Consider the following 72089-nt stretch of genomic DNA (forward strand, 5'->3'; position numbering starts at 1 on the left):
ACCTTAAAGGTCAGAGGTCAAAGCCTTTTAGACTAAATATTTGGCTTCTCAGGTAAAACTGCAAGTTAATGCTAACAGCTGGCTCTTTCTCATCTTTTCTCTTTTTATTATATTTGCCTTTTCCTTTAGAACATGACCAAGAATTCATTTCCTAGCTGTCACAAAGGGAATGTAATTAGTCTTATCCTAGCTTCTTAAAGATGTTTAGGCTTTGCAAATCTAACTCAGAAACCGTCTGGGTTATTTTTCTAGTTTAGATACTATACCTTCTCTCTCTCACTCTCAAATGCGTGCGTGCACGCGCGCGCACGCGCGCGCACACACACACACACACACACACACACACACACAAAAAAAAACCTTACAAAAAAACAATTGCTCATAAATAAAATAAAAGCAAATATCCACCTGTCATCATTGGACTTTTAAAATTATAAGTTGTCTTTCTAATTTCTCTTCAACTTTTGACATACAACTCAAAACACCTTTTCATAGACAGATTATGTGGTTATTTCAAACACCGTGTAAAACCTATATAAAAAGATTTGATTAAATTGGAAGCACAGATGACTGATGCTCTTAAAATAATTGTTGCCTTAGTGATTCAACATGTGAGCCCTGCCATTTATTACACTTTAAAGTGAACTAATCTAAATTAAAATCTGCTAAGATCAATAGCTCATTTTTTTTAAAAAAACCACAGAGCATTCTTAATGCATTGCCAGACCAGATAAGTCATATTTTCAGAAATTGAAAGTGTATAGCAGCCCGGGCTAATGTAGATTTGGAGTAATATTTTATTGAAGACCCCTTTTATTTATTTTGCATAAATATATTTAAAAAGAGCAGCCATCCCAAGTGTAAATGTCTCTAAAGATATCTTGTTCCTTCTCTCAGCATGCCTCCTTACTTGAAAGATATATTCATTTTCTTTTGATGTGTGAAAACTGGTCTTTAATTACCTAACAACAATCTGCATCATTCATCTTTGCGTTGACATCGGGTGATGGTAACCTTTTGGTGAATTTATGGACAGAAAATACTGTAAACAATTCAGTTAAAGTTGAAACTCAAAGACGTGGTATTGGAAATCAGGCAATGCCTCCGAACCTCTGAGACAGGCCCGAGGCCCCTGGGGAATCTGAGTGGCAGAAATCGAATACGGTGGTCCCCTTTCGTTTGCCTCTCATGCCAAGGCATACAGAGATTCCAGTTTGGAAAGGACAGATCCAAGTTTTCTGAAAGGGGTTCAGGCAGGCTCCACTTGCAGTCTAAGAGAAACCTGAATGTGGTAAACTGTGAGGTTAGTGGTTGAGGGTATTTTCTAAACAATAATCTCAAAGTTCCACTATGTTCACAAAGCAGTTCAAAACTTTAGCCATCCCAGACCCTTGGTTCATCCATGTTGTGTTAGGGAAACATTTGGGCTAGCGTTCAGTGGGAGCCAATTCATGTTGCCTCTTCTCCATCTTCATAATTTAGATTGAGTTTTCAAACGAGAAAGGAGACTCCTGGTCAATGCCAGGCTTCTGGCCGCTGACGTAGCTATTTCACTTGTCACATCCACGTTAGTCAAAGGGGAAGCTAAGCAGAGTGTGAGAAGAATATAATCTCAAGAATGATTCTACCGTCCCACCCTGACCACCTATTTAGCCATTCTTCCTTCCTCTATGCTACAACCCTCTCAGATCCCCACTCCCATATCATATCCTCTGGTCCTAAGTGAGGTCCTAAGTTTCATACTGCTTGGCTGACGCCATGTAAGACCCCACCCTTACAATGCTCTCAGGAGGCCTAGAGTATTGGGAGGTGCTAGAAACTTTAGTACATAACTCTAGGCACAGTGCATATTAATAGAAAACGTAAGGTGTTCTTACAGTATCACCTACGGTATGTTCATTTTTACTGAAAAGGAAACCACGGTATTAGCATATATACATCTGTAACTGCTGTATTGGATGTTTGTACTCAAGCTAATTACTTATTAGTAACTAAGGCTTAGAAGCAATGACAGACTGGCTTTTGCATGACCGCAGACTCACTCTTATTGGTTTATAGTAGAATCTTATGTAGGTAAATGAAATTTAAAAACCTATTTGCAGCTGCAAAGGCTAGGCCCTGGCATCCTTTAATAATATAATATATCGTGGGAGTTTGTGAAAGGTTAGGTAATATTCTAATCTCATTTAATAATGGCAATAATCCAATAAATTAGATGCTATTATAATCATCGATGTTTTTACATATAAAGAAACTGATTAAATCATCTGTTCAAAGTTACTTAGTTCATAAATGGCAGAACGTGGATTCAAACTGAGGTTTTCTGCTCCCAGAGCTCATACCCTTAACCACGCCATGCAGCTTCTCATTGTCTGTACTCATTGCAGCTTCCAACGGATGGGCTCATCATCTACAAAGACTCTTCCTCTGAGGTCTGACATGCACTGGGGGCCCCAGATGAAGCCATAGTTGAAGCAAGCAATTTTAAGCATTCTCATACTTGCATTCAGTAGGACTTGGTATTAGGTTCTGTACTGCACTTGGGCACTGGGGGTTCTACTGAAGACCTTTGAGCTGCCCGATTCCTCATTGCAGCCTAAGTCACTTTTCTGACAAACGAAGATCACAGAGCTTTGTAGTTTGCCTGGTGTCCTTGCTGATGGTCACACTTTGCCTTTACTCCACGGAGGGCCTCATTCTCCATTCCCCTCCATGGGGCTCTGCTCCTCTGTATGGAAATCCTTGAGTCAGTCGCTCCTCAAATCATGCCTGAGTTTGTCATAGTTTTTGACATTGTACTGGGCACTCCTCTGTACCATTAGAATATATGAGGGACCTATGGACTTGGTCACCATTGCAGCATTAGCACTGAGTACATTGCTTGGCACAGAGCAGGCATGCAACCAACATTGGTTGAACGAATGAGTGGGAAGTTTCTGTATCTTCTGTCTTAACTTAGAGGGCATACCTCAGGCCAGATTCTATCCCCTCCACCTTCACTATTTGCTCTTTGCCACTGGGAAATTAACCATCCTTTTACAGGACCAGATTTAAATACATGACAGTAGACAGAATGTGCCAACATATAAACTTTACCATTTACTCAGAAGACACAGAGACCAAAAGGTCAATTTCCCTGGCCCTCATGTTTTAAAAATGTGATCTTCCTGATTTTATGCAAAGCATAAAGAGACTTCAGAACCAGACTAATGATGACATTTACATCAACAGGCTATCAATATTAAAATAGCACGATGAAAACTTTCAATGAAACATTAATTAGGAATCTGAACTAATTTCATTACCAGTCATTAATATCTTGGGGACACGGTCATACTTCTTGAAATACTGAAATGAAAGTCTATGGTATCTTTTTGTGCTGAATAATGTGACAATTTCATAACATAAAGCAATATTTGGTTTTTAAAATCATGCTTTATTCAAAGCAATAATATATTTTACTTTGTCCCTTTAAAAAAATTTAAGTTAATTTACCTGCCATAAAACTCACTTGCTTTATGTGTACGTTTCAAGAATTTTTAGTAATTTTACATAGTTGTGCAATAATCTCACAGTCTAATTTCAGAACACAGCATGTCATTCTGAACATACCTCACATACAAGCGAGTTGCTATTTTAATGTCTCATTTCACTTTCAGGTTTGATGGTACACTGAGTACATTGGGAACTATTGATGAAGAAACCGAACAAAGACCTTGCATTGGGCATTGGCTGGTACAACCAATTGACTTGCTTTGGGAACACCCCGCCTCTTTTTTTACCTTTCTGTTTGCACTTGAGAAGCAAGTGCCTGGTTAATTTCAACTTGAAAAGTTCTTGATAGGCCATGTTCAAAGCAGAGGCAGAAGTGGGAAAGGGAGTGGATGAGCAGAAGGACCAACTGATCCCCATGAGCAAATTCTCTAAAAATTGTGTCTTTTCAGGCCTTGAGATTCAGAGAGAGCACTGTCAAAGGGCAGAACCTGTTTTAAATGCTCATTCCCCTGACCGTAAAATCTGGCTCAAGGGGATGCAAACTTTTGCCACAAGAAGTGGTAAGTTGTGCCACCCCTTTGTGATCAAAATACTGTATTAGTCAGGAGAGGCTAGATTATTCTGCAAGAACAAATAAGCCACAGACCTCAGGTGCTCACAGCAACAAAGATGTCTGCCCTGTCCAGTGCAGGTCAGTAGGGAGGCTTTGTTCATCCATGGTTGTCATTTAGGCACCCAGGTTGAAGCAGACTCAATTTATAGCCACAGCAGGGCAACATCAGTACTGGGGGAATCTCACATTGGCATTTAAATACCTCAACTACTTTCACCCTCAACCAATTGGACATAACTAGAAACATGATCACATCCAATCTCAAGGGGGCCGAGAAGTCCTCCTCTGTGTCCGGAAAGAGAAGAGATTTAAAAATCAGTGAATGACAGCCAATATTGCCATATATATACCACCGTTTAATGAAATGAGGGGGAAGAAGGTCAAGATACAAAAATTCTGGCATCATAATTCTTTTCATCGAGAGAACTCTTCTCATTTGGGAAGATAAATATCTTAGTGTGAGGACTGAGAGCTAACTAAACAGGCAACTAAAGATTATTCCTGAATTACTCTGAATGTAATACATTAAAAAATTTGGTATGATTCCAAGAGGAAGAGAAAAGAATAATAATAATAATAATAATAATAATAATAATAATAATAAAGAGAGAATGAAGAGATAGAAGTCAGCAAGGTGGACAGACTGAGGCAGGTGAGTGAAAGATGACGCAAAACCCTAAGCCTATTAGTAAGAGGACAGGAGTATCTTTTTAGAAAAATGATAACTATGGTTCCAGTTCAGATTTGTCACATGGTTGCAATTTGACTTCCTCTTTCATCTTTGCTCTCAATCTTCAGTAAGTCAGCTACACTTGTCAATGCACTGTGGGCACCTTCCTTATGTGAGAAAATAAAAGAGAGTTTCTTTTCTGATTTAGTACATTGCTATAAAGAAGCAGAGCATGGAGGCAGACACTGTTCTGCTCTTTGTACCCTTTCTGTTCCCAAGAAAGTCACAAAAATACAGGGGATACTTTGGATATCCATACACCATGGATTTTGGCATTAAAGTGAAATATCTCACGGATCCAGGAGATCTCCAGCTAGTTATGTCAGCACTAGATGTCCGGTGCACATATTTGTGCACCAGTGGGGTCCTTGGCCTGGCCTGTGCCCTCTCACAATCCAGGACCCCTTGGGGGATGTTAGAGGCCTGATGCACAGATTTGGCCCGATCCCCGCAGGCCAGGCTGAGAGTCCCCACTGGTGCACGAATCCATGCACAGGGCCTCTAGTATGCATATAAGATCTTTGGTTAATCTCTTCCCTGTCTCCCCCTCCCCCTTTCCCTCTGAGATTCATCAGTTTGTTCCATGTTTCCATGCCTTTGCATTGAGTGTCTGCCCCCTTGTGGTCAGTGTGCACCATAGCTACCAGTCGAATGGTCGGACACTTAGCATATTAGCCTTTTATATATATAGATATACCCAAGGTTTTTTGTTGTTGTTTGTTTTGTTTTGTTTTGTTTTTTTTAAATCAGGATAAGGAATGGGGGTGTTTAAGAAAGTTCTTTGTTGCATTTATTGAGATCCTTGAGTCTAGTCCCCAAATTGAGAAAGTTAACTTAGTCTTATGGGCTCTAGTTCTTTTCTTTTGAATTTTTCCATTCTCTTATGCTATTCATCATTCCCTCTCATTTCACATGAAGAGACACCAGCCCAGATTTGCACAACCCTAATGTGGTCAGTGGAGGAGCCAGGAGTTCTTGCCACCAATTTTCATTCCCACTTTTGGGGCCTTAAATAACCCATATATTTTAGGAATTTCTTTTAAGCTCAAGGAAAAATATTACCGAATGTTCTTGTGAATGGAGATATGCATGGGTAACTTGTGCCATCAATTTGTGGCATTATAGAGAGAAAGGGAGCTTTATCAGTAATAGTGCTGAGGCTTAGAAAATCAATGAGGGTAGGATGCTGGGAAATGCAAGGCTTCTGCTCCAGGTTTTGCCAGATGATTGTACCCTCTTCTAATTTCAGCTGCTATTATAAGGATGATAAAATGGAAAAATAAATATTTGTGCAATGACTGGGAAAAGCCAATTAGTTTTGCACCAATGAGAAATAACGCAGAACTCTGCATATCTTATAATAAATTGGCTCTCTCCACATATATTTTAAAATTCACATATATACTGTCCAAAATGTACTTATAAATTTAAATGACAGTAGAATAAAGTATATTCTGCAAGTTTTAGTGAAAGAAATAAGCAATACATTTCTGTATTTTGAGAAGAAAAAATAAAATAGAATCTAGATGCATAATAATTTAACTAGTAAATGTCAGAGTTAATGAAGCATTGATAATGAAGCTATTTTCTTTCCTTGTGCTCTTGCTGGGAGACTCCTACTCCTCTACCTATTAGAACGAGAAGATTTGATGGCTGTGGCCACCTTTCTATAATTCCTCCATGAATCAGCACATACTATTCCTCATGTCTTGTTTACCAGCAATTGAACAGGCTAAAGTCCACAGAAGTTGCTTTACTTTGGAATAAATGGAAAGTAGAAAGCAAGATGCCCTCTGAGACATTGCTTAACCCAACAATTGGCACATCAACCCATCCTCCTCGTTCTCCCAAGCCTTGATGGAATTCCTAGTGCTAGTGGCTAAGCTCAAAGCTCTTGCTAAGCCAGCTCTAGTGATTTAGACAGACACAATTCCTACTCTCTGAGAATTTATAATCTAAGAGAGAATTGCTTTGAAAAGCAATTCATTTGATACTGGCTAACATACCATAGTAATCACAAACTAGCAAACATATCACAGTACTGCCAACATATTTATACTGGAAGTATACAACATTAATTCACTAAGAAAATAGCCCTGGTTATCTTTAGTGCCAACACTAGAAATCAGAAACTCCTACTTTAGTCCCTTGGATTATTAAATCTGACTCTGTCAATCAAAAACAATATCACAAATCACATATTATCTTATACTTTATCATGGCTTTAAAAAGAAAATCTTACTCTCCAGAGCCTGAAATTACAGATATGAGAGCATATAACATTGTTCTGAACAGCTAGGCAACTTAAAATGAAACCTTTACTTTGTCATATGAATATAAATATTTTCCTGTCGCTCAGAGAAATGTCACAAGAAGGCGAATCTTTTCTGGCTTAGTCTAACAGTCTTTTCTGTTTCCACAATGCAACAGCTTGCATGATCTCCTCCTTTCTCTTGCTGTCTTTTCCCCCATTCAAGGAAGCACCGATATAGCTAATTCATGTCTTTTTAGCAGTGCACTTTTAAGCTTAATATGCTTGCCAGCTCCAAATGTTTTTATTAATTTTTTTAAGGCAGAAAAAGTCCACCTTTTGTAACTTTTTCTCTATCTTAGTTGACTTGACAACTAGATTTGAAAGTCCTTTGTGATTTTTTAAATATTCAATCAGGCAGAATTGCCTATCTGATTATAGGCTGGTTTTATAGATGAAGTATTAATATACATATCCTTTACTTATTAAGTAACTGTTATTATCTTTACATGTGAAATTAATTTTATATAAATTATTGCATTTCAACTTTATAACAATCTATAAGAAAAATCTAATTATCCAATTTTACAGATAAGAAAACAGGTTCAGAAAGGTTATGATAACCCAGCTAATGAGTAGAGTGATATCCAAATCTTCATGAGTTCAAAAGGTTTACTCTGAATCACTATGTAATAGCTTCTCACCATTGTGCTCCATCCATCCATCCATCCATCCATCCATCCATCCATTCATCTATCACCTATCTATCCAATCATTCATTCCTTCATTCACTGATTTCTAAAAATTATTTATTCACCCATAATATGCCATATACTCTATACTAAGGAGTGGGGATACAGCAGTGTGAAATAGTAATGCCCTTGCCCACCAAGAGCTTACAGTCTTGTAGGAGAAGATGAGAAGGCAGAAGGAGAAGAAGTGTTCCTGGGAAAGGAGGCAGTATTGGCAAGGTTTCTGAGGGGGCCATTTGCAGGTGATGGAAACTTGAACTTTTGAGTGCCCATTTAAAAAACCAGGCAACCTGTTCAATGGAAACTCTACAACCAATTACACATCATGCTGCTCTCTAGAAGAGAGGACACTGGATGTGTCCTCTGAATTTTGCTGATTACATTAAGGCCACTGTTACATTCTCAGGTGTTCATTTTAGATTAAAAAACACACATCTGAAGTCTATTTAAGATATGAAACCTAGGACAAAGAAGTCTCAGGTAGAAGTTCTCAGGGGAAAATTATTGGAAAGTCACACTTCTAATTAGTCTTCTCACATTACTTAGTGTCTAAGTTAACTTACTTTTTTTGGTAGCCTTCCCGTTTCCTATCATCTACTGAATAATATGTTGAGTGTTTATAAACACTAAGCTCAAGAGTCATAACTGTAACTCTCTGTGAAAGAGCTCTTCAGTGTAGAGTGACAAGGATGATTTTGTTGTTAGGGTGTTGGGAGAGATATTATTTCTTGTACACTGTCATTACTTTAACTATTTGACAGAGCCAGAACAGAAGGACCTTTTTGTGGCATTTATCTGAAAGACAGGAAAATATTTGGATTCATATGACAAAGCAAATGTTTCATTTTAAGTTGCCTAGCTTCTCAAAACAGTGTTATAAGCTCTGGTATCTGTAATTTAAGGCTCTAAAGAGTAAGTTTTCCTTTTTAAAGCCACGATAAAGTATAAGATAATATGTGATATTGTTTTTAATGGGTAGGGTCAGATTTAATAATCCAAGGGGCTGGGGTAAGAGTTTCTAGTATTGGCATTGAAGATAACGGGCTGATGATATTCACTTAGTGAATGAATGCTGTATACTTCCAGAATAAATATGTTAGCAGTACTGTGACATGTTTGCTAGTTTGTAATTACTATGGTATGTCACCCAGTACCAATTTACATGATAAATTCTCAGGGTGTAGGAATTGTGTCTGTCTAAATCACTAGAGCTGACTTAGCAAGAGCTTTGAGCTTAGCCACTAGCACTAGGAATTCCATCAAGGCTTGGGAAGAAGAGGAGGATGGGTTGATGTGCCAATTGTTGGGTTGAGCAATGTCTCAGAGGGCATCTTGCTTTCTACTTTCCCATTTAATCCCAAAGTAAAGCAACTTCGGTGGGCTTTAGCCTGATCAATTGCTGGTAAACAAGACATGAGGTGAAGGATGGAATAGTATGTGCTGATTCATGGAGGAATTAGAGAAAGGTTGTCACAGCCATCAAATCTTGTTCCAGTAGGTAGAGTAGTAGGAGTCTCCCAGCAAGAGCACAAGGAAAGAAAATAGCTCATTATGGATGATATCTTAGGATTCACCAGACAGCAGCCATATAAAAACTAGGAAAAAATTTGGTTTAAAACAGTGGGTGTGATAGAATTTTTAGTTAGCATAACTACTCTGTATGATACTATAAACGTGGATACATGTCATTATACATTTTTCCAAACACCAAGAATGAGCCCAAATGTAAGGACATTGAGTGTGATGATGTATCAATGTAAGTTCACCCATTAAAACAAATCTATCATTCTGGTGGGGATGTATAAACATTATAAAATGGTGGAGGCTATGCCTGAGTGGGGGGCTGGGGTATATCAGAAATCTCTGTACCCACTCAATTTTTTATGAACCTAAAACTGTTGTAGAAAATAAAGTCTATTAATAACTAAGAAATGATAAGTAAGTAATCAACTGTTGACAGGCTTATAAGTCATTCCTAAACTACACATTAAATTGGACTGTTAAAAAAAAACAACTGTGTGCGTGCATGCATGTGTGTGTGTATGTGTATGCACACTCATCCCCATAAATGCACAAAGAATTCCACGAAGGTATTCAGGATAGTCTTAAAATTGATTCATTCCCTGGGTGTTAACCTAGGTAGGAGGACTTATTATCTACTTCCTTCAATTTTAGAGATATTCTGCTTTGCATATATGTTACTTTTTAAATTAAAAACATGTTAAAATGTTTATTTAGGTGGTGTTTATCTTATAGTACATTTTATCCACAAATGACTTCTCAGTGTTTAATATATTTAACCATATTAATCTTGGGAAGTGTTTTGCTACCTCTGAAGGATGAGGGGGGATTATTTTACTTATGAGAGTCTTATGAAGTGGCTGAATACTGTCATTCAAATTTTTCTGGTTAAGGAAATTGGGGCAGAAAGAAGCAAACTTATTCATTGACACACTGGAAATCGGAAAAAAGGATGGAATCAGAACTTGCAGCCCCCGATTTTACTAATTGGCTGCATTTAGCATGACACAGTATGGTCAATTGAGCAGTCATATCAGTTAAAATGGTTGGGCTGGATTCAGGTATCACACAGCTCGTCTTTAAATATATATATTTTATTGCTCTCAGAGAGGAAGAGAGAAAGAGAGAGAGAAACATCAATGATGAGAGAGAATCATTGGTTGGCTGCCTCCTGCATGCCTCCCATTGGGATAAAGCCCACAACCTGGGCGTGTGCCTTCACTGGGAATTGAACCATGACCTCCTGGTTCCTAGGTGGATGCTCAACCACTGAGCCATGCCAACCAGGCTCAAATAAGCTAGTCTTAGGTGAAATGACTTCCAAGATAGTTTGAAACAGAAAAATATCATAATTGTCTAAGCCACTGGGTAGAAATTAAATAATCATATCTACATGGTAAAGAGAATTCATGGTAAATGACCAGGTGGATTAGAATGGAATGCCCAAAGGCCTCTAATCTGTCCAGTCAACAGTGGAAAGCATGTATTTGAGCAGACAATGAATCCAATGTATTGAAATCTTAGGACTAATCAGTAAACCTCACTTTAGCTGGGGCCCCATCTTTATTAAAAAGTTAGGAAGAAATGGCTATGCAGCTTAAAGCAGATTATAAAGAACTATTCCTCAGTTACTGACAGTAACTCCATAATAATGATGATTCTAAGAAATTATGGCAATTTAGTATTCATTGGGACATTACAATAATCATAGACTCAAGTTCTCTTTGTGTTTCCTTCAATAGATAATGGCTAAGGGGCACCGGAGTTCACAATTGAACAGCTTTCTTTGAAACTAACTTGTGACTAGGAAGTACGGGTTATGCCAAAATCCTATTCTTACCAACTTCTATCAAAAACTATTCAAACTGTCATTTGTCCTATGGATTTTTGTTGCATATACAGTACTTAAAATAGGAGGACATTGCTATTGTATGTGTCTTGGATATTACTTTTGTTAGCAATTTAATCTGAATGTTTATCATGTTTAAAATAAAACGTTTATTCTTGAATAATGAAGTATCACAATTCTGGCGATGGCTCAGAGAAAAATCCTTAGATTACCAAGGGTCAAGGGGAATATTATCCTAGGCACATAAGCTTTAAAAAAATCTGTTGCAAACATATTTTCATGTATTTGCTTGTTATAATTAAATAACTATTCTCTTCTCCTTTGGAGTTAGCTGACTGGGAGGAAAATGGAAGCTCCCACCATCTCACTAACCAATATCTGGGTGGTAGAGTGGAGAGACTAGGGATATAAAAAGTACGATAATACCTCACATGTTTGCATTGGATACAAATTCAAAGAACTCATCCTTTGTTAGTGGGAGTGAGATTTACTACAATTGGATTAGCAGCATGTAAACCGAGGGACTCCCTGGAAGCAAATTCACTAATACCAAAAGAGGAGATGAATTGGTTGCAATGCCTTGCGGTTGTGCTTCCAAGCACAGAACCCAGCTGCTTTGATGCATTTTGGGTTTGACATGAAAAGCAATAGCTGAGTCGTTCAGGGGAAAGCTTCCAGGCGGCTTTTATCTTGTCTCCTGGACTATCTCCTGAGAGGTAGTCCTGTCAGGCTCGAATCAAACAAATCCAGGCTTCGAGATTCAGAGAAGGGACTTGCTGTGAAAATCCTTCTCCTAAGAGGAATTATGGGCCCCTCAAGGCCGTGCACTAAAGGAAAGTAAACTGTACTGATGGAAATTAAATGGTGCCATTGCAGATAACGACAAGAGGACTCTCTCCTTTTTAAATTCAGGAATCCAGTGCTTTAGTTTTAGGTGATGCTCTGTGCATTTGCAGATCAAGGAGATGGACTATTTGAAAGTAGGTTTTTGTTTCTGTTTCTTATTCCAATGCCTTAAAATCATGGCTTAGGTTCTTGGAACCCTCTTTTGCTTGGCAATGTAAATAAAACAGAAACATACACAGCAGAATACTGCTTTGGAGTTTGCAAGACACAGGCAAGCATATCTAGCTCAGAGGATGCATTTAAGGTTTAGTTAGTTCAAGTTTGCAGAGTTCTTGGAAAGGAAGTTTGGCACATGGAGACTAATCAATCAAATATATACTTCATAAACACTTTAAGTACCCAGCCCTAATATTTTTTCCTCACCAAAAAAAACCTGTGAGTTTATTTTTGTATTATTTATTTGCATCTATCAGGCTTAATAAAATCTTTCTTTTATTGTTTTAGTATCAATATTTTATCAAGTCTTTGTTTTTTCAACAAATACAAATTATATTTGCACTGGAACATTTCTAGAGCTTAATCTCTTTAAAAATCAAAGTGGCAAAACAAAGTTATATAGTGCCAATTTATCAAAAAGAAAATAAAATTCAGATGACTTTCATTTCATTTTCAAGTAGAGTATGAAATATCAGGGAATGCTTTATGTTTTATACATGTTGACTTTAGATTAAAATGAAATTTTCATAGTGTTCTTTAAAATACAATCCAATTAAATTTCCAATGTCTTTGTTTTCAAGTTCCTGGATGGAACTTTTGAAAAACCTCACACTGTAATAATAACCATAAAACCACCTTCATAAGGAAATGCTACCCAACTTAGAAAGGGGATCTTTATAGTCTGTGTGGGAATGCACGCATACAGAATCTTTAGCAGGCAACTACACTGATTGAGTTTGCATTTCCTCTCCTGTTGTGCCAGTTAATGTGGACAGCATGTTGAATAGCACTCTACTGCTAAGCAGATGGTATGAAGCAGGAACAAATCTACTACTTTAGAAAGTTGATCCCAAAGTGAAGTACCTACCCACTTCATAGGGCCGATGGCAGGTTAAAATCCCCAGGCCTTCTTTTCAATAACCTCTACCTCCTTGTTGGATCCTTCTAGCCTTGGGTAATTCTTAGTCTTCTGCTAAGACTGGGGCCAATTTCTCAGGGACAGCCAAGACGTTTTACTTAGACAAGGCTGAGTCCATAGCAACTCATTTGTATATAAAATGGGTTATATACCAGATAACTCTGCTAAGCACTTTTATACACATCACCTCTCTTACTGTTCAAAAGAACTCTCTACGATGGATTCTACTAAGGCACCCATTTTACAGATGAGAAACTGAAAACCACTGAGGTCAGGTAACTTGTTCAAGGTCACACATGTAAGGCAGTGTTCAAACCAGAAACTGAAACTAAGTCTAATTTGAAAGCCCATGTGCATGCATTAAGCCACCTCACTATACTACCTATCTCTCCCCACAAATAAGAAAGAGCCAAACAGGATGAAAAACCCACATTATTTAGAAACAAGCACATTTTCATGTCTCTTTTTAAAGGAGAGTTACATGCAAACAAATATTTCTTATTTCTGAGATATGAGTTTAAGTAGTGTGAATGCAAATCATAAAAGCTCGGTACTTTAATGTCTAGGGATGATCAGTGATTTTGTACAAATACACACATCCTTTCTGCAAGTGAAATATCAAACAAGCTAAGACACTCATGTAACTTATTTCTGTGCGGGGCTACTGTTTGTAAAACCCTATGAAGAAACTGTTGCTGACAATAGCTAGCAGCTCTGGGTTGTGCCAGGGATGCGATGTTCTTGCGGCTGACAGAATATTTATTCCCAGAGGGAACGGCTATAAATTGCATTTTGCCCCTTCAGTTGCTACAAGCTTGTGATGGAGAGTGGGCGGAAAGGACAACCTGTAATTCAGGATGGGTTGGAAGCTGGTTGCCTAGGAAACTGGGATGAGCAGCACAATACCAACCCAAAATCGACTGTGAACAGGAGAGGGGATGTGCTTTTTTGATCTGTGTTGCTTTCCAAATACAAATTTTGTGACTCTTGTGGAGTCTGATTAGGGCCATTGGCCCTTGGTTGACAGTGCATGCCCAAGCGGGCCAGAGGGAAGTCAGGAAGGATGGGGTAGTTTTCGTAAACATTGTGCTGACAATACACGGGGGAGAGGTGGATAATGGTGTCGTTAAAATGAGCTTGTGAGAAGATAAGGTGATCAACAGATGAATATTTTACAAAACGTAGCATGCAGGCAATCCTTGATCATAACTGATCTACATCTAAATTTACTGCAGCAAAACTTGCATTTTTTTAACCATAAAAGTTTGTTTGCCATCATACCTTATTCCCTAACTTTTATGTTACTTACATCAGAAGCTTTGATTTATAGTAAAGTAGTTATCTTCAAGGGTAGCACTTGGAAATTCACAAACCTTTGATGAAAATAGTACTTAGTTTCCCAATACTTGAAAATATGCACATTTATTTTTAACTGTATCATACATGTACACATATACACTTATATGTGTGTAGACATGTGTAAATATATATTTAAGTTCAATGACATGAAATTGCTTATTGTAGGTCATACGGGTACTAAAAAATTGCAATTTATATAGTTCAACTTACACATAAATAAGAGAGATGATAGATTTTGGGGTACGAAATTTTATATTCTTGTCTTTTTACTTGGGTCCCCATGCCCTCTTTTCCCTTCTCCACCTTACCCTGTCAGGCTTACCTGACCCTTCTCATTGATCCTCCCTCTATCTTTGCCTCAATAAGCAACTCATTTTAACAACATAGTATGTATCTCCATCCTCGCAGAATCACAGACAGATGTAAATATTTCTGTGCATCCATATACATGCTAGTGACAAAACTCTTTGTACAAAATCTCAAAATTCCACATTATTTGTTTTCTGTTGGTATTTATAGTCAAGTATTCTCTTTCCTACATATGAATATTGCTTCTCTTCCTTGCACTTATCCTTAATGGATTTCAACCCAATTTTAAGTAAAGTAGTTATCTTCAAAGCAGTTTCCTCCATTTTTGACATTTATTCACTTGAATTCCATTTCTCTCACATGTGCTAGAAACTACTCACAAATGATTCACGCTGTAACATGTGGCAATGTGTCGCACAATGGAAGCATAATTCTTTTTCTGGTTTCCTACTTTTGCCTCTCCAGAATAAAGTATTATTTTGCAAAGTACATGAGAAGGAATTAGTTTGTTTTTTACTCTGCAAACACAAGACCCAGAACTTGTCTGGCAAGGAAAAATGGCCTCTCAGAGCCATTTCTCTCATATCCATGTGTCAGAGCAAAGTTAATAATCTTTTAGGCAATTGGTCCATGAAAAGACCATAGAATTAATTTTTCTAAAAATATATATTTTTATTGATTTCAGAGAGGAAGGGAGTGAGAGAGAGAGATAGAAAGATTAATAATGAGAAAGAATCATTGATGGGCTATCTCCTGCATGCACCCTACTGGAGATCCAGCTTGTGTCTTGACTGGGAATCGAACTGTGACCTCCTGGTTCATAGACTGACACTCAACCACTGAGCCATGGTGGCCAGGCACCATAGAATTAATATTATAGTGTTTGAAATGCCACAGAAGTGGCACAGCTCCACCACAGAGGTGATAGGAAGCCTGCCTTCTCCCTCTCAGCCAAAGATGACTTCTCCCCCTCACTGGCTGTTGCAAATGCCATTGAGTCCCATTCTCCTTCTGGGGACAATATTTATTGTATTAGGTCATTGAGGTCTGTGCTTATCAAGATGGACAAACTGTCAGGATGGTGGGCTACTGGGCTACTCTGGACCACACTACTCTGAGTTTTCTCACTAGAAGTGGTGTTGACAGAGGGAGAAGAATGAAAGGACTCCATGGTCGGGATCACTCCCCCTTTCCCACTCAGCACTGCCCATCCTGCATGCATCCCTACAGGCCCTGGACAGACACTCTTTGCCCCACATACAAAGGCCTGCCGTTGGACCAGGCTGTTCCCCTGGGGCTATCATATCTTTTCTTATTTGGAAAGTAAAGTTCCTTGTAAATCAAATGTTCATTCCTAGGAGTCTGTGGTTGAAGGTGTCTGGGATCAGCTCAGAAAACTCCTTTCCTAAGATTTGGGATTGGTTTGCCTGGCAGGGTTTCCTTGGGTGAGAGTCTTGGATATCTCGGGTGCGCTGGCCGAGGAGAACACAGGTCATTCTGGTTCTTGTACGGCTGAGGGTTGTTGTTTACTTAGAAGCTGAGTCTGCCCTCCTCCTGCCTGTCAAAGGGTTTCAAAGCTGCCGCACCAGGAACGGTTTCAGTCTACAGACTTCAGTGACCAATGACCCATGTCCTCTGCTCAGTAATGAAATCCCAAAATGGTCCTAGGAGAAGGCAAGTCAATCCTGACAGCTGCTTAGAGGTCATCTTAGAACTGAATGGCAGGAGAAATGCCTTTAGGTAATGAGAGAGAGAGAGAGAGAGAGAGAGAGAGAGAGAGAGAGAGAGAGAGACTCCCCCCCCCCAACAAAAAAAATAAAGGAAAGGAAAGAAAAAAAATGAGATTATTGTACAGAGGGTAGTTGTTTGCAGATCACTCAGGTGTGCTCTGAAGACCGAATCTCTACATCAGCAATGAGAAGGAAGCCCTGAGTCCTCCACCTCTTAGAAAGCACAATGGAATCAGATAGCACGGGAAACACACACACACACACACACACACACACACACACACACACACACACACACTTCATGGGATCCTCCCTGCACGTCTCTCTAGGAAGGGAACCTGTGGGTGAGAGAATGAGGCCAGATGGCACTTCAGGAGGCTGTAAGTTTAGCAGACCTACAAGAACACTGATGTAGGAGGCTTGTTCTTTTAAGTCCCGAAAGCCCTTTTATTTTTTTCTTTGGGAAGTGTGTGAATACTTGTAATGCTGCTTTGCTTCCCAAACTGGCCAGTGAGTTTAACAGCAGCAGCAGCATCAGAGCAACAACAACAAGAATACTACAGTCGCAGCAAAAGCTCTCATCCTGGCCACCATGGAGTTTCCGGAAAGAACTTATCTTGTGAATGACAAAGCCACCAAGATGTATGCCTTCACACTAGACAGGTAACAGCCATCTGTTTCTGCTTCACGGCTTTCTGTCTTCAATCCTCAATACATCCCTAGATCCCACAGCTTCAAACTGGGAACTTTTGCTGTGCAACTTGGGACATTCTGTAAAATTTTATAAACTGTTGGCAGACTTGTATAATTCATATCCTGAAACACGCAATACTCTTCATGATTTGAGTCTTAAGTATCCTAAGAGCATGAAAGACACCCTTTATGAATGTATTTCCATCTGTAGATTTACTTCCAGAAAATAGACATATACAATCTAATGTGTTTGCCTTTCTTTTCCTCAATTAATTCTACTTTTAAAATAGATAGTATATTTTATTACATTATATTTAGTAAGGAGGGAGGTTTTTCAACGATGTGACAAAATTGTAGTTACATTGATCTTAAAATTATTTGTCCACCTCTTGCATCATCTTCTACCAATTCATCCCTCTACCCTTATTCCATCCACACCTAGTGCTTTTCTCTTTGAATAAAAAAATTATTTGCTGTTTTCTTAATCATATAATATCATTATTGAATATACACACTTGTAATAAAAAAAGCTGCGTTTAATGTTCTACATAGTTCTAGTTCCTTTGAATATCCCCCACAGTGCTATGTGCAATATATTAATTCGTCTTCCTTTTTTTAAAAAAAATTATGGATTGAACACACCTGGATATATAAGGGAGAAGAAAAGATTCCTAGTCCCAGATCTCTGTCCTCTAGTAGACCTGGAGTCTAATATGGAATACATATAAGAAAAAATCAATTACAAAATAGCATGTGTCATTCTGAGGGTGTTCAATGAGAATATCTCAAGGAAACCTAGGTCTTAGCTGGCCTATGGCAGTCAGAGAAAGCTTTTCAGAAGCGATAGGTTGAGCACTGAAAAATAAAGGGAATTAGAGTAAGGTTCGAGAAACCTTACACAGGAAGGAGGGTTAAGGAAAGCTGTTCAGACGGAGATATTGCCGGGTAAAGACAGAGACGTGTAAGGATGAGTTTTGTGTGTTTGGGGAATTCAATCCAAGTGGGGAGCAAAGAGAAACTCAATACGTAGAGATGAAAGAATGAAAATCTGAAATACATTCATGCTAGGAGCAGAAGTTAAGAAAATACTTATCCATTAATAATACGCGTAGTGCTGTGTGTTCCATGGGACCGAATTAATATTCCAAAGAGCAGCAACATCATGTTTGATAGAATCAACTGTCTGAGCAGCTGCAAAGAAAAGCTTTCTCTCTCAGGATATTTATAACTTGGCTTTGCAAACATATGACAAAGAACCGAACCCATCTATAATCCCACCTTATAAGAATTATTTTTCTTAGAAAGTAATATTAGATGTGATTTTTTGAGTTCATAAACAATAAAGACTCATGTTAGGTCAGGCAGAAATTTTGTACAACAAATTGTTAACACTTTGGACACTTTTAATAGAGCATCTCTATATTATTAAAATAACAGTATTTCCCTTCGCATTAAAATAAATCATTAGCACTCTGAGAGGCACAGAAAGCCAACCATTTATGGTTATAGGCTCTCATTTGCCTCAGACATGGGTGTAGCTTGCAGGATATGGTGATGATAAAAACTGTCAAACCTGTTTTTCTTTTCTTTTCAAATAAAAAAATTAGACCCGGAAGAAATTATCCTGTTCCCTCATCTTCCCAGTCAGGAACCTGTTTCTCCCCTCTTTTTCTCTTTGATGCTGTAGTGAATTTCTTTGCTCTGTATTGTTCCTGCTCTTCAGAGCCTCAACTATATTGTAATGTGTGAAAATCCATAGTGATTTATTCAGTGGCAGCAAATTTCCATTTAATTTTTGGACGCATCATAGCATTTGCTTTCTAGAACCATCTTTTAAAAAATTCTTCTTGAGATTCACATTATCCTTCAGCTCAAGAGCCTGCACTGCACGTGGACGCTTAGACCACTTTGCTCTGATGAGATGATGGGGAATGCATTTTACCTTGGGGTTTTAACTTTTAGCATCATAGATTCTTTGGGGAGCCCAATGAAGACGGTGGACTTTTTCATGCATCCATAAAACACATACATACACCTATATGAACACGCTGCATCCCATGTCCATGGACCCTGTGAAGCCCACTTTTGGATGTCTGGCTGAGTGCTTCAACCTCTCTGAACCTTAATTATTTCAGCTCAAGTTCAATCTCAGCCCAAAGGATAGCCATATTGGTCAATCTGAGGTCTATAGGAAAGCAGTATTTAAAAGTCAAAATTGGCCAGCGCTCTTGCATTTTTCCCTTGTGGCATTGCCCACAGGCTATGCTCTGGTGGGATTCCTGCCTTCTAAACTGCCCAGCGGTAAGTTCTCTCTCCTGATCACTTACCACCTGGTTTTCTCTGGCCACGAGATTCATGGAAAATATAAAATAAACCAGTGCTCACATAAACAGTGCTAGAGCAATTGGTGGCCCTGTCTTGCTCATGGCATTCTCAGGGTCCTTTGAGTTGATGACCACTGGGGACCCACACTATTACAGTATATGGTTGTTTGTTATCAGGGTATATATCACATTACAAAGGCAACAATGTATAAGTATAAATACTTTATGTGCCTCTTGCCAAGTGGTTCCTATTGCAATATGAAGAGTTTGTGGAACTGCTCAAAATCCCGAGTGCTATTAACATCATTGGTACAAACCTTCCGAAGTCAATTTGGCAATATACATCAAAGTCCTTAAAATTATGGATACCCTTTGACCAAGCAATTTCCCTTCTAGGATTACACTTTAGGCAGATAATAATATATTGAGCAAAGATTAACTATAAGAATATGAGTCACAGTGGTGCTTATCTGAGCAAATAATTGGAAAAAACTAATTGTTCAATAATAGGAATTCAGTTAATTATGTTGTGACATATCTATATTAAATATAATGATCTCTACAAGTTAAAAGTAATGATGTAGAATATTTAATAAATTCAGGAAATGTTAATAATAAATACAGCTAAGATTCAGGTCCCAAAACTGTATCTTTGGGAGGATCCTCTGGTGACACTGTCATTTCATCCACAATCCCTTCTGGCCCATCCCCACTGAGTTGCAACACGTGATTTAGATAGCATTTACCCCATTCTCAGCTCGAGGAGAAAGCATGGCTGGGTTTAGCCAATATTCTGATTGGAACAAGGTCTGAGCTAATCAGCCCATCCATATTCCTCTGGGTCTAGGGGTTGGTTTTCATTTGGCCAATTCAGCATGCAACTTAGAACTCTTGTTTAGTAGTTGGAAATGAGGACACTTTCATTCTTTGCATAAGAAACAGCAAGTGTGTGGCCCTGACTGCCTTGGGCAACCATGCCACTATCATGAGGAAAACCGCCTGAAGCACGGTTAGAACTAAAGCAATGGATTCTGAGCCCCGATAAACCAGTCTGAAGCCCACTACCCCCTGATAAACCAGTCTGAAGCCCACTACCCCCTGATAAACCAGTCTGAAGCCCACTACCCCCTGATAAGCCAGTCTGAAGCCCACTACCCCCCGATAAACCAGTTTGAAGCCCACGACCTCCAGACATTTTCAGTTTCACAACCAATAATGCCCACTTATTAACCTAGCATGAGCTTTGTTTTCTGTACTTGCAATAAAAGACATCCTAATTAATATGGTCTCTAATTATGTACAAAAAGTGTGTTGGTATATTACAAAGCTAAACAACAACATGTCCATAGTGACTGTCTCTTGCAGGTAAGGTTACCAGTGATTTTCCTCTCTGTGCTTTTCTGTAATTCCCAATTTTCTATAATAAATATATTCTTTTATTCAGAAAAAATAAGTATAATGATAATTAGAGTCAGAATCAAAATCATCAGCTACCAGTAAGCGGAAGACCGCAGATCTTTAATTCCAGCTGGCGATAAGACAAATGAAATAGCTCTTCAACTGGAGGCTAATTTATTTCTGTTTTTATACCTTCCAAAGTCATTAATACAAAGCTCTTAATTCTAATAATCTTATTAATGCTTCTAATAAGTTTATTTAAAAATTAAATCTGATTAGTTCAAGATCTGTGAACATCAACATTTGCATCAGTAAAGATTGGTTTTAGATTTACTGAAGTTCAGGTAGGGAAGCAAAGTGGGATGACATGGAAAAAACAGGAAGTCTTGGAATTCCAGCTCTGCAATTTCCTGGCTATTTGTCCTCAGGCAATTACTTCACTTCTCTGAACCTTAATTATTTCAGCTAAGAAACTATGGGGTTGGACTAAATGTTATCTATAATCTTTCCATCTGTGAACTTCTATAATTCTATAAAGGGCTCAAAATAATGATTTCTGTGTGAGCAGAGCTAGCAGACCTGATATGTACTGCGTGCTATAGGAAGTATAAGTAAGTCTCAACTTCCATGGATTGGTAGAGATTGTGTGCAATGTTGTGTTAAGAAGGTTTCTGAGGGTCCATATGGACTTAGCAGGAAAAAACTGCTATGATCTATTAACAATGTTGTTGTGGAGAAGGAAGTGACAGTGATGGCATGCAATGGTGGGAATTTGAATCATCAGTTGGCTCATAGACACATATATAACAATGTTCCCACTCCTTTTTTGATTTGTGGGACAGTATCCCAATATCTTTCAAAATGAAGTTATTGGGAAGGAAATGTATCTGCTTCCTTTCTCCTGTTCCTTTGATATCTCTTAATCACTGGTAGTAGAGACTGAAGAAGAGTTTGACTGAATAAGAGCAAAACTTTTAGTAGTTGAGACTTCAGATAGACATTTCTTGCTTGTTTCTTACACTTGATATTTCTTGTAGAAGGAGTTGTGAATTACAACTTCCTAGACAGCTAGCAAATGTCCTCACAGTGGTTCAGAGAATGGGTAGGTGTCAGTGGTGTTTGCAACCATGTTCATTTCTTGCTTCTGTCAAACTCATGCGCAGTGTGGATCGCCAGCAGAAACCCGTGAATAAAGATCACTGTTCTGGAGAGAAGCCAGAGGAGCTGGGGTCCGGAGCCATCTATCACTGTCACAGTAATGCCAAGGCCACAGAGAACAGGGCAAACGAGCAAGTCTACGCCAAGTGGAAACTCTGGGCTGCTTCAGGAATATGCTTCGTCTTCATGATCGCAGAGGTTGTGGGTGAGTATTTCTCAACGAGGCTTCTCTGATTAAACAAGCAAACAAAATCCTACTTCATTACAGAAGGGTGACCTCGGTTCTTCTTTTAAAGTGAGAGTTAACCTTTTCTATAAGTATGAAGTAACAATGTGCTCATTGTAGATACGTTGGAAAAATAGAAGGAAACGTAATAACATTCATCACTATCCCACATTAGAGTGATAACTGCCAATAAAATTATGAATTATTTCCATACAATATATTTTCTATTCATAGCTCAGTTTTTCAACACAGCCGAGAGCACACTAAATGCTTCTGACCATGCCATCAAATGCTCTTAAAATACTTTCACGCCTGAACAATGTACACTCCACTGTGTTTTAAAGAACCATCTCTCTGTTGTTAGAAATTTAGGGATTTTTTTTTCGTGTTTATGGACAATGCTGCAATAAAAAATCTTGAATAAAACTCTGCCTGCCTTTCTGGTTAATCCCTTTAAAAAGAGTCCTAAAAATGGAAATAGTTGGTTGAAGGACATGAATATTTTTATTACTTTTTGATGCATATTGCCAAACTGCTATCCAGAAAGCTTAATACAATTCCTATATCGGCCAGGTCTGCATGAAAATGATTTCTCTCCAATCTTTACGAGAACTTATTTTAATCTTTTAGAAGTCTTTGTCAATATATAAATGAATATGCTTTATTTTAACATCCATTAGTGCTAGATTATTTTTTTTGCATGCTTATTAGTGATCTGTATTTCCCTGTAAATGTATTCCTGGTGGCCTCTTAATGTCTGTTTTTTAGGTAATTTATAATTCGCTATATTGATCTCTGGGAGCTCTTTATATATTAGGATATTAAACTTTTGTTATGTTTGTTAGTATTTTTACTGCTTTTTGTTTGCTTTTTAATTTTTGTTTAATTTTTGGTTTGACATAGGGAAGTTTAAAATTTTATAGAGATAATTGTATGGAACATTTTATTTTCAGCTGGTTTTTTTTACTACTCTTTCACCAATCTAGTGCCTAGTAAGCCTTCCCAGGGACTGAGAAGATAAATACCCTTTTGTTGTTGTTCAGTTTTCAATCAATGTGAAAGTAGATATGTTCTAAGAATTGAAAAAAAAATCTTTTTCTAAACAGCTAACAATGTTTCCAGTATCATTTATGAAATAATTATTTTCTCCATTGATTTTTGATGCTTCTTATATCATTTATCAAATTTTTATAAACAATAGGGTTTGGTTCTAAGGTATTTCATGATTCCTGTTGCTGGTGCTTGTCAGTAGTAACACATTTAATTAATGCAAATTTGTATGTTACAATATCTCTTAGTCTTCCCTTATTATTCCTTGTTTAACAGAAAAAAAGATAAACATAATTTATCTTAGTTTATTATTTTAATTAAGCACGAGAATCATTTTGTTCGGGTTTCTCTAAAACCTAATTGTGATTTTAAGAAGGGGTATAAGGAGAAAAGTGAGTTTTGTGAATGAAAGACCATCTCGCTTCAGACTACTGATTAGACATCAGCTGGGGAGAAGATGCCATCGATTCTCAGCATCCACACGGATCCAGGAAGAAGCAGAAGCAGAAAGCAGTGGAGGAAACAAGCCAGTCTCTAGATCTTCCTGAGCTGCGTTTGCAATGGGGCGGTGCCAGGACTTTATTGGAAGGATGTGAATTTCCAGACATCACCTTTTCAAATGACATTTCGAATGGGTTCTGTTTTTCAGATTTTCCATTTTGTCAGTCTCTTTCATGAGCAATGCAATATTGTCCAAAACCTTATGAATTTCAATAACGAAAAAGAATACTCCTTTGGCAAAGGTGTCAGTGGGTATCTACAGGGCGTTTTCCAGATTGGAACTGTTACAAGTAAATTATTTGCTACTCCACAAGCTATTAAGTCAGTTCCTTCAAAAGACTTACCCTGGCTCTTGAAACGGTGTGCTATCAATTATTTTTGTAAACCAACTGGAAGAAGGTTATTAAAAACCCTAGATTTGTCTTGGGCTGGATAAGTCTAAGTTCTTTTCCAGTTCTGAAAAGCAATAAAAGTCTGAGTACATAGGCCATAAGACTCCATAGCTTGAAGAAAACAATTCATTCTGATTGCCAGCCATTATAGTGGAAAAAAATAGCTTAGCAGATGCTAATGGAATAATCATCCATTTTCAGATGGTTATTAATTTATGCTACCTTTTGGGTAATAGAGAAAAAATTAATAACCATCTGAGAATGGATGATTATTCCATTCAAAAAAACTCACTTTTCTCCTTATACCCATTCGTATGCTCTATCACTTTGCTTTTAAAAAAATGACTTGCATTTTTAGGGGGTAAAATGGGAAGCTATCTTCTCATTCCTGGATAAGTGGTCTATGAGTTCTAATGTGACTTTTAGAGTCAGAGGAAAGTGATGTCAGTAAAGAAATTAAGTGGATACTGACAACCATTTGGAATTTGAGCTGTATTTATTTTGAGCAGATTTTCCTAAAACATGGCTCTCATCATGTTGATTCTGTCTTCAAAATTCTTCCCTGGCTCCCTGTTGCCTAGTTCAGCCCTCCACAACCTTTCCCCATCATGGCAGATGTAGGAACTTTTACTGGGCACTGAGGTAAACTGGCAAGAATACCTGTGGCAACAATAGCCTGGTTTAGGGGCCCCCTCTGTGCTAAGCCCCAAGTGAGAGAGAACAATATATTGGGGAGCTCTGGCATTCTGGACAAAATGAAAAACTCTTCCTTTGGCTTTCAAGTCATTCCACCATCTGGCTGCCAAACAGACTATCAGTCTCTTTCCTTTACTACTTCCCTACGCGGCTTTCTGTTTCAGCCATTTATTCATTGAATGCAAAAATAATCATTATACCTTAATATCTCTGTAGCTTTGGCGTATGCCTTTTCATTTGAATGAAAAAACACTTTCCTTCATCCCCCACACTCATCAAAACGCTGACCATGATTCAAGAGCCCAGTCCACAGCTCACTTCCTCCCTAAAGTCATTTTGACCATGTCAGAGAAAGCAATTATTATTCTCAGATCACTCCTGCAGGATATGGGATTTGAGCAAATCCTTGAGGGAGGGGTAGACATTGAGAGGTGGCTAAGAGGGAGATGAGAGGGCCTTTCAGATGGAGGGCCCTGAATGAGCAGCACCTGATTATTGCTGTGGTCCTGCAGTAGTAATACCAGCCTTGCCTGGAGAGACTGAGCGAGCGGGTGGGTCTGCAACAGGACAGGAAGTATGTGTTCTCAGGAAGCAATTCAAGTGAGTCTGCTAGGCAGCCACATTTGGGTGCCACTGTTGGTAGTGAACTGGTACTGTGTGTTCAGCAAGCTTTCTCATGCTCATAGCCTGGTTGCAGTTCTGGTATCCTGGCCCAGGTACCTCATGCTCATAGACAAGGCTGGGTGTGAGATGCCAAGCTGGATTAATCAGAGTCTCTGGGTCTTCACATAGGGAGGCTAGGGGGGAAAGCTCTGTTTATTCTGCAAATACTGTGCTGAAATGCTCTGAACCTGGAGCTTCCAGAGGCCCACTTTTCTTGCCAAAGGGGAGGAAGTCTGTCTTCACTAGGACAATAAATAGCGATAGTTGGACACAGAGGGGAGCCCCAACATTTTTGAACCTGAGTGTAGGCTGCACCCAATCCCATCCCACCCAGATCTGTCCTCAATTACTGAGTCAATACATTATCATTTGATGGTTGTTACTATTTAAGCTAGTTTGAGTTAGGCAGTTATGACTTACCAATGAAAGGACCTACCTAAGGTAGTGGTGTAGGGTAAAACATGGTTGTGGAGAATAAAACTAGAACAGTAGTTGGGCGTTCAAGAAGGACCATGCAGAATGGGGAATCTGGACTCATTCTGCAAGCCTGGAGAGGTAATTGACATTTTAAAAAGAGGAGAACCAGGTCATAGATCTGTGTTTAGAGAGAGAACTGAATTCAGCTTGTAGAGCAAATGGGAGGGAGGAATTCAAGATTCAAGAAGGCTATAAGCATCAATGTCCTTTGAACCTGTTGAATTGGGACTCTTCTTTTTTGTTGTTGAAAGTACTACAAATAGTAGTACTTATGTCTCCTTTTCCCCCCATTGACCTCTCCCCAGCCTCCCTCACCCCCCAGCACATGCCCTCACCCCCCTAGTGTCTGGTTATGCTTATATGCATGCATACAAGTCCTTTGGTTGATCTCTTAGCCACTCCCCCAGCCCTCCCTTGCCTTCCTGCTGAGTTTGACAGTCTGTTCGATGCTTCTTTGTGTCTGTATCTATTTTCGTTCATCGGTTTAATGATGTTCTTTATATTCCACAAATGATGGGATCATGTGGTATTTATCTTTCTCTGACTGGCTTATTTCGCTTAGCATAATGCTCGCCAGTTCCATCCATGCTGTTGCAAATGGTAAGAATTTGAATTGGGACCCTTCCTGGTTGCTTGTGAAATTCCTAATTGTAGAAAGGCCATGAAGAGATGAGTTACATTGCAGATGTAAACATGTATCCCAATTTGACAAGATGGACGTAAAGACACAAAAAACTCACAAAAAATAAGCTCAGCTGCGGCCAATCCTGGAAGAAACTGAGAGTGGTCAGGAAAGGCAGCCTGCAGCAGGACTGCTTAGGTAAGCAAGAATGGAGGAGGCACTATGTTGCTCGATAGAAATACAGAGCTGGAGGCTGGCTGGGGGAGACCGTAAGTATCTCAGAGTAAAAAAAAATATCTTCATAGCAAGAAAAAGATACAGCTGGGTGGTATGGTAACCACAAGCCTCATTGGTAAGAGACTTACTCTCCACTAGAGCCAGCGTGTGTCAGTAGCTTCCACCACTTACATTTCCGGATGCTCCTGGTATTAAAGATTTAAGAAATGTCAAAACATGCCTATGCAAAGTGTGGTGTGTTTTGAATGCTTGTTACGTAATAACTCCACGAGTTTTTGGCATAACAAGCTACATAGTATAATAATGCTATTCATAAGGCAATGAAAGAATTTTTAAAATATGGCTTACTAGCATACAATGGTGTGGTCCAGGAATGGGAAACAAGGCGAATGCTGTCAGACAACCATTTCACTCTTTCAGTCCTGTCAGTATGTCCATGTTCTGTACAGAAAGCATCATGTGAGCTTCACAGCAACTCTGACTCTGAGGTGCACATGAGACCCAGGCCCAGTGGCCCCCCTGGCCTTCTGCTGTCATCTCCACCGACAGGCCCTCAGCAGGGTCTGTTTCCAGAATGCAGTCCTTAGCGCCTCTCCTACCTGGTTATAAGTGCATCGCTCTCTACATCTTGCCAAGTAATCCAGACCTATGAGTGCTGACGCCTTACTTCATGCCTTTATCATCATTTCCTTTGGCTGTTATCCTTGTGTGTTAACTGCTAGCTGCTTCTCCCTCCAGGCCAGTCTCCGGATTGCTGGCAAAGATCTCCCTCATAAATACTGATCTGAACGTGTCACAGCCTAGCCTCCAAATCCTAAGTAGATCCCCTGATCCCATAGGATAACATTCAAGTTCTTTAGCATGACATATAATGCCCCACACAAGGGTCCCCAGCCACCTTTGTCATCTGATTTCCCATTATTCCTCCAACAATTCACATCTCCTGCTTTTCCACCAAGGTTCCATGCTTTTCCAGTTCTCTCTGTTCTCGTTCCTGTTATTACCTCTCCCTGAGAAAGCGAATTCTTCTCTTCTAGCGAATTCTTCCCCCTCTCTCCTGTGAAAAGTTCCCCAAAGCTCCCAGTGGGAGTGGCTTTTTAGTCTTCTAGTCTATTTGTCATGCATGTCTTTAACACAGTGAGTGTTAGTGAGATCACGGAAAAGAGGGACTGCAATATTTTTGTTTGTTTTTTTCTTTTTCTTTTATTGATTTCAGAGAGGAATGGAGAGGGAGAGAGAGAATCATTGACTGGCTGCCTCCTACACACCCCCACTGGGGATTGAGCCCACAACCTGGGCATGTGCCCTGACCAGGAATCCAGTTGTGACCTCCTGGTTCATAGGTTGACGCTCAACCACTGAGCCATGTAGGTTGGGGGAGACTGGGGTTCTTAAACTTTATCTTTGTGTATCCTTTTCCTGCACCGTGCACAGTAAGGGCTCAACAAATACTGATGGGATGATTGAATTAATTGTCAGTCATACCCCATGCATTCAGAAGCAAATGCAAGTTCAGTTGCAAACTACCTCTTGCAAACAATTTGCTCCACAGCCACGCATCATGATTGCTCACAATTTTCTGGATGGTTCTTAAAAGTAGTTCTGATGGTTGCAAAATGGTTCTTGGTTTCCGGAACCCCCCTATTAACATGCTTCTTTGAAAGCCAGGCCATTTTTCTTTCTCAGTTGCCTCCTGACTCAACGGAGCCTCTTGAAGAAACCCCGTAAGACCTCATTTCCTTGACTTGGGCTACGATTTCAGCTCAGCACATAGAATCACCATCATCATTCATTGCTGAGATGGTGGCGTGCTGCTTATCTGCCTGCAGTCATTTTCCAGGCAAGAAATAATGCATTAGGAACACAGCTTCATTATCAGGCCCCAGTTTGGCAGATAGAGCAACATTTCAGGGTAATTGGAAGGACAGCTGATTTGTTAGCAAAATGTTACTTTTTGGCTAATGAATCATTGTGATTTTTGCACTGACAGCTCAGTAACAAGCTTGAAGACTACTTTCCCTCAGACCATTAAACTTTGACAAACCCGTTATTAACTGCAGCGAGAGCCAGCAGTCTGAGGGGATTATTGCAATTATGAGCCATATATGTAATTTTTAAAAATCATTAGCCGACAAGGTGAGTCTGATGACCGAGGGCTGATGACTGACAGCCGCTGACGCTTTTTAGTGCAGGAGGCAATAAACAGCTGCTGGGAGGACTATCCGTCAGCAAAAGCTCTTTGCTGGGAAGACGCGGTGAGAGTAATAAAGGTTATTGCTCTCAAACAACAAGCTCTGTTCGGGAAGGAAGAGACAAGGCTTTCCTTTGGCTTCCACTTTGGAGGCTGGAGGTCTTTGCTCAAAAGAGAACTAGAGGGAAGCAGAGGGAGCCCAGGGAACAGAGAGAAGAGCCAGGCGGGCATCCGAGGCGTGTGTTCTTTCCTGTGCTTTACTGGACTGTTACACTCAGGAGTCCCCCCAAGGTGCCTGTCCTTTCGCCTTACTGTCCCCCCTATTCCTCAAAGGGGTCTCGAACTCAGGTGGATAATGCAAATTAGTAGAGAAGCAGTAAAGACTATGGTAAAACCACAAGGCAAGAATATAAATAAAAACCCATCCGTGGGCCATCGTGTCATCTGGTTTACAGACGGAAGTCCAGGTCCTCAGCTGGAGTGTGAGACCCTGTGAATCTGGCCTTTCCCTCTGCAGCCTCATTGTTTGAAATTGCCCTTTCTGAATCCTCATGCCCTGGTCTAACGGGGATGATCCCCAAGAATGCCCACACTCTCCAATCTCTGTACCTTTACCCCCTAGGAATGGCCTTGCCCTTGACATTCATTTCTACATGTTCAAATCCTACCCACTCTCTGGGTCTCTGTTTTTTTACTTGTCAAACTGGGAAGAAGAGGTGGATTGGATCGATGCTGATGTCTCTTCTAAAGCTCTGTGGGTCTGTGACATTTCACCAACTCGGGTTAGTACACACGAATTTAGCTGTGCCCCACACAAGGGTCCCCAACCCCCTTTCCAGGCTGATTTCCCATTATGGGTTGGGGACCCTTGGTGGGTTGGGAACCCTTGTGCGGGACATTATATCCTCACCCCGTGTGATACTGTGCACCCCCAGGTGGCCACATTGCTGGGAGTCTTGCTGTCGTCACAGATGCTGCCCACCTCTTGATTGACCTGACTAGTTTCCTGCTCAGCCTCTTCTCCCTGTGGCTGTCCTCCAAGCCTCCCTCCAAGCGGCTGACCTTCGGATGGCACCGAGCAGGTACAGTTCACCGACGGAGCGCTCGTGGTGGTGTAATGCCTCAGAGTCAAACCCAGGATAGAATCAAAAGGGACAAAGCAAAGCCTTGTTGGAAAATTCCCAAGGCGCATCTCTGGTGCACGGGATGAATTAGACATGGGGTGGGAACCTATGTTCCCTATGTTAATTCAGCTAAAGGCCAGATTAATCCCCTACCTCTGCTCTGATGGGACAATAGGAACACATGCAACCACCCCAGCCCCAGGGTCTCAGTGTAGGGCGACAGCCATGATATCATTCATTAAGTTACTCTGCATCTGGGATGCTCCTAGCATTTTGCAAAATAAGGCACAAACGGCACAAAAAAATGTTGCAGAGATGGAAGAACTTCTCACAGGGGAGTCAGGAATAGAAGGTGAAGGAGAACCGAGGGCAGGGCAGGGGTGGCCAACATGCTGACGTGGGCTGGCTTTGCTGAAAGGCACCACCAGGTACAGGCCACAGCTGGCAACTGTGGGCTGCAGTTTTGCAAGCTAAGAGTGAAAGGGACTTCTAATTTCATATCCAACAATTTATCATTAGAATGTGTTTTTTTAAATTTGTTTTTTAAAGATACTTTTATAAAAACTATTTTTAAAATTTATTTCAGAGAGGAAGGGAGAGGGAGAGAGAGAGAAACATCATTGATGAGAGAGAATCATTGATTGGCGGCCTCCTACACACCCCCTACTAAGTATTGAGCCCACAACCCAGGCATGTGCTCTGACTGGGAATCAAACCCATGACCTCCTGGTTCATAGGTCAACACTCAAGCCCTGAGCCATTGCGGTCAGGCCACCAGGGGTATTTTGAATGGCCTTCCTTTAACAATCAGTGGGAGAGGGAGATAAGGCAATAAACATCGATAAACAGTGTGATCTGAAGCTGCTTTCCCAGTCCTCCAATAGAGCTATGCTTGTACTGTTGGCTGAGCACCAGCCATGTGTCTGTATAAATTCGTATTTGTACTTTACCCTTTCTTTTTTTAATATTTATTTATTAAATTGATTGGTCCACATGGACATATAGGTTTCAGGTGTGGGTTTCTATGTTACAAGATCTGTGTAATGCACCGTGTGCCCACCATACTTTACCCTTTCTGATACCATTGACCAGAGCTGTTTTGTAAACATGGGATGATTTGTAAACATAGGAGGGACTCGGAATTTCAAATCCTGCTCGGACTTCCTCGTCCTGGCCATGGATGTCCATGAGCATTGACACACCAGAGGACCAGTGCTGCCCAACAGATCTCTGCCTCCAGGGAGACGTTCTGTAATAGAGTATCACGTGGCCACAGAACACTCTAATACATGGCCAGTGCTACTGATGAACTGGGTTTTTAATTTTACTTAATTTCAATGTAAACAGCCACAGGTGATGGATGGCTAACGTATTAGGCAGTACCACTACAGACAGAGAGGTGGACGTCAACTAGAACATTAAGCCTGTAATTTCATAAATACATTTATTTAGGAAGAAGCTAAGTATAAAAAGTGAATTTATTTGAAGAGAATATTAAATGTCTAATGAGACAGGTGGCATGTGGATATGGCAAAAGTTGTGATGATTGTATACAAGTGACTAAAGTCTGGGAAACGCTCCTCCCACAATGAGAAACAACATGTTACAGTGGCCTGCTTAAAGGCGGAGGTAAAAAATTCTGGAATGTGCCTGACCACTGACTCACAGAATGTTCCCAGACCCTGGTAGGCTTTCAGAATCCACCTTCAAGATTGAGTTGCAGATTACGGTGAGGCATTAAGGAACTACTAAGTGAGCACATGCACTTTACTCAGTGGGCACACTGAGCACTATCTTATCTTGAAATGTTAATGTAAATGTCACATTCTATGTTTCTTGTCCTTACTGTTGCTCTTAAAATGCATCTAGAGTGTTGATATACCTCTGAGCTCACCTCTGTGTTTATGGGATGTTGGGTTGGCAAATGAAACGCATTTTTCAAGTACCCTCTGAAGCCTTCCCTTTTTACTGTCTTAATCCACGGAAGCTACTGGTACTGGCACGTTGTAAATGTTTTATGGCAAAATTAAGAGTTTCTAAATACCTTTTACTCTTTGTGTCTCATTATTTCATCTCCTAATAAGTTTCAATCATTTTAGCATCTGCTTAAATAAAAATCCCCAAGGAAAACAGCAAGCGCAGGCCACAAATAATACGCTTTTAAAATTTGCTGCAAATTACTGAGTAACAATGGAGCAAATGAACTCAGATGCTGGTGATTTATAAATGCAACATGAAAGTAGCTTGTCTTAGTGCTAAAATCCTTCCCAAGTTTTTCTTTGTGAGTCAGAGTGAACTAGTCTATAGCTTCTTTTTTTGGGATGGGGGGAGGGAACATTAATGTCTCATGACCCTTGGGGACGTTAAGGTGATTCACCAATGCTTTGTGTGTGGACGTCTGTGTGCTTGCATCCTTAGAGATCCTTGGGGCCCTGCTGTCCATGCTGTGTGTCTGGGCAGTGACTGGTGTGCTGGTGTACCTGGCGTGTGAGCGCTTGCTGTACCCCGATTACCAGATCCAGGCCACTGTGATGATCATCGTTTCGGGCTGTGCTGTGGCAGCCAACATTGTGTAAGTCACCCCACACACTGCCCAGGAAGCTTGCCTTTAACCCTGTCTGGACTCAGATGTGTGTGTGTTCTTGTTGCTATTTTTTGCTTGTGTTTAATTCCTCCACTTGTGAGGATGGCAGAGACCTGACAGAGTGCTCCAATGGTTCTATGACTGAAAGTAAGGTTGGTTGTGCTCGTTTAAGTATTTTAATATCGGCTCCTAATAGCTACCAGTTTGAATGCTTTTTATGTGTCAGGGACTGTGATACGATCTTTTGATCTATAGTATCAAGCCCAGTGTTCACCATATCCCTACTTTCCAGATTGGAAAACTGAAGCTCAGCGAGGTTAAATGAATTGCCAGTGAGAAGGTGTAGAGCCAGGATCTGAATCCCCACCATACTCAGAATGGGGTCTTAGCCATTCTGCTCTCTCTTGCATATTGATGGTTCCCCATGGGACGTGACTTACTCCTACTCAGTTTTTATTACAGGGACATATTATGGCTTCCCAAACAGCTGGATTGGAAGGGATCTTAAATTTTATTTACTTTAGTCCCCTTTTTACTTTTTTTTTTTTTAAATATATTTTTACTGATATTTTACAGAGAGGAAGGTAGAGGGATAGAGAGCTAGAAACATTGATGAGAGAGAAACATCGACCAGCTGCCTCCTGCACACCCCCTACTGGGGATATGCCCGCAACCAAGGTACGTGCCCTTGACCGGAATCGAACCCGGGACCCTTCAGTCCGCAGGCCGACGCTCTATCCACTGAGCCAAACCGGTTTCCACCCCTTTTTACTTTTGAATTCTCTCTTGCAACATCCATTTTATGGTCATTAGTTTCATATATTTTAACAGAACTAATAGCAGAATTTATTTCTCTCATAAACACTCTACCATATCTTTGCAATATTTTGACTTTATAAAAATTCTGTCTTAAGCTATGTTAGCTAAACTCTTTATTTTCTACCTGTTGGTTCATTGCCTTAACCAGGTAGTCTTAAATCACTCTTATGGGACGTGTGATCATGTCCTACTGGACATGTGATCATTGCCGTATTTGTCTGCTCTTCCCCAAATGAACTACTTGGTTGCTTATGACAATGGAGTTTTAAGGCCAGGGCTTTGATCCTTTTGGTCGATTTGCCCCTTCTCATTTGCCAAAATAATTCTGGACAACCCTATTTAAAACTATCTATTTGTCTATTTGTATCTATTTAAAACTGTCTGTCTGTCCATCTATCTGTATCATCTGTGGTAGAGAGAACAATGGCCCCTCAAAAATTTCCACATTCTAAGGCTTAGCACTTCTAAATATGTTACCTTACATGATAAAAGAAATTTTAAAAATGTGATTAAGTTAAAGATGGATCTTGAGATGGGGAGATTATCCTGAATTATCCAGATAGGCTCAATGTCACCACGAAGGTCCTTATAGAAGGGAAGCATCAGGTCAGAGAGGAGAGAAGATGCTGCATTGCTGGCTTTGAAGATGAAGGAATGTAAGTGACATCTAGGGGCTGGAAAAGGTAAGAAAGTGTGTTCTCCCTTAAAACCTCAGAAGGAATGCAGTCTTGCACACTAATTTTAGATTTCTGACCGCCAAAGGTCAGATAAGATAATAAATGTGTGTTGTTCTAAGCTAGAAAGGCTTGTGGTAACTTGTTACAGCAGCAATAGGAAACTCATACACTATCTATGCATCATCTGCTTGTCTATCTTGCAATGCCACGTGATACACTGCAATAGGATTACACATGAGAGTGAAGAAGACAGTGATAGAAGAATGGCATCTTAAACAGTGTTTTAAAGAGAGGGCACAGTGGATCTCTGGAAAGAGAGGAAAAGCTGAGCATGCACACTTAGAGAAAGCTCCTCAGGTCCCTCTAGTACCCTTACCTTGTGCCTGCCTTTGTTCCACACCTCTTAGTTTGCAAACCATTGCAAAAATCTCTGAGCTAAACAATTAGAAGAGTGATATTTCATCTGCTGTAACTGACTAGATCCCTATTTCCACCCAGTTATATTGAAAACGTGTTTCACATTGGCACTGGGAGATCAATCCCAATCTATCACCACTAGGAGACAAGCCAGAGCATGTGTCCGGCTGACCGGGGATCAATAACATCATCTTTGCATTGGAGAACAACATGTCCACAAGGCAACAGGAAGAATAAAAATATTAATAAGTTCCCAACTCATATGGCACATAATTGTATCGATGCTACACGAAGATGAAGGGTGCCCCTAGCTAACTACCACATAAATCTGGACCCTCAGTGATTGAGTTTGACTTTTAAACATATACCATCCACATTTTCTTTTTATTGCAACTGCTGTTGAACTTTGACCTTAATTTTCAGGTGCTCAGAAAGAAAAAGGAATTAAAAAGCTTTGACTTCCTTGTGCAAGCAGGTAGTTATTAATGGATAAGGCTACTGAGTGACTATAATGTTTCCTCCCAGAACTGGGATTACAGGTTCCAAGTAGGGGTAGAGGCTGTGGTGTCTGAATAGACAACCACAATTTGGGAATAAATCTATTCCTTGGGGACTCAAAATCAGGACAGAAAGTTATAATACAGGTTGTAAAGGGATTCTAGGATGAAAATTACTGACAGAGCCTTAAGGCCATTGCATGCGAAATTTTCTCTGCCTGAACATTCCCTTCCCTCCTAGACTAACTCTAACCTTTCACATCCGACTCAATTGCTTTGTCTTGCTAACTAAACCAGACTCCCTGTTTGACTATCTGTAGCACTGGTTCTTAGTAGGCTTATTATAATTAGAATTTTCCATGTAGGTGTGCGTGTATCTTTTTAAATTCTTTGCATCTCCTTCATGCTCGAAGCCACAATGGGGAGGGACCATGTCTGTTTTCACTTACTCTTATGCCCTAAACATTTAACAGTGCCTAGCATACGTGGGTCCCTAAGGAAGTGTTTCTTTTTCTTTTTCTTATAAAATGAGTGAAAGAATGAATGACAACATGATGAGCAGACCTAGAGAGTCTAGTAACTGCCAGCCATGGGAGGCTGTCTGAAGACCCTGAAATGGCAGCTCCGAATTGAGGGTCAATTTCTGCCTAAACACTGACCGTCAAACATTATGTAAAAAGCAAATCCCAGTGGGCAGCAGTCAGTTCATGTTGTGATGATGGCCTGAGAGTTGACAGACACTTTTCTGAAAATAAGGGTACGTGGTACTAAACAATACTTCTTTAAAACCTCTGTTACAAAATGTACGGAGAAGTGTCTAGGAAAAAGACTCCTTGTTGGCCACCAGTAAAAAAAAGTTCTCATTTTGCTTTTGGTCTAATACCTCTTGAAGGTGTAGCTAAATAGAATCAGGTGCATAATTTATAACGGCTACTACTTAATCCTTTGATTTGGATAGGAAATGTTCAATTTTGCAATACATTTATAATTTTTTAATATATTTTACTCTCTGGATAAATAGCTACATATACATAAGCACAGTATGCTCATCATTGGCCATTAAAATTATTCACATTTCAAATTCTTATGTAAGTGAACAAAATTAAGTAAAAGAAAAGATTAAAAAATCCAGCCCTGATGAAACTCACTACTTATTTTGTTTTACTCCTTTCTGCTGCTTTTTGCACTTGAAACCAGGACATTTAATTGAGCTCCCATCAAAGTTCAGCTTTAAGCCTAGCTCAGTGCCTGACAGTAAGCAGACCCTCAATAAATGATAGTTTTCCTCCTCATTGTAAAATACTTGGCTTTCATCGAAGTAGTGTTGCTTTCCAGTTTTAATGTGAAAGGGTAGCATTAGGCAGGTGGAAAGGAAAATTGAGGCGAATCATTGTCTGCCCTTTTGTGAAAAATCGAAAACGCTATGATCCACTTGTGTTCAAAATTAGTCCAAACTAGTATATCTTAAAACCTGAATATTTTAATTACCTGTCAATTTGGATAATATATGCTACTGTTAACTCTTGCATTATGCCGGGTAGGTTTTTAAGGGTTAATCTCCTGTGTGCTGAGAACACTGTTCTCTTGTTCAGACTAAGTGTGATTTTGCACCAGAGGCCTCCTGGCCACAGTCACAAGGAAGTGCAAGCTAATGCCAGTGTCAGAGCAGCTTTTGTGCATGCCCTTGGGGATCTGTTTCAGAGCATCAGTGTGTTAACCAGCGCACTTATTATCTACTTCAAGGTGAGTATGTTTGATTTAACTCACTGTCATAGCAATTTTATAGACCAAGTAGTATAAAAGCGGGTCCTCCAAAATTAACTGAAAGGAGGGTGGACAGACTATTTTTTCCTAAACACACTACTGTGCATATTTTAAACAAAGAAACAAATAAACATTCAAAGCCTGAAAACCTTGGACTTTCCAAATTCTTAAGAGCTCTGTCTTTAATTGCAGGGCTTCCAGTCTTTTAAGAAAGTAGTTCCTTTTGTCATTGGGTCAATATGCACTACAGTGGAGCCATAAGTATCTTAGAGATCTTGGGTTGTAAGCAACAGAAAAAATCTCTAGCTCATTAAGCAAAAATAAATAAATAAATAAATACATAAATAAAATATATGTAAAAAATAAAGTTATATATAATTATATATACATAATTATATATACATATTTACATATATATAATATACATATTTTATATATATATATATATATGTATATATATATATATATATTATTGGCTGAAATTTATTGCATGTACTCCAGACAGAAATCAAGATACAAATAAGGGTCACTTTTGATATATAGATTTCAGAAACTTTCCAACTTCTGTCCCAGACACCAAACTGAAATGAATATGACTCAACTCATTTTTTTCAATTTCTTATAATTATGCTGAAGATTCATATTTCTGGGAAAGGAGTCTAGCTTGGGTCTTGTGCCTGCTACTTGGCCAGGGGAAAGTAGAACACCTGAATGTCCCACAATGGGGGAGAGGTAACTTTTCTCCAAAAGGTCAGAGTGTTCATGGAAAGTAGGAATGGCTCTGGGTGGGCCTCTGACCCTAAGGAAATATTCATTGCAGATCTGCATTTGGTAGTACTGAGAACCCACAGGGGTGGTGAGAGTGGAGGCGGGAGGTAATGGAGACAAGCATTTATCTTTGCTCTATCATGATTGCCCAGTTAGCAGGGACTCTACATTAACTTTACTAAAAATGAAAACATGTAAATACCAATTACAAAAACATATCTGAATTCAGTTGAGCAAATGCTCTCTGCAAGCTTTAAGGAAAAATAGTTAAAAACTGTATGGGTTAGTCGAGTTTGAGAGTATGCTTGTAAAGGTGAAGTTTCTTAGAGATAATGAGGCAGACTTCTCTGAGGCCCAAAACTGCATCAGAGGCAAAGTCGCAGGTGTTTCACCCTGAGGCTAAGGGTTTCAGTGGCGAGAGAGGCAAGAATGAGGCCTCAGCTTGTACTCTTAGGACTGGATCAAAGATGCCTGCCTCGAGCATGTGTCATACTTGGAAGGGGAAAAAAACCACACTCACCCCAGTCCGCCAAGACCAAGCTCCAGCTGTACCTTGGGCATATGCAACCTCTCAGCAAATGACAGGCTTTCTTCTCATCATAATTAAGGCTGAAAAGTCAATGAGCATTATGCGAATCAGCTCATTGCAAACTCTGTACTTCTGTTCATTTCAGAGAAGTCAAATCAGGCCTCTTGGGAAAATATTCAAGAATATCTCTCCCTTCACTTCTTAAATGATGGGAGAGCATGCCCTATAGTCTCTCTTCTTCCATCACTGGTAGTTTAAAGCTAAAACCGGGAGGGGAACATCTGGCTTGAGGGCTGTCTAAGGCCCGAAATCATTTGGTTTAGCCCTGTCAAGGCATTAGGGGTGAGTTAATTAAGTGTTTGACCAAATATAGCCAGCTAATTTTTAAGTTGATAATTTTGTATGGCCCTCCAATGATGTTATAAATATCCAAATAGCCCTTTGCAGAAAAAAAAGGTTCCCCACCCCTGGCTTAAAAGAAAGATTGAGTCTTCAGAAAGTTGCCTCTGAGTTGGATATCAAGTGTCAAGTTGGATGTCAAGTGGGGGGTGAAAGGGTGATAGAGAGGGAAGGAAACAGGGAGGTTTACACATTTTATTCATCAGACTTTCTTCACAGGAGACACACATTCAGTTAACCAAAGCCCTTGTATTTTCCAGCCAGACTATAAAATGGCCGATTCAATCTGCACATTTGTGTTTTCTGTCCTGGTGTTGGCCAGTACCGTCACAGTCTTAAAGGACTTCTCCATCTTACTCATGGAAGGTAGGAGTGATTTTATTATTATTCTCAAGATCCATGTTTTCTCTTCTCTTTGACCACAAGAGGTAGTAGTCTCAAGGCATGCTCACTATTAATATGCATCACAGAGAACATTTAAACTGATAAAGAATTTGGGGGAAAGCAAATATTATGATTTTCTTTCATATGGAACAACTAAAAAGTATTGGTTTCTATTTTTCCCCCAGCAACTGTTAAATGATATGGTTCAGTGTAAAAACAATATGCACAAACACTAAAGATAGACATGGAGGAAGTTATTGTAAAAATATTAGTTTATCCCTAAATGTATGGACAAGACCCAAGAAAGACAGTATAAACCTATCCTTAGCAGCATTGTAACTATTCAGAAGGGTTTGCCTAAAACCCTAGTTAGACTAGGCCAGCAGTTCTCCAACATTAGTGGCATTAAAATTGCTTGTAGGGTTTGTTACAACACAGATTGCTGGGTCTACCCACACCCTTCCTGGGACATAGGTCTGGGTTGGGGCCCAAGAATCTAAAGTTCTAATAAGATGCTGCTGCTGCTGCTGCTGGTCTGGGGACCACACTTTGAGAACCGCTGAACTAGTCTTTCCATAGCACTTTGAGATTCCTACAGGAGGGTGCCGGGAATGGCTCCCAGAAAATTCTATCAGAACCAGAGGTTTGCATCATATCAAACATTTGGATGATCATAAATATCGGGATGTTGGATGAACTTTTCTTTTTTTGTCTAGCACATTTTGAAATAAGGGAGACGCAGTCTCCGAGGGCCATTGCCTTCAAAGCAGCTCACATTTTTAGGGTTCACTGCCACGGCTGCATTTAAGGTTTCTGTTCTCAGTGGGCAGTATCATTGTTGGCAGATGATAATGTTGACAATAGTGAAACCAAATGGAGTCAAATGTCACTGAGTAACAAGCGAACTTCCTCGCTCTGGAGGTGACAATATTTGATTTGTCAAGTCACAAATACACCTATTTCCTTTCCTGAGGGCCAAGTGCTGAGCTGCAGCTGTTGTCGCTAGGATGGCACTTACTAACGGGGATAAAAGGCAGATTGGTGCACAACTTGAGATGACTGTATTCCACTTTCCCTGTCTCTCAGTGTAGATCTGCTCTGGTGATTATCTTCCTTATTTATTTAAAGAAAGGACAGTTAATTATGGAAACTGCCAGGTAACTCCTATCTGGCAGATGCTTAATTTCTAAACTAGGTTTTCAAATTAGAATAGCATAAAAGAATCCTTATTTTTGGTAAAATTTTAAAATAATATGCAAAGGTAGAAAATGGATTTTAAAAGTCTCCCCCTTTTTTTCTACTTTGAATTCTCAGTCCCATTCATCAGGGGTAACATCTACTTATAAGTTGACATACATCTTTCAAAAGATAAAAAAAAAATATATATATATATATATGTATATATATATATGCATAATAAATGCATAAATGTATAATATAAATATTTACATATATACACATATAATGTATACCATATACATAATATATGTAAAGTGTGTGTATGTATGTATTTTTTAAATAAATAGGATTCTGGTTTTATACTTATTTTGCTCTGCACTTGTTTTTTTCACTTGGATATCTTTCCATTTAAGTACATACATAGAAACACCCCATTTTTTTACATAGCTATAAACTATTCCACTGTTTGCATGTACTTGCTTATTGATGGCCATTGCAAACAATGCTGTAATTAACATTCCTGTGAATATATATATTTTTAGCATTTGCACATCTTTGTAATAATTCCTAGAAATGTTATTTCTGTTTCAAAAGTTCTGTGCATTTTAAAATTTGACAGATATGGTCATTTCTACCAAAAAAACCCCAAACTATTGCAACATCTTTTTGGCCAATAGAATATAACAGTGCCCATTTCCTCACATGTTCACCATCATGGGGTATTATCAAACTGCTGATTCTCTTCTTTCCTAATCTGATTGGTGGAATATTTTATCTTATTGACTTAATATGCAATTCTATAATAGAGTGATTTTTTCATATATTTATTAATCTGGGAAATTGTTTTTTATACACTAATTTGAGTATTTTCCTGGATGCATTAATATTTTTGCAGGCTCTCTGTCAGGGGAAAAATGGTCCCTAGAATGTGATGGAGCACAGAGGTCAGTGGGAGCATAGCCTCATGCTCGTTGACATTATTTCATGGAGTAAAATAAGTAATAGTGGACTTGTGTTCCTCATAAATGAAAAGAGATAAATGAGGCAAGAGAGACAAAAAGTAATGGGATCATGACTTCATCATAAGGGTCCTAGATGAACGATAGCAGGTCTTCAAGAGCCAAATGAAACTCCACAGAGATGACACACTAGGCATAATAGTCAACTTTGGGTTGCAATCCCTAGAGTCTAGCATTTGCATAACACCTCACACTCAGAGCATGAACTGCAGACCCTCACATCCCACTTATCTATGTGGCCTTAGCAATGCTTTTTTAACTTTAAATCTTCTGTCTCCCAATTTCCTCTCCTCCAGTTAAATAGGAAGTGTAGCACTGATAAAACTAGCTCGTAAAGTTCTTGTAAATATTAAAATAAGACAATAATCCTAGCTAATAAAGACAGAATATGCAAATTGACCATAACTCTGCGACAACAATGGTGGCGCCCACAGCCAATAAGGAGAGAATATGCAAATTGATGTGACAAGGCAAGAGGTGGAAGGTGGCTCTGGCTGGAGTGAAGGCAGTGCGGGCAGCCAGGGGAAGGAAGGCCTATTCTTGCACGAATCTCCGTGCATCGGGCCTCTAGTTATAAATAAAGTGCTTAGCATAAACCTTGACCTACTATAGGTTCTCAACAAAGCTATGCCATTATTATTATTACTATAATACAACAACCTCACCCATGACTGCATATACATTCTATGACTAATCTGAGAAAAAAAAACCCACTAATTTGTTTCTGCTATCCTGAGCTTTGTGCAGCTCATTCAGTAAAATTACACATTGACCAACTCTTTGTTACCTCTGTGAAGTAATATGAAGTGGGATTAAATTAAACTCAAATTGTAGAGAATTTTAAATTAGCCCTAAAGAGAACATCCCAATGAGTAAGGCTCTTAAATCCTGAAAAAGGTGGGTCAAGGATCCACCTCCCCCCTTTTTTAAGTGTATGTTTCTTGACAATCTGGGAAGCTTTTAAAAAACATTTATGCATAGACTCCATATCCAGAGATTCTGATATAATAGGCTGGGCTGGGGACTGGCTTTCTTTGATGTTTTCTAACATGTAGCCAAGCTTGAGAACTGCAAAGTAGAACCACTATCCAGTGGCTTATAAATAGAATTGCAATGGTTCCCAAACATAGCTGTGTGTTAGAATCATCAAGTGAGCTATGAAAATACTGATGTGGGGTCTTATCCCCAGAGAATTCGATTTAATTGATCTTGGGTGCAACCTGGTCATCAGGATTTCTAAAATCTCCTCCAATGAAACTAATGTGCATCCAAGGTTGAGAGCGGCTCTGGAGGAGTGTAGGTTTCAGAGCCTCATTCACAGAAATTTCTTCAGGAGGACAGACATGCAGCTGAGGTATATTTATTTTTATATGGTTGGTATATATATGGTTGAAGTAGAGGCTGAAAGGGGGTCAGCCTTAGAAATCTCTTCTACAGCATTCTCTTTGGATCATCTTCTGTTGATGGGGATTTAACTATTGCACCCAACGACTTTTCCCATTGTTGATTTTTTAAAAATTCTTATGTCAAACTGATACCTTTTATAATTCTAACCAACCATTGGCTCCACTTGTAGCTAGCCAATGCAAGCAACCTCACACTTTCATACCATCTAGCCTTCTATATGACAATCCTTGCGATGTTTGGAAAAAGTGATCCTACTTCCTTAACCCGCTCTTCTCCAGGCTAGAGACACCCCAGTTTCTTCAGGCCCAGAGAATAGTTGATTGGCTGCCTGCCAGTCCCCCCATCCTGCTGTGTGCTCCACACTGTTCCTTTAGAAACAAGAATGACAGTCAAGCTATTCTACTCTGTGACCTGAATATCAACCCTCACTAATGTACCTAAATGAATAAAAGTTTTACAAACTGAATAATAAAATGGTTTTATAATATTAGGGTCACCTATTAACACAGTTCACTAAAGTGATCTGTTGGATAACTCACATTTGTGCAGCATTACAGTTTATGAAGGGCAGTTATTTTCTGATATGCTCCTCAAAGAACTCTGTGAACTATATATTGTTCTTATCACCCTTATTTTATTGCGAATGATGCTAAAAATCAGAGAAGTTCCAAGATTTAGGTAAATTCAAAATAGTTGTAGCCGGAATGCTAACCTGGGATTATCTGATACCAAATCCCATGTTATTTCATTTTGCTTCCGGAGTGTATGCAAAGGTCATTGGAAAAAGCACAACTGGATTAATAACACATCCACAAATGAAGGATGATCACTGTGGTTGATTACTGCATAGTAAAATCTGCAAATGTCTTTTTGTGAACTTCTGAGTGATGGTAAACCCTTAGCAATGGGGGAATCTGATTTGTAAACATTTGAGATAAGAAACCATAAATGAAGAGGGCACAAGTTGATATTTGGGTGAGGACTTTGCAGCCCCAATTGGCCATCTCGATGAGCTATATTCAGTTGAATAACAATAGCCTCCCACTCTTTCCTTCTGTCAGGTGTGCCGAAGAACCTCAACTACAATGCTGTGAAAGAGCTCATCTTAGCAGTAGATGGGGTGGTGTCTGTGCACAGCTTGCACATCTGGTCTTTAACAACGAACCAGGTGATTCTCTCAGCTCATGTTGCTGCAGGTCAGTAAGACTGGACAAAATTCAGTCCTTGTTCTGTAAAGCCAGTAATTTTCCTCCTTTTTTGTAGAGCTGCCCTTAGTGGCCGATGCCTGTCTAAACAACTGTGAAGTACTTTGTATTACCAAGGGCCTTTGAAAACCATACCCTTTGTCAATGTTGTCATGGCAACAATGATACTGATGATATCCCTAGAGGCTGACTGAAGAGGGTAGAACAAAGGGCGAAAAATGCCACCCAAATTTGAAGTCCTTAGGTTCTGAAAATTAGACTTCACCTGTTTGGCTTGGTACTCAAACAGTTAAATAATAGGGATGATTTCAACAATAAATCTTCATTGAGTATCTCCTGTGTATGAGATGCTTTGCCTAACCGAAGACAGAAAGATGAAGCATACACAGGTTCCATCCTTAAGGTTCTTTTTTTTTCTTTTCTTTAAATATATTCTTATTGATTTCAGAGAGGAAGGAAGAGGGAGAGAGAGAGAGAGAGAAACATCCATGATGAGAGAGAATAATTGATTGGCTGCCTCCTGCATGCCCCACACACGGGGGATCGAGCCCACAACCTGGGCATGTGCCCTGACTGGTAATTGAACTGTGACCTCCTGGTTTCTAGGTCGATGCTCAACCACTGAGCCATGCCGGCCGGGCCTTAAGGTTCTAACAACCTAAAAAACTTGTTAGTAAAAATTAATGGTGATTTTTTTTTTTTACTGGGTGGTTAGAAATTCTATAACCATGTGAGATAATTTTAGGAAATTGGATTTATTTAAAAAATGACTTTCTCAAGTAGGTGATTTTGTCCAGGATATGTCCTAGAGCTAAGAAACTGGGTGGTGGGAGGTGTCTCTCTGCCTCAGGAGACAGGCCAATGATACATTAGGCTGCTAGAAAGTAACTCAGGAAGTTATTTAGACGCAGGGTACAGGAACATCGGTGACAGTCATTTGAGGACTTTGCTTTTTCAGACATCCTGATCTTCGCCGAGCGGCTCAGATCTGGCTACAGGGAATTTACAGCATCCACAACTCTAATATTTTATTGCAAATGGAAGAACCTAGTAATCATGTTACTGTGGAGGGAATTTTACAGCCTCCTGATACCTTTGGGGACAAGAGAAAAGATGGAGGGTTGCTGCTCTAAGAAAGGTCTGTGGGGAGCTCTAAATGCTCTCTGCCTCCTGTCACTACCCTTAATATAGGTTCTAATTAGATATAAGGGCTGCAACCCAGAGGTCCCCGGGGACTGGTGAGCAAGGCTGTATAGGAAATAACAGTTCTGTCTTGGCTCTTTCCAGGGCGCATTTCCACTTTCATACTCAGCTCCTAGGAGTGCCAGACCCCAGAGATAATTGTGAAGAAGAGCTCCCATGGTGTCTGCGTACTTTGCTGCACTAAACCACCCTCCCCCCCGACCCCCTACACACACACACACACACACACACACACACACACACACACACACACACACACACCTTGTCTGTGCAGATGTAGTTGCTTGTCAGAGCCAACCTGGCTCCTTCTGAGCACTAGACCTGTGCCCCACCCCATCAAGTACTTGAAGCTGGAGATGTAGTGGTTACCTATTTGTGTGCAATCAATGTCAGGCTCACTATGATTCCTCTTCAACAGCATCCAGTCGGGACAGCCAGGGCGTTCAGAGAGAGATTGCTAAAGCCCTCAGCAATAGCTTTCTTGTGCATTCACTCACCATTCAGATGGAATCTCCCGCTGACCAGGACCCCGGCTGCCTTTTCTGTGAAGAGCCCCAGGACTAGTTCAGAAACCATCAGCTTTCTGAGTTGACAGGCCACTACATGATGCTCTGCAGTTCCAGGAACATAAAAAATAAGGAACCAAAGGAAGAAGTTTGAGAAATTGATGATACAGTACAATGCACATTTTATACTTCTTTATTTAGCTCCATCCACCATGAATGAGATGCATTTAGATTCACTAATCAATACCGATTATCATCAGTAGCTGTTCCATTTCAGGAATATATGTGTGGGCCATTCCTAACTGAGGCTGAAATGACAACTGTTTGTAACTATAGGCCTTAAAAAGTGCATCGCCCTTCAATAGCACAGCCCAAGGATGAGTGGGTCAAGATGAACTAAGGGAAGTCTGATCAGGAATCTGAGGCAAGGAAAGAGTCACAACAATTTCCCAAAACTGGAGAAGTAAAAATAAGAAGAGCCAAGTCAAGGATAAAGAGAATCTGGAGGCCCAATACCGCATAAGAACTTAACTTTCCCACCAAGTTGTCATATGATTTGAGGCAATTCTTTTGAATCCCTATCTATCAACATCACTGTTCTCTAAATGGGGTAGAAATGCCCTCACTCCATCTTGCTTACAAGTTATGTTGTACTATGTCTGAAATGATTGAAGTATATTGTACTTCTCTGTATAAAAATCGTGGACAAATGCAAAATTCTAAAATTTACTGCTTTTTGAGAGTTTTCATATGGTAGGACCTATTAATAAGAGAAAATGGGGACACATAAAGAGGAAGATTATTTACTTCAAGTCACATGGAAATAATTTAGTCAAGAAATTAATAAAGTCCTGAATAATTTTTATGGAGTACTGACTATTGTCCACCTGGACAATTTATCACCTCGCTTCATTCTAATGATAACTTTGAGAAGCTGTAGTTAATACCATACAGATAAGGACACAGGCTCATACAGGTTAAGTACCTTAACCATGTCTTTTATTCATTCATTCAAAAATGTTTTTTGAGGCAGGCTATGGACTGAGCATTGGTGGACCAAGCTGATATGGCCTTTGCCTTCATAGAGTTCTTTCCCTTTTGTGGGAGAGACAGGCATTGCACTAATAAATACCACCAAGAATGTAATACAAATAGTGGCAAGTGATAATAAGAGAAAAGAGGCTGGTTTAGATTGGGGGAGGTCAATGGAGAACCTCTCTGAAGAAACAGTTTCTGAGTTGAGAGCTGAACAAAAAAGCAGGTGATGAGCAAATGAACAGTAGGAGGGAGCTGGTTTTTGGAGAAGGAAGATCCTGACTGGAAACCCTGAAGAACGAACTTGGTGTGTTTGAGGAATGGAGGGAGGATATTGTGGCTGGAGGGCCCTTTGTGAGGGAGTGAATTTAAGGACCCTGAAACAGGAGAGATAAGCAAGTCTGTGCTGGAAAGTAGCTGAAACCTAGATCTATTTTATCCAAAAATCTCATCTGTACTTTATCTTTGAACGCTTTTATTTTTTGGCTATTTCTTTTATTATTTTTTTTTCAAATACAGTTTACATTCACTATGATTCTCTATTAGTTTCAGATGTACAGCATAGTGGTTAGCCAATCATGTACTTTACAGAGCACACCCCCCCCACCACCGATATTTTAAGTACCCACCTAGCCCCTTACATAGTTATTATGATCTTTTTGATCAAGTAATCTGCATTGAGAATGAGCCATTATTTCAGAATGGCATGCAAAAGACAAGACTGTGTTATTCAAAAGTATTAGATGAAAAAATTGCTGAGTTTAAAAGTGAAGAACTGACAGTATTTCTTAATGTATCCTATCCTGGGAAACATGAAACTTGTACCATCTCTACAGAGTTTGGCTAAGGAAAGAGGATACTGAATGAATGGATATGGTTGTGGGCTGACCTGCCAAAAGACCTTTCTCCCAGGGAACCTGAGTGACAATGGGGATATAAAGGCAGACATTAATGTACACAGGGAGAACTGAATGTCCAGCTTTCAAGATTTAAATTTAAATAGTAATAAAGAAATGGATGGCTCACTTCGGTCTCTAGCCCAATAATATGTTCTAAACCAGGAAACATTTCACTGGGTTATTGGATCCTGACTCAGATGTTAGTGATATGATATTTTGACTCATATTTGGCTATTATTCTTGTGTGGCTACTGCTCTTCTCCTTGGGGAAGGGAGGCAAGAGGAAAGGCCAAATTCTCTCATTCTAAATCCTTGACCATATAATACCATCTAACATCTACACTTTAGTCCTTACCTCCAACAAGGAGGAGGAGCTGTGTAGGAAGGATATAGTAAGTTCCATTTTGCGTATGTTATCTGAATGTGTGAATTTCCATTGAGCAGTTAGAAATTTTGTCACAGACCTTAAACTAGATAACTTCTTGGGATTTTTTTCTAGTCTGAATTTGGACATGCGTATGAATATATAGAGAGGTCTTTTACAACTAAGCTAAATTTCCTTGTCACATTTTGGCAATAAATCCCTTCTACCTTTAAATTCTAGCTTGTGTATTGCAAAACCTCATACATTTACTGTTCAAAAGAAAATATTTCCACCTCAGATCACTGCCTTTATCTGAATGCTAAAGCACTGGGACCAACCGAAGAATGTAGCTGTAGAAACCCAGACATCTTTAAGAGAAGCCTACAAAAACATCTGAGTTGACCCCAGCAAGTTGGTGTCATGTATAACTTAGATATTTACCTACAAAGAGACAGAAAGTGGATGTGAGTAATTCATTCCATCCACGAACATGACTTGAGCACCTGCTGTGTGCTAGGCATTGTTCCTGGCATTGGAGCTATAAAAAGGAATCGGGCACAGTGAGTGCTTCTACGCCCTGATTCTAAGTCCACATCACCTGTGGAGCGTAAAATAAGGATGTGCAGGTCTATACCCTGGGAATTTTGAACCAATGGGTTTGGTTTGGAACCTGAACTTTAAAACACACACACACACACACACACACACACACACACACACACACACACACACACACCACAAAATATCCAGAGATGATTCTAAAGGACAGCCAGAATCGAGAAGAACCTCAACCAAAGGAGGCTCCCGCCCACCCCCCGAGTGGGGCATTCAGACACACACCCAGATATTTACAGTAACATCTAGAATTGCAATGGTGTGGATGGGGTCTGAAGGGTGCACAGAGAAAGTAATGAGGATTGCAGTGTGTGCACAGCCATTGAGGCTTCAAGTTATCAAGGCGACAGTCATGCTAGACTTTGTATTATATACAAAGGTTCTCCAGGTGGATAAAGAAAAGGGCATTCTAGATAAAAAGATTATGCACAAGGCATGTTTATGTTTGTCTGTTATTGTTTAAGAAGCAGCATTTAGGTGGCAAAAGAAATGTTAAACTCTGTGATCTTTAAAACTGCATAACTCTTGCTACTTTATTAATGTCGTAGAGAACAGGAGTTATGTCTTTGATGATTTTTATGTCACTGTCAGCACCTAGCAGGATGCTGGAAGCCTAGGAGGCATTCGTAATTGTTGAGGCAATGACTCTGGGGTGCTATGTGGGCCTTGTCATTATTTTTCATTTGCATTTGTATTTTTCTGAAATTTTGAGGGCCAAGAAAACATTGACTTTGACTGAGGCGGTCACATCTGTGCGGTCACATCTGCGAATCAATCAGTGCTGCTGAAATAGCCACTTAACATTCTGCTGACAGCCTGCCTTGCTCAGTGGAGGCAAATAGACTGGTCCATCTCAGTAGGCACTGTGAATTAGGCAACCAGAATCAGAACCGGTCAAGTTCCTAATGACTCCTGCCTCAGATGGCTCTCAAATCAGAAAGGACAGTTCACCCCAAATCATTTCTCCTGCCCCAGGGGCCACAGAGTGGTTTTGCTTTTCCATATTTTGTTTAGGACAGAGCCCTAAAGACCAGATGACCTTGCAAACACACATGTTCCAGTGTAATTCATTGCTCTGCTTTCTTTTTTGAAGTCATGTTTATCTTAAATTTCACGCCAAGAGCACATTGAATGCCAAGAAGGGGGATTTGTAAGTCAACCAAAGGAACTACCCCAAGCTCCACTTCTTCTATTTCTCTGAAATTCTACTCCTTTAGTTGGGTGGATTGAAAACTCTGAATGGTAGATGTTTCTCTGATAAAAAATAAAAATTAAAAATTTTCTATGTTCTCTGTAGTAGATACTGAGATGCTTAATTGCATTAAAATTTTAAATAGATGTTGAGAAAATTACCCACCAGATTGGCTGACCCAATTTTTATGAAGCCTATGATACTTTTTTGTTAGCCCATACCCTTTTACAAATATATTATAAAAATTTTTTTTGCCAATCTAATAGATAAAAATATTCAATTATTTCATAAGATTTGCATTTTCTTATAATATATTTTAAAGTTTATTGTCCATTTCCTCTTCTGTGAATTACCTATTCATACTGTTTCTCCACTTACAAAATACTTATTTTCTGTAGATTCTTATAGAATTAAAATTCTTATAGACTGTAATCGTCTATAAAATACATTACAAAGCTAATTTTAAGGTAAAAAAAACCACACGCACACACACACAAGACAATCTGCAATCGGGATGTTAAGGATGTAAGATGAAAGAGCAGATACCACCAAAGGACATCAGTTTTGAAGGTCGGCTTCTCCCTTTGCCCTTCCTTGGCATGGTTGGAACTCCAGGCCATTGAAGTTACCGGAAGAGCGTAGTAGCATCCTTTACTTCGTGGCATTGTATTCTCTCCGACCATCAAAACATTAATGATCTTTCCCGTCTTTCAGAGTTACACACTTTATTTTTCAGAGTACTGAAATCAAACAACTTTCCACCATCCTCCATCCACAATATGCTTTTCTGTCACCCAGCAGCCAATCAATATTTATCTCAGGCTCTACAGTGATGTTAGGGCCCACAAAAGAGATTGATGTGTTCCATGTTTGGTTACAGATGGGAAATGGGAATGTTGAAGGACATGGAGGTAAGAAGGTTTGTACTGTGAATATCAGTTCAGTAGTTAGACTGCCTGAGTTTGAAGCTTAGCTCTTCCCTTTATCAGAGCTGTGACCTTGAGCTGTTGACTTAAATGCTCTGTCCCTCTGTTTCCCGATCAGCAAAACCTCCCTATTCTGAGAATTTAATACATTAGGCCATGTAAAGAGGTTGGACTTGTGTATAGCATGTAATTAGCACTTAGTAAATGTTAACTATTATCTATTACTATAAATAAAGTGAGTGTGTATGTATGTGTGCACCAAATGCAGAGATTAATATCATCCAAACGTTTAAAAGGTTTTGAGCCATCAACAAAACTCTCAGAAGGGAGTGGGGAAATTATTGGTGAGAATTAGACAGCCCTTTCTCTCACGTGGAATGACTGAGGCATGCTGAGATCAAGACAGTTAGTTATCTGAGTGACTGTTACCTAGTGAGGGAGCCGTGGATTCATTAACACAGTTGAGTCCCTTTCTGACATGCTCTGAAAAATTCTACTTTTATCTCAGAAGCGAAAGCTGAATTAGTTACTCAAAGTGCACTAACAAAGTATAACTGTGTAATTCAATGAAGGCAGAATCATCGATCTCCCAGAACTCTTATCCCGTTTCATTGAAATACCACTTTCTTGGTTCCTTTCCTTCTGGTCTCTAAATTGTCATTGCATATTTGGATCATGTCCTCATCTATTAAACTTTGCAAGGCAACAAAGGCCTTTAGCTCTCTGGTATCAGAGAGAAGGCCTTCTGGGCATGTTCATTTTATAGATTGTGAGAGAATGTGGCTCTCCACCTCCATTCCCACCCAATGAAATATGAGCCAGAAAAGCCTGCAAAGACAAGCCTCATTTTCCGCAATTAGTTTTATAGTTCCTTCAGGAAATGACTTTCTCAGCCCATCTCCCTGCATTCCCAGGTTTGGATCACAGGGCAATCTGTTTAAATGACTAATTACAAAAATCATTAAAGGCACCCGGCAAATGTTGCCTTTGAATGCCCACCTCCCAGGGTTTACAAGTCCTGCTTGGCCTGACAGTGATGAAACCACTTAGCAGTCCAGCCCAGGAGGATGTTAAAAAAAAAAAAGGTGACCATATGTAGTTCAGTTTCCTAACTTTCAGATTTCACACTTAACGTTTGCCATTCTGTTATTGGACACCTGTTTAAATTATTTTAAAATGTTAAAGTGTGTTATTTAAAACAAAATCAGGAAAAAAGAGAGGGTTGTGGGTTAAGTTGTCATCTTTTACCACTAAAATCATGACAAAATGTTTGTTATGACACCAATCAGGACTGTAATGAGACTACATTCTTCCACTGTCAACCTTTTCTTGGAGGGACGAGCCCATTTGGAAGCAGGCTGGTTTGAGAGAGATCAAAGGTGATCTAAGAGTCAGGGTCACTTTTGAAATCATCCTGGTCATTGGCATGAAACCCCAATGGGTTTCAGAGGCAGCAGCAGCCCTAGACAGTTGTAAAACACAAACACACTTGTGCGTATTCAACCATAAAGGTCAAGAAGCGATGAGTGATGTCAAGCTGAACTGCCCCCTTTTCAGGTGTGTTGGTCAAGCCCTGGGAGACATGCATCAATATAATTGCCCTACATTTCCTTTCTCCAAAGTGACACCCATTTGCTGAAAACATAATTGTCCCATTCGCAGCTATTGAAACCATAGTCAAATGCTACTGTCAGATGTTATTTCCTTAGGTTTGTGGGGTTTAGGAGTGTTTGGGAGGATTACAGAAGAAAGAGCACCAGTGCTGAAGATATTGTAAACCATGGTGACTTAACCTGCACAATAGAATCAGAGTCAGGTGTGACTTTGAAGTCTTGCTTGAAGTTGAAGCACATTCTCCAAATGGGATTCGGGAGGATCGGAGGATCTTAATAAACAAATGCTCTACTGCTTTTCCATCTCTCTCCCATATTTTCACAGATAAATAGGGCATTTTATGTGGCATATACATGGGACTTATTAACAAGAATTTCTGTTACTGCCCCATTCTTCACTTCAACTTTTTCTCTGACATGGCTGAAGTCCACAATCAGAAAAGTATGAGTAGCCGGTATTGACATTTCATTAGAGCAACACTTTCTATGAATAATTAATGGTCCAGAAAGATGCCGCCTCTTCTTCTGGTTTCCACTTCCTCGGACAGTGCAGCACCTTGTACGAATTTGTATGAGGGAGGGACAGTTCAGGTTCCATGGGTTCAGTAAGCTCTGAATTAGGAAACAAGGAGCAGATTCTTTTCCCATTCAAACTCCAATTGCTTATAAGCATAAAACCATAGAGAAGATTTTTTAGGGTTTTTGATCATAGCATATTTAATGCTAACTAAAGAAAAAATTCTGAGGGAGGCACTATGATCAAGGACCCCCAATGAGAACATGCAAATTATTTTCTCCTCCTCCTTCTTATTAATATTATCATTATTATCTTGGTAGCTATTATTATTTTAAATCCTCACCAGAGGACACATTTTTCATTGATTCTAGAGAGAGGAAAAAAGAGGGAGAGACAGAGAGAGAAACATCAATGTGAGAGAGTAACACCGATTGGTTGCCTCCTGTAAGCACACTGACCAGGGATCTGCAACCTGGGTATGTGCCCAGATTAGGAATTGAAGCTGTGATCCTTTGGTGCATGGAATGATGCTCCAACCTTCTGAGCCACACTGGCTAGGGCTCAGAGATAGATTTTAAATATACTGAATGTTAGTACTTATACCCAATTATGGATGATGTTTTACCTGGGTATAAAATTAGCAGAGATACTTCAATATATAGATTTTGAAGAAAACCTGTAATCCCCTAGCCTGATATTTTTTAATTAATTCATATAACACATTTTTCTCATATTTACTTTATTATTACTATTTTTTGGTTAATCCTTACCCAAGGATATTTTTCCATTGATCTTCTGAGAGAGTGGAAGAGAGAGGAAAAGACAAAAACATTGATGTGAAAGAAACACATCGATTGGTTGCCTCCTGCATGAGCCTGACCAGGGCCCGATCTAGGGAGGAGTCTACAACCAAGGTACATGTCCTTGACCAGAACCAAACCTGAGACCTTTTGGTTCACAAGTCGACGCTCTATCCACTGAGCCAAACCGGCTAGGGCTCTAATATTTATTGATCAACTACATGTCAGATACAGAGTCAGGGAGTATTATTTTCAAATCTTGTTGCCTTTTTAAAAATTAAATTCTGAAAATGCATATAACACAGTGTTAAAAACCAGACTTCTTAGGAGATGGAACCAAGACGGTGGCGTAGGTAAATGCCTATACTCGATGCCTCCCACAACCATATCAAAATTACAACTAAAATTCAGAACAACCTTCAATCAGAACCACTGGAAAGCTGGCTGAATGGAAGTCCTACAACTCGAGAAGTAAAGAAGAAAGCTCACTGAGACTGGTAGGAGGTGCAGAGGCGCTGAATGGGCTGGTCTGGCACCCACGTGTGCTGCTTTCTTAATTGGGAGGGAGATCATCTCTGTGGTGGCTGCCCAGAGGAGCAAGGGGTAACAGCCCCATTCCAGACCCCAAGCCCAGGGTCCCAGAGCTGGTAAGAGAAGTCCCCATAACTACAGGCTGTAAAAACCAGTGTGGATTGGAGCTCAGTGACACAGAGGTTGCTGGAGACCTAGCTGTTCCTCTTAAAAGGCCCACACCACGAACTGAACTTACAAGGTCCTGCTTCCTCTGAGCTCCAGCACCAGGGTAAGGCTCTGAGGAACACATTTGTCTGGCATCAGAGCAGCTTTCTCCCAGATGGAGGTACTCACATGGATCATTGTTCCTGTTCTGGGACCTCCTGGGTTGAGGGTCACAGGGCTGACTGGCATTCATTTCTGTTTGCTCCACCCTGGTGATTCCCTAAGACCCTGCCTCATCCAAATTACAACCCCACCCAAGCTGCCTGCAATGGCTTTTGCATATGAATAGCCTGTCTTTGAAAATCTCAAACAAACTGCAGCTGGGTCAGGGAGCCCCAAACCTATCAATAAAAGGCCCAAGACTCAGTACCAGCACCAGCCTGCCTTGCTTCGTAGCTGAGCCTCATCTGAGCACTTCCAAACCCGATACAAAGAGGAGGAATCTGCAGACCCAACAGCCAGTGTACCCAGTGGTCAGTGTCAGATCATACCAGAGTACAACTCTACACATCCATAAGCAACACACTCAAGGGGCAGACTCAGTTAGCACCAAAGCCCCACTGAAGCAAGTCCTGCTCCCTAGGGGTGTCTCCTGCATAGCAGCTCTCCCACTGTAGTCGCAGCTGGTCCTCACAGCCAATTGGCCTGGAGGTCAATTCCTCCCAGTGACACCAACAGCAATCAAGGCTCAACTACAACAAGACTGTGCTCACAGGCCATAAAGGGGTGCACCTAGAGCTCCCAGCTCAGGTGACTGGGGAAGCTGAGCCACTGGGCCCTATAGGACACCTACTACACAAGGCCACTCTACCAACTCAAGGAGACATAGCAGCTCTACCCAATACATAGCAACAAACACGGGGAAGAAGCCAAAATGCGGAGACAAATAAACATGTCACAAATTAAAGAAATGGAAGAAAGCAAACTACTGGATATAGAGTTCAAAACTACAGTTAAAGGTTACTCAGCAATCTTCTAGAAACCTCCAAGGGATTTAGCGAGACCTTCAAGGATCTTAGTGAGAATGCCAAACACATGGAAAAGGACAAGTCAGAAATTAAGCATACACTGACTGAAATAAAGAATAATATACAGGGATTCAACAGTAGAGTAGAGGATTCTGAGAATCAAATCAATGATTTGAAATATGAGGAAGCACTATGGCCATACCACCCTGAACACACTTGAGCTCATCTGAAATATGAGGAGGCAAAAAACACCCAACCAAAAGAGCAAAAAGAAGTAAGAACCCAAACATATGAAGATAGTGTAATGTAAAGCATGGTGACTGTAGTTGATAATGTATAGTATATTTGAAGCTGGTAGGAGAGTAGATTTTAAAGGTTCTCATCAAAAGCAAAGAAATTTATGAGCTGGTGGATGATAACTAAACTTATCAAATGATTATGTTATATATTATAAATGTATGCAATATTATAAATCAATTATATCTTAATAAAACTGAAAGAAAGCAAACAAAAACTCCTATTCATCGTCCAAGGCCTTGTCCATGATTGACTCTCTGAAGCTTCTCTGACTTCCTTCCCTCAGCAGAGTTATTTTCTTTGTCTTCTTTGCTTTGTAGGCATTTGCCACATTCCACAAAAATAGTTATTTACAATTTTGATTTTGCCAATTGGACTCTGAGTCCCTAAAAAGCAGTGGTCTTTATCTTATTTAGCTTTTTATCCCTCACAGAACCCATCATTGTGCCTAGCATCTAAGTAATCAAAGGATAGTTTGTTGAATGAATAATTACGGAATATATCAACTTTTAAAACATAGACATGGTTTACGGATCCCTGGTAGAGCCCTTGAGGAAGTGGAGCAGATGGGAACAGGTGGTAGGAAGTGTAACAGGACAGGCATCAGCAGAGCCAGTTCTGTCACTGCAATGAGTCACGACTGATTCTGGAGTTCGGTCTCCCCACAAGTAAAATGAGACTGAGAATCTTGACTCTCCTTATTCCCTTCAATTGTTACAGAGATCAAATGAGATAGCATAGCCAAAAGTAATTTATAAACTGTAAACCATTATATAATCAGCCATTCTATATACCATTATATAATCCAATATATAATCACATTATATATTATACTAGAGGCCGGGTGCATGAAAATTCATGCACTGGGGAGTGGGGGGGAGAAGGGGGGGAAGGGTGTTCCCTCAGCCCAGCCTGCATCCTCTTTCAGTCCAGGAGCCCTCAGGCGACGTCCAACTGACGGCTTAAGTTGCAGTCTGACCTCCTTCTGCAGAAGGTGACCAGCCGACTGATCAGGGGATGGCGAGGGTGGTGAGCAGCCAGCCCCGCCCCCCATTGGGACACTGCTACAGGTGGCATCCCTCTGCAGAAGGCAACCCTGGTGGGCCCATCGGGGGATGGTGCTGGGCGGCCCCGCCCCGAATCGCCCCAGCACTGCTGCCACCATGGCCTTCCTCTGTGGGAGGTGACTGGGCGGGCCATCAGGGGATGGCACCGGCTCCCATCACCCAGCCACTGGTCACTGCCACCCGCCCTGACCCCATTGTGTCCCCTCCCTCTGCCCGCTGGCACGTGCCTTGGCTGGCCTGGCGCCACCTGCTTGCTGGCCCCGCCCCGTTCTGCCATTCGATCAATTTGTATATTATGCTTTTATTATATAGGATCAATTATTATTACTAACTGCAAATATTACTGCATGGCCCTATATTGTAGAAATTGTACAATAGATTTACCTCCTTCCATAGGAGTATAGCTGCCCCTCCTCTCCAACCTCCAACATCTCTAAAACACACATACTCATATATACATTGACTATTTGCTTGTCTGAATTGTGGAGAACTGTTTATTGAGGTCTTCCTGTAAGACTACTTGACCATAACATTGCAAATACAAAACCATGGAAGCTGAGAAATAATCCCTCTGTGTACTCAGTTCGGCAAACATGGACCAAGCAGCTTTTATATGCCTGACACTATCTGGAGAACTCAAGGTAGTTCAATGGAAAGGGAGGCAGAGGATCTGATCTCAAGTTTCCTCCGGCACTGTAGGCCTACTTTATAATACAGGGTTTTAACAGGAAGATCTTCCTTTAGTTGTTGTTAAACTTCTCTGAATGCCTTTACCTGGCTGAAGCAGGTCATGAAGTCAAGACAGCAATGACAGGATGCATTTTGTGGCTTAGTCTAAGATCCTATAGCTAATATGTTGGATTAGCTTAACTAATGTTAAGTTAAAATTAAGGACACCCTTGGCCTTCAGACAACTTTAGAAGGGTTGAAAGTTATAAACTGGGTGGTTCTAGAAAATACAGCTGTTTCAAAAGAGCTTGCCCACTTCCCTAACAAGAAAGGGAAACTGGCATCAACTCCAGAAGCATCGTTGGAGTCACAGAGCCATAAACCCCCAAATGTGTTCAGGCCTCTTAAAGTGAGGTTTTGGCAGTGATGTTTATTCAAATGAAGATTCTGCTTTACTATAAGAAAAAAGTCTGTGTTTTACAGTGGGTCAACCCAGCTGACAGGAGCAAGATGAGGCAGAAGAAAAATCAGCAGCCTGACTGAGGTGGTCTCTTATTCATCACACACCTCTTTAGGAGGAATTAGCGTCTTAGACAGGAAGGCTTGGAGAATGTTAATGTGAAGTTGATCAGAGGCCAAATATCTTGGTTTAGTCAGAGGCCCCACAGGTTTCCTGGGAGCCCTGATTGCACTGGGCCAAATGGTCTTTGTTGGCTGAGCTGTTCTCAGCCACATATCCAGCCAGCTCCATGCTCCCAGCTCCACTCAGAGCCAGAGAGGCTGCCCCTGCCTCCTTCTGTGCTTCCACAAATGCTTTACTATCTCAGTGCTCAGTGAATATTAAATAATTAAAATAGCAACAACTGCCCGAACTTGGCATATCCCTTCAAAGGTCTTGGACAGGAGATAGGAGATAGTGAACCAACTGCTGGAGGGAGAGAAAAGGGTCTAATCTTTTCCTCATTACAGTTGATAATTATCCAGTAATATATTGTTGATATATAATATCAATGATAACAATGCCTGGCAAGGTGTCAGGTACTGGGATGAGAAATTCAATACCTTTTCTCATTTAATCCTCAACAAACTTCATGATGCATATATGATAATCTTCATGTTACATATGGGAACAGTTCAGAGAGTTTAAGTGACTTGCCCAAAGCTAACAAGTAATAGAACTAGGATTCAAACCCAAGTCTGTGTCATTCCAAAGCACATGCTCTAAAATTCTATACTCCTGCCCCAGCTCATGTCTCATTGCAGCTATTTGAATAACATGTAAAATGACTTGAGGGTCAAGAGGGGTCCTTCAAGTCCCTCATTTGGCACCAAAGGGACAACATTGCTTGATAGTTATAGAAGGTGAGGTGATGAGATGGGGCTGGAATGAGCAGACTAGAAGTAAAAAAGTGATGCTATTTTTTAAATGCTATTCATTTGCATCCTTTCTCCTGAACCCATTAACCCTATAGAATAGTGAGAATTTGCCTCATTTAAGAAAGCCAATTATCCTAATAGTAATGGTACAGATGATGACTACATAGCATCAGAGAAAAATTTCTCAGCTGTTGAATAATAGTCAAAATATTATCAGGGTTCATGAGCCATAGAATTGTAAGTGCAACCCACACATGCTATGTCCTAAAAACAGTGAATGAGTTAAGAAATTTGTTAGTGTTGAATATGCCTCAATTTATTTTAAAGAATGGGAAACTAGAATTTTATGTACATATGTCTACACACATATATAATATATATAGATAGATATATCTATATATCTATATACATATAGTGGGATGGGTGGAAAATTGTTCGTATTATGAATATATTACTTAAAAGATAAATTTTGCAAAGCAATCACTTTCAACAGCTTAAAATGCTGAATTAAGATACACTTACATCTATAGAGTTCTATATTGATAGTCTTTGAATTTTCCAAATACAAGCATACACAAAACAAAATTACATGATTACCTATTACTACTATATTCGCCTTGTTTCTCATATGCAGGAACTGAGTGGGGCAGAGTTTTACCTAGAATTTCAGAAAAGGCACATTTGCATATGAGCATGATTACCACTGCTCTATTACACAGATCCTTTGGGGGAAAGGAAAGCTGAAAACGTTCAATACTTTCTAGCTATCATTAAAGTTTTGCAATTGCTAAATGATTCACAACCACCCAAGGGCTGAAGATCTGGGTATGACCTTATGCATCTCACATTAAAGTTATTAGACTGCGATATCAGAAGCGGAATGCAGGATGGTTGGGAAGGTGAGAGAGGGAAACTTGCATTAAGTAGAGAAGATCTTCTGATTAATCCAAGGCTTCTGTAAGGCAGGAGATACAGGGAAGGTACATGACTGCTTAATGGAAGTGGCTGAAATATGGACTGCCTCCCATTTCTTAAGTGCAAGACGGCTTAGAGGTGCAGAAAGTACTTCTGCCAGTAATGTTCACATTTGTCAAAAGGCCTCCTCCAGCTGTACGTACCCCAGGCAGATAGGTGACCAGTGATTTCTTCCTGAAAGCTTAGTCCACCCAACTCAGGTGAACACTATGTTCTAACGTGAACTGACATGACTGATGAATGGAACACACTGACCCATCCACTCCCCTCTGAAACACAAAGCTAATCCTCAGAGGCGGTGTGATCTCTGGGGTTCTGGAGACAGACTGCTTGGGTATGACCCCCACTTCAGCTTTTTTCTGGCACCTGATATCAGTTATTGAAATTTTCTAAGGCTGTCCTTCCCCGATTATGCACCCCACAGGTTGTACAGTTAACATATGTAAAGTGCTTAGAATTCCTGACTTGTTATTATTATGTCACACCCCGGCTTCGATTCCTTCATGTGACTTCTCAGTGCCCTTAGAATAAAGTCTGAAATACAAACTATGGTTGATAGTGTCTTATGTCATCTGTCTCCCCAGCCTCTCTGGCACCTCTCTTTTTTCCCTCTGTTTTCACAACAGTCACATTTTCATTCATCAGCGGTCCCAGCTTTCTCCTTCATGGATGTTTCATATTCTATTTCTCTGCCTGGAAGCTTCCCATCTTCTTCCTTATAGACTAAGAGCCAAATTCTCATTCAATTCTTGATTTAAAAGACACAGAATCAGGCCCGTGTTAGACGTCCTACATTGCACTCTCATACCATCCTGAACTTTTTTGTAGTACGAATCACATTTATAATGAAACAGATTTCTGCATTTTTAAAATGTCTGTCCTAGCCACTTTATATTGACCGTAAGCATATGCCAGTGATTAACATAGTATCTGGCATTTAATACAGGCATTGAGAAATATTGGCTGAATGGATAAATGCAAGTCTATCATGGGATAGGGTTGGTACCTTGTACTCCACAATAATAAATATAAATAATAAATATACTTCCAACTTATCAACAGGAGCCTGATATTACAAGCCTTTGGGAAAACTTTTGGAGGTTCTAGATAGGGTTATGGCTAGATTTTAGCGATGGTTTGATGGCTGTACACTTACCACTAGCTTATCAAGTTGTAGCCATTAAATATGCACTGCTATTTGTATGTCAATCATAACTGAATAAAGTATTTTTTAATCCCACTGCAATACTTCAAACATTCTTCTACTTAAAGAGGTAGAAATATGTTTGTCCATCTTTTTTAATAGATTCCAGTTGTTAATTATGTGTCTATCTCCCCAGTAGATTCTATAGTCTTCAAAGTCAGAAGCTAGTGGCTGAAACATATTGAATCTAATATAAAATATGCAGAAATTATTTAATTAAAAATAATTTTAAAGGATTGGTTATTCTGCATTCTACCTGGCCTGTGAACAACAAATACCCACTATTACAAATGCATGTTTAATATATGTGAAGTCAACTAGAAGTTGACACTTCAGGGGTGTTATGACTTATAGTTATCTGATTGCTGACAGTGCCCAAGGCCAAGAGTGTAGCACCTGACCTCTCTCAGCCACATTCTTGAAAACCTGCTATGCCTATTACTGCATGTCACCTGTCACTGTGTTCTGTACTTTTGCCCTACTGGTTGTTCAGAGTATCCTATCTCAAGTTATCACTGACTCCATCCAAAGTGTCTTTCTGTCAAGCTGCCTTTGCTGCTTCAAGTTGGGTGTGTGGTTCTCCGTGGTCACTGTTTTGGCCTGCCTGGTGTACTGCTGGTTCCCTACGAGCCAAGGCTTGAGCATCTATAAAGTCGCCAATAATCTTGGTCCAGTGGTCTCAACCTAGCACTTGTGCGACATGCAAATTAGCTTGGTTTTAGTCTATCCAGGAACAACATAGAGAAGTAGTTAAGAACATGAACTTTGGAGTCAGTTGGACCTGGGTTCAATCCTGCCTCTGCCATGTATTAGCTGTGTGGTTTAGAAAAATATAAGCCAGTTTCTTCATCTTTTAAAAGAGCTATCTTAGAGGCTGTCAAAAGGATTCAGTGAGACAATGTAGTGATCATCATGATGGTTAGTATTATTACTGCTATTATTATTACTAGCATTATTGTTACCACTACTGCTATTATTATTGTCACCACTATTATTATTTCAGGTTAATCTTGAACTGATTGAATTTCACCAACCCATACGGGAAATATCCGGAGACCATGTCGTACAATTAAAAGCACCTTAAAATATCTAAATAGATGGTTCAGTACTCCTTAGGGAAGCCTTCAAGCAATTTTCAGAAACTTCATGCTAATGGAAATGCTGTGGTTCAAATAATGTTGAAGGGAAGAAGGCAGATGAAAAGTAAGGACAGATGAAAGACTTGTAAATTGAAAGCTTTACTTGATAATCACATGGAAGCCCTTGCTAATTTATTTGCAAATTATTTTGCTCTTTAAATTTCCAAAAAGTTTCACCAACTAGCCAGTCGGCAGGAAGTGAGATTTTGGTGAGTTTCTTATGTATACGGTGTGTTCATCATAATCCATGTCATAAAGTATAGAAAAACACATATAATATATCCTTATGTACAAATATATAGTGTCCTGTTTGGAGTTTGATTTTCAAACAACATTTGTTTGCACTAGAAAACCTTGCCTCAGGGCTATTAGGGACAGTGGAGAACTGTGATGGGCTGGTGGGCTTCTTTAGAGGTGGTTGTTATGCATGCACTGCTGTAGACACCCTGACTGTGGCTTTCAAATGAAGGACCTTTGTCCTGGTGACAAGGTAGGTCCAAGCAGCACTTCAGGCTTCTAGATAGATGAGTCAGCAATAAGAATGTTCTTCAAGGTAGAAAGGGACATACATGTTTTTCATCTTGATGGCTTGTTTGAATTTTAATCTACTCAATTTGGGCATGGGTGTGATGATATAGTGACTGGCCCAAGACTTGAATACTTACACCAGGTGTTAGATGCAATTTAGAGTCAGATTTGCCTTATTTACCTGTGTGGCTTCCCTGATCACCTTCTCTGGACTTGGGACAAACTGTTACACAGATTTCTTCCTTAACCTTACAGATATCTTTTATCTCAGCAAACTTTCAGCTTGAAACTTATACCTAGCAGTATTTGCCACCATCATAGGTAATTTACAGAGATGAATTTATAATACATGCAAATACATGTTATATACACACATACATATGCAAATATAACATATATACAAACACATGTGCAAACACACATATGTGTATATGTATTTATAAATAGGATGTCTATTATAAATACATTTCTATAGTTTTTGTAAATTTACTGTATAAATTTTATAACTCACAATCAATATTTCTACAGCTGCTTTTAACAGATCAGAAATGGGAGGAAGTCTTCCACGAATACCCCTCTATACTATACCTAAAATTTGAAATCCAGGGGTCTAAGGCTAGAAGCTGTTGGTTTGGTTTGGAAGTTCTCTCTCAAGGCCCCGGCATTCTGATTCTTTGTGCATAATTTGTATCTTATATAGCACCATGAGGATGCCTCACTCTGGGGTCTAATACATTGTGAGCTTTGAGGATTTGTAAGTTCCATTCTTGAAAGTCACCATCAAGGTAGGCTAAAAATGATTTCAACATCTAAATAAAAGAATTGTAAAGGTTATCAGTACACAAGAGAATAACTTCATCAATTGTAGCACATATCAGTGGGTTTATGGTAACCATGCCCTTTACAATGAATCTGTCCAGAACTTCCAAAAAGCGGTGAAGTCTTTCCCCCAATCCTTGAAAGTGAACTGCTGTGACTTGCTTTAGTCAATGGAAAGTAATGGAAGCAAAAGAATGCTAGTTCCAAGGTCAGCCCTCAGAAAGTCTTGTGGACTTCTGCCCTCTTTCTTCCTCCTCTGCTCAGGCTAGTTTTCTAGAGGATGAGCCACATGGAGCAGAACAGTCAACCTCAGTATCTCAGATGAAGTACTAGTCAGGGAGAGAGGCCATTCTATACCAGGGGTCCTCATCCAACCCACTAGCAGACTCAGAGGTGAGGCCAACCAGCGTCAGCTGAGCTCATATAGAACTTCCCAGTGACACATAAACTGTGAGAGGTAGCAATGATTATTGTTTTAGAGTGGTTTTTACCTAACATTATGTGGCAATGTTGATTAATATAGCCAAGTGTATAGAAATGGGGAGATGAACCTATAGATAAGATATACTAATTGTCAGTGGGATAGCTGATCATCAAAACCCTGTTTTTTTCCTACTCTGTTGACTATAATACAAGAAAAGGATGTGGGTACCAATCACTAAAATTAACTACCTTTCAGTCCTCAAACTTTTAAAATTTATTTTTATTTTTTTCTAGAGGCCCGATGCATGAAATTCGTGCAAGGGGCTCGGCCCTCGCAGCTGTGGCTTTGTCTAGAAGGTTGTCCAGAGGTCATCTGGTCTAATTAGCATATTATACTTTTATTATTATAGATTGATTTCAGAGAGGAACAGAGAGGGAGAGAGAGACAGAAACATCAATGATGAGAGAGAATCATTGACCCGCTGCCTCCTGCATGCCCCCTACTGGGGATTGAGCCCACAACCTGGGCAGGTGCCCTTGACCGGAATTGAACCTTGGACCTTTAAATTCACAGGCCAATGCTCTATCCACTTAGCCAAACCAACTAGGGCCAGTACTAAGATTTTTAAAAATGGCTGCATGGAGAAGCAATGTCTAATGTGTCCTCCATCCTGGGATTATATGACCTGTCTATGATTTGGTGTATATTTCTGCCCAGGTACAAAACTCAGACACTCAAAATGTTAGTGCTTGGCCCATAGGCTATAAGAATAATATATGATGCTTATGACTCAGAAGTTAAGTTCTTGGAAGTCAGAGATTTCTTATGTAGTGGGACACTGAACTTATAAAATAAACATTGTAAACGTTTATTTATTATTACATTCAAGACGAAATGTTTAAAATTATTTCAACAACCCAAGACAGGGAACTAGAAGCTGTTATACATTGGACTAAGGCTGCTGGGGCCTGTAGTTGTCATGGCCTGATCCCAAACCAAATTCTAGAGGCCTTACATCACTACTCAGAGATTCAGGTTTCCACTTAGCCCATGTCTCACAAATCCTGTTTGGGGGCTGTCTGTGCCAAGGGCAGAAGAGAAAGGCAGTTTTTCCACTTCTTACCTAAGAAGATGTGATGTCTCCTGCAACCATGAGCTGTGTTCTCTGTCATGTCTTCCATTAGGCTTGCTGGCCTATTCCAGGACTCTCAGCTGTTTGTGACTATTAGGATTTTGCTTTTTTCAACCTCAGCAGCTTTCTGGGGATTCATATCTATGAGTTTCTGCACACTAAATGTGACTTCTGCTGTCTTTGCTCTTCTGACATTAGGCAAAGACGATGTGTTTCTGTCCAGATGGTGTCAGTTGAATCATTGGCACCTAATGTACCATGACACACGAGTGTTGACCCAGTGTACATAATAGCTACTTTCTAAGCGCTGGGCATTGCACATTATCTGATCTAATCTTCAAAACAAAATAGTGGGATAGGAATTATAATCACTACTTTAAACATGAAAAATATTCATTTCTGAAATATTAATTTACCTAGAAAGTGGCAGGAGAGCCAGGTACATGATACCCATTTTGAGTTCTTTATCAAACCCCCCTTGCTTCTAACTATAAAATATAAGCATATTTTCATGCTGGCTAGGTGGCTCAGTTGGTTGGAGTGTTGTCCCACACACCAAAAGGTTGCGGTTTGATTCCTGGTCAGGGCACATAGCTAGGTTGAGGATTCAATCCCCTGTAGGGGTGCATTCAGGATACAACCAATCAATGTTTCTCTCTTTCTCTCTCTCCTGCTTTCTGAAATCAATAAATATATCCTTGAGTGAGGATCAAAATAAAACACAAGCATATTTTTCTTCTTTCTCTTTATATCAAGAGCTCAAGGTCTATTCATTATTTTTTCTTTCAGGCTCCCCCTCCACACACACACACACACACACACACACACACACACACACACACACACACACACACTTTGTTATACACCCTTCATATGTACATTTGAGGGACTTCCCTGTCAACTGTTTAATGAATAGTTTGTGAAAATGAGAGCACAGAGAAGGTCATTTCTTATCTACCACAAGTATTTAAGAGAGGTAAAGAAAATAAAGTTCAATTCTTGCAAGTGAAAACCATAGATAATACTAGTAGATACTACCAAACCAGAAATCTGAGAGTGGGTTGTAAATCAAAAGAACACAATATGCAATGCAGTAGATAAGGAATAGGAGTGATCAGGGTTCTTTTCAACTATATATTATCCACTCGCAGCAAAAGGCTCTGGCTCTGCAGGACTTGAGCTCCTAGCAATGCCAGTTCTCATTGCTGAGCAAGGTTGGACACTGACACATTATTTCACACACCAGGCATCAAGCTGCCAGCGTGGTCTCCATGGCAGAATTTACCAAACACTGGAGAAGGCTGGGATGGAGGGAGCACAGTTTCAATAATGGTAAGAAAAATGATAAGTACCCCAAATAGAAGCATAGGCCAGAGTCTAGGCGGACAGATGTCTGACAGGAAAATGGTCAAAGCTGCTTCGCTGTAATACCACGAGAAGCTGAATGCCACCTTTATACCATGGTAGCAATCATGTCATTTAAATTTTTTAAGTAAAGCCCTGTTTGTTTTGAAGGCAACAGAAAGTATCATTAGTTTTGCTAACTTGCCTGGCAACAAGATAATGTACAGTCCGGGGAATATAACAGGACTGTGCAGGGTATGTATCCTGCTTTTGGATTAGCATTTTTCAGGTTCAGGAAGGAGGATATCAATCAAAGGCATGCGGAGGATAGTTGTTTCACAATATTCAGGCATGAGACATCACGTTGCCTTGTTTTCCTAAATCAAATTAAATCTGGTTCTGATCCCCCCAGAGCCACAATGGGATGGCCAATACCTGCCATTATCAAGACGCTCTTTTCTTTCATCTCCGTTGTTCTGGGTCCCAGAAGGCTTATATAATCCAGTGAACCTGAGCACATGCACATACCATACCACTATTACCACCTTTAAGACATAGAGCATTTCTGTCACCCCAAAACCCCCTGGCACAGATTTGCAAGTTATCTGTTCTCTGCAATTCTGGCCACTGGCTGCCATGGACCTCCTTTCTGCTACTGCACATTTATTTTGTCTGTTCTAGAATTTCATATAAATTAAAATGACATAGTATGTATTCTTTTGATCTGGCTTCTATTGTTCAGCGTTATGTTTCTTCTGATTCATGCATGTTATGGTGTGTATTGAAGTTTATTCATTTTATTGCTGAGCTGTATGCCACTGAGTACTTTTAGCACACTTTCTTTATCCTTTCACCTGTTGACAGGAGCTTAGGTTGTTTCTATCTTTGGGCTATTCTGAATCAATCTGCATGATCACGTGAATACAAGTTTCTGTGTGGACACATGTGTTCATTTCCATTCTGGAAAAATCTAGGAGTATAATTGTTAGATTATCTGATAGGTATGTTTGCCTATGTAAGACACTGATAATCACTTTTACAAACTGAGTATACCATTTTACATTTCTATCAGCAATATTTGGGAATTGTGGTTGCTATACATCCCAACAAAATCACAATATTTTAAATCATTTTTTAAAAATCCATTTAGTCAGTATATAAATCGAGTGGTAACTCAATTTTCTTTTAATTAGCATTTCATTGATGACTAATGATATTGAGCATCTTTTCATTTGCTATTGTTTATCCTTTTTTTTGTGAAATCTGTTCAAATTTGTGCTCAATTTTCCCCATCTTTTTAAAAACATATTTCTTATTGATTTTTAGAGTGGAAGGAAGAGGAAGAGAGAGAAACATCAATCACCTCCTGCACGCCCTGCGACCAGGGATGGAGCCTGCAATCCAGGCTTGTGCCCTGACTGGGAATCAAATCAACATCCTTTTGATGCACAGGATGATGCCCAACCAATTGAGCCACACTGGCCAGGCTGTCTTCTCATTCTTGAGCTGTAGGAGTCCTTTATAAATTCTGAATACAAGTCCTTTGTCCAATGCATATATGTATATATGCATTGCAAATATATTCTTCTGGGCAGTGTCTTAAATTTTCATTTCCATAATGCTGTCTTTCAAAGAGCAAAAGTTTCTAATTTTAATGAAGTCTAATTTATTTCATTCTTTTATTATCTGTGCTTTTTGTGCTCTGTCCAAGAAAAATTTGCCTATACCAACTTTGTAAAGATTGTTCTTTTTGATTTTATCAAAACAATGACTAATTGGATTACATAAACCCAAAGGATAACTAAAATACCAAACAACAATTACATGAAATTAGAAGAGAGCAAATTTAGTTATAAATGTTTTAAGAAACACACATAGTTCAGAAGAAGGATAAAGATAGTAGTTCCTTTTTTTTTTTTTTTCAAACCTGAGGGAGTGTTAAATATTTAATAGTAATCCCAGAGAATAGAAATTGAACATGTAACATCTAAGTGAATAAAGGAGAGAAAATAATAAACTGGATTGGTACATTAGTGGCAGAAAGGAGAATAAAAGAAGCAAAAAGGGAAGACTTCACTAAATTGAAAACAAAAAATTATATAATAAATAAAAATACATCAGCAATAGGAATAAGTGTTGGTGGGTCAAACTTGCTAGCAAAAGATATTCACAGCTTCATTAGAGAAAAAATTCTGCTTTGTCTATTTCTTTATCTCTAATACCCAGAATAGGGCCTAGTATTTAGAAGGAGCTAAATGAAAGCTTTACTGCTTGTTGAAATAATTAAAAATTAGCTTGATTGAGAAGTACAAATTGGTAGTTACAGAATAGTCCCAGAGATGTAAGTTACAGCATAGAGAATATACTATCTAATAAAAGAGTAATATGCAAATTAGCCATCACTCTGCTACACCCACAAGCCATGCCCACAAGCCACGCCTACCAGCCAATCAGGAGCGAATATGCAAATAAGCCCAACCAAGATGGCTACGGCCACAGAGAGCAGGAGGGAGGCTTGGGTTTCTCCGGCAATGGAGGAAGCCAACCTTTCCGCCCGCCCTTGTTGGCCTAGGCCTCCACTCAAGGCTACAAAATTTCAATGATAGAAGATACATAAACCCAAACAGAAATGGCGGCAGCCACGGAGCTGGAAAGAGCAGGAGGCTAGGGTTGCCCCCGGCGATGGAGGAAGCCAAGCTTTCTGCACACCCTGGTTGGCCCAGGCTTCCGCTTAAGGCTACAAAGTTGCAATTATAGAAGATACATAAATCCTAATAGAAATGGCTGCCGCGACGAGCAAGCAGAAGGCTTGGCTCCGCTCCAGGCTACAAAGTTTCAATTGTAGAAGATAAATAAACCCCAGATACTAGGGTCTCCGCTTGGGTTGCCAGGGGGCATGGCCGGCCTGCAAACCACCACAGGCCCCTCGCCCAGGCCGCCCCATGCCCCAAGGGAACCCCCACCCTGTTCTGGGACACCCTTCAGGGCAAACCAGCCAGCCCCCACCCGTGCACCAGGCCTCTATCCTATCTAATAAAAGAGTAATATGCAGATTGACCATCACTCCAACACACAAGATGGCTGCCCCCATGTGGACACAAGATGGCCAGCAGGGGAGGGCAGTTGGGAGGGACCAGGCCTGCAAGGGAGGGCAGTTGGGGGCGATCAAGCCTGCAGGGGAGGGCAGTTAGGGGTGACCAAGCCGGCAGAGGAGGGAAGTTGGGGGTGACCAGGCCTGCAGGGAAAGGCAGTTGGGAGGGACCCAGGCCTGCAGGGGAGGGCAGTTAGGGGTGACCAGGCCTGCAGAGGAGGGCAGTTAGGGGTGACCAGGCCTGTAGGAAAGGGCAGTTAGGGGAAAACAGGCTGGCAGGGGAGCAGTTAGGCATCAATCAGGCTGGCAGGAAAGTGGTTAGGGGGTGATCAGGCTGGCAGGCAGAAGCAGTTAGGGGCAATCAGGAAGGCAGGCAGGCGAGCAGTTGGGAGCCAGCAGTCCTGGATTGTGAGATGGATGTCCGACATGGGATCGGGCCTAAATGGGCAGTTGGACATCCCTTGAGGGGTCCCAGATTGGAGAGGGTGCAGGCTGGGTTGAGGGACACACACCCACGTGCATGAATTTCGTGCACCGGGCCTCTAGTAGTCAATAATATCATAGTAACTGTGTATGGGACCAGGTGGGCACGTGAAATATAGAGGGACCACTCTGTAAGGTACATGATTGGCTAACTGCTACATTGTACACTGAAACTAATACAGAATAATATTGAATGTAAGCTGTAATTGAAAAAAAAATAAAAAATAAAACATCAAAATGTTCACCAGTACAAAATTATATTAAAGTCTGATTATAGACTCTTTATAAGAGATACAATTAAAATGAAAGAAACAAGATTTTAAAAATAGACAAAAGTAGTCCTGGCCAGTGGTTCAGTGGTTAGAGCCCTTGCCCACACAGTGAAGGGTCCCTGGTTTGATTCCTGAACAAGGGCATTTGCTTGGGTTTCAGGTTTGCTCCCCACTCTGGTTGGGGTGCATGCAGGAGGCAATCAATTGATTTGTCTCTCTCACATTGATGTTTCTCTCTCTCTCTCTTAAACATCAATAAATAAAATTTAAAAAGAGTCAAAAGTAAAGGACAAATAAAACATTCACTAAGCTGCTGCTAATGAAAGGAAGTTAATGTAGCTAGGAATAACACAAAATATAGTTTAAAATTTATTAGACATGAAAGCATCATCAGACAGGGCAGGTTTGCTGCAGGAGAAATTAACCCGAATCCCACTTGTTTCACATGTTTTGCTCACATTTTATAGCCACCACAGGTCAATGTGGTATTCTATCCCACATAATCACTCAGGAACCCAGGCTGATGGAGTCTCTATCATCTGCAGCAGCCTCATCAGAAATGCACAGCTTTTATTTATTTATTTTTTTTGACATGGAAAGGTAAGAGGGCACCAGAGGGTCTCATGCTATGAATGCAATGCTTTGGCCTGGAAGTGATTCACTTTTTCTCCCAGCCCCCCTTGGTGTAAACAGTTCACTCTGTCTTGCCTTACTGCAAAGGAGCAGGGAAGTATAGTATTCTAATGTACCCAGAAGGCCAGAAGAAGTACATATGGGTGAGCACTAGAAATCCCTATCATAATGTTCTAAGCTTTTATGCACCTAACAGCATGCCCTCATGTAAAGTAATATTTAGCACATTTAAAAGAAAAAGTAAAATCTACTACCATAGAGAGTTTTACACGTTTCTTAGTACTTGCTGAGTTAAGTAGACAAAATTAGTAAGGAAAAAATATTTTTAAATGCACCAAGTCTATTTCATGGGACACTTCCTAAATCCATACTGCCCAGAATTTTCACAAAAGATGTGCTCACAATCCAAAATTACAGAGCTCAAATGAAAAACAGATGGTGGACAAGATAAGCAGCAGGTTAGTATCCAAACACACACACACACACACACACACACACACACACACACACACACACACACAAATTAGATAAAGCTTGCATGGACTATTTTAACTGGGAAAAGTAGCACATTTAGTAGTTAATTTAATAGTTCTTCATTTATTTTGAACTGCTTTATAAAAGTCACTGCTATCTGTCTGTCACAAAATAAAGAAAATTCTAATTTACAAAGAAATGTGTGAACTTCACAATCATATCCTTCAAAGTTGGGATCTGATGAAATAATTTCACATGCAGTTCTCTGTCTTACAATATCACTCTTAGAAAGCTCCAATTCTTCTATTTCTCTAGTTCTTGAGGTGCAATTAATAAAAACAATACTATATCTAACTTAAAAACAATTTTATAAATTTCAAGGTCAGTACTAATCTATGCTAATGCAGGAATTAGAATTTATTTTTAAAATTATTTATTTCATATTAGGCTTTAGTGATGTTTAGCATATGTTGTGTGTGTGTTTGTGTGTGTGTTTAGCAATGCCTACTAGATGTTTTTAAACAATTAGCAAGAACCAAATAAAATTTTACAAAGAAATTTTTATGTTATTTTATGTATTAAATAGTCAAAATATGGGACTTTTTAGCTTGTCTAATAGTCGTTTTCTTTTGAAAGCTCAGTTTATAAGGTATTATTTGGTTGAGCCCATGTACTTTCTGCATGGATCATGAGATGGTGATGCAATTTGGTAATGACCTTGCCTATTTTTGTATTAAGCACTGAACATTACCTGCATATTAAGTGGATTTGGGATTGTTTTATAACGGATGTCTT

General features: G+C 39.9%; 1 protein-coding gene across 1 annotated transcript; it reads left to right on the forward strand.

The window, feature by feature from the left end:
• Positions 1–17182: 17182 nt before the first annotated feature.
• Positions 17183–45757, forward strand: SLC30A8 (solute carrier family 30 member 8; the record flags this gene model as incomplete). The annotated part of the gene is made up of 8 exons (XM_080646468.1): positions 17183–17253; positions 22169–22368; positions 30154–30300; positions 32761–32914; positions 36929–37079; positions 39057–39162; positions 43847–43981; positions 45612–45757. 8 exons carry the CDS (start codon positions 17183–17185, stop codon positions 45755–45757), a joined length of 1110 nt encoding a protein of 369 aa, XP_080502594.1.
• Between the last annotated feature and the right edge of the window lie 26332 nt (positions 45758–72089).

This window comes from Plecotus auritus, assembly GCF_963455305.1.
Source record: "Plecotus auritus genome assembly, chromosome: 11".
NCBI lineage: Eukaryota > Metazoa > Chordata > Mammalia > Chiroptera > Vespertilionidae > Plecotus > Plecotus auritus.